This window comes from Stegostoma tigrinum, chromosome 24 (assembly GCF_030684315.1).
Source record: "Stegostoma tigrinum isolate sSteTig4 chromosome 24, sSteTig4.hap1, whole genome shotgun sequence".
NCBI lineage: Eukaryota > Metazoa > Chordata > Chondrichthyes > Orectolobiformes > Stegostomatidae > Stegostoma > Stegostoma tigrinum.
This window is the reverse complement of record NC_081377.1, coordinates 40,614,207-40,686,295: the sequence shown is the minus strand read 5'-3', so window position 1 is coordinate 40,686,295 and position 72,089 is coordinate 40,614,207. Positions and strand designations below refer to the sequence as shown.

Genomic DNA, 72,089 nt, shown 5'->3' with positions numbered 1-72,089 from the left:
TAAACTTTAACAAGCATGGTATCTTTTTTCTCAAAGTCACATTGACACTGCCTGATTTGCTGAAAGTTTCGTTAGCGCTTAGCTTAAACTCTTAAATTCTAACATCTTCCCTTTCAAAGATGTCAGGTTCACTGGCTCCCATGTTCTAGCTCTCCTTCAGAAAAAAACAGTGACATTCCCTATTTTTAAATCTAATGGATCCTTGCCTGAATCTGAGGAGTTTGGAAAATTAAAACCATAGTACCAACAATCTCACAAACCATTTGTTTAAAGACCCTTTGATGTTTGATTGTTGACAATTGCTCCATAGGAAATCAGATATGTATTAAGTGAAAGAAAAGGACTTTCATTTATGTTGGGTCTTTTGCAACCTCAGAAGATCCTAAAGCAATGGGAAGGCATTGGCCTAGTGGTATTATTGCTGGACTATTAATCCAGAGGCCAGAGTAATGTTCTGGGCGCCTGGGTTTGAATCTCACAGCAGCAGATGGTGAAATTTGAATTCAATAAAACAATTTGTAAGTAAGAGTCATTGCTAATTGTTGGAAATTCCCATCCAGTTCACTTATGTCTTTTAGGGAAGGAAACTGGCATCCTTACCAAGTGCAATCTACATGTGACTCCAGGCCCACAACACTCTTGTTGACTTTTAACAACCCTTAGGGCAACTGAAGGTGGGCCATGAATGCTGGCACAGCCAGTGACACGTTCATCCTGTCAATAAATTAAAAAAAACTTATTGAATTACTTTGAAAGTGTTGTTATATCAGAAAGATGGTGCCCAGTTTGAGTATGGAAAACCTTTCAAGCAACAAGAAGACAGATGACTAGATTTTCTTTTTAATGATGTTCAGTGAGGGATAAACAATGCCCAAAACACCAAGAGAAATTTTTGTTCTTTGTTTTGTTGTTCTATAATGGAACAGAACAAAAGATAATGCAGGTGATGGCCTTTTGCTTGCCATCATTGCTGTATTTTGTTCAGTCATATTTATTGAGCGGTATCTTTTAGTGAATACAGTTTGAAAAGGTTATATTAAATTATAGATATCAAATACCGAACAAATCATAGAGGAAAATAGATGAGAATTTATGGTTATTATTTAGCAGCAGCTATGCTTCAGCAATTCCCACAATAATGAGGCTGCAAACCTTTACTGAGACTAATGGGAATGAAGGTCAATAAGGAATTTAATGGCATTTCTCTATTACCCATTATTAAAGTGATAAAGGTTCATAAGCTGTTGATCGATGTTTTCCTTATAATATGCTACTAAATCACATGTTAGAAAAATAGTGTTAGCATGTAATTAACAGATGAATCTGTGATTCCAAGAGGAACAACAAACAGCAGGAGATCTATTCAAGGCAGCAGATTTTGCTTCACTTTCCGGTTGCATAATCATTCCTCAAATTAACATACAGAGCAATTTCTCAGCAGGTGAATGGTTTGAAAGCTTTCTCTACTTTAACTCAGCCAAAATGTCATTCACCCCCCACCACCCAACTCCCCCATAAATATTTATCCTAGAATTCATTGATTCACTGCCATTAACTTCCCCTGTACGTGTCTGATTTACGTTGTAAAGGTTGCCAGAATGATGAGTGAGAATTTACAATGACAAACCCATTAGCAGCTCAGAAATCTTGCATGGCAGAAATACATTCCAGGTTGATAGAAGGAAGTTCTATATAAAACTAGATAAATGCCTATGTTTAATTACTGATCCCTTAACTAAACCCTAACCCTTACCCTAACCCAATCCACTATCCAGATAAATACTCATGTTTAACTACTGACCCCCTTAACTAACCTGACCTAAACTATTAGCCAGATAAATACCCATGTTTAATCACTGATCCCTTAACTAACCTTAACCCTAATCCAAACTACTGCCTAGATGAATACCCATATTCAACTACTGATCACTTAACTAACCCTTGCCCTAATCCAACCCATTACACAAGTAAATAACCACATTTAATAATTAATCCCTTAACTACCCCTAACCCTAACTCAAACCACTACGCAGATAAATAACAATGTTTAATTATTGATTCTTTAATTAACCGTAACCCTAAACTAATCCACCATCCAGATAAATAGCCATGTTTGTTTACTGACCCCTTTACTACTCCAAATAACAGTTCTGAAAAGGTTCCTCAAGACAGACACAAATTGACTTGAAAGAAAACACACCTATTCCCTCTCAATAATTATTAGGCATGGCTCAGTTGACACAATGACAATACAACTCCTACTCCATAGACTGGAATCAACCAAAATTTTCCTTTATCTAAAGTTTGTGGCAAAGTGAATCTGGTGGTGATTAATATGCCACAGCCACTGCAGAGAAAACACAATCTCTTGTCCACCAATCAGTTCATTAACTGGCATTTCAGGTCAACAGATGCTTCTCGCCAATCAAAGACTATCAGCTTTTGTGCCCAAATTATATCAATTCTGATCTACTCACTGGGCATCCAGTGGCAAGACGGTATTGTTGCTGGGTAGGGGGTCGTAGAGAGGGGGTGGTAAGGTGGGTCAGCAGGCGAACGGAGGCTTTAAGAGATGACCCCTCCCTCACACTTCATCCATGCTCCCAATTACCCCAAGATGGGGCAATTGGATGCCTCCTTGCCAACACACTGAGCAAATGAACCATCTTTCTCGCCTATTGGGAAGACAGGTGAATGGGCAGGTGACAATTTTGAGGCCCTTAAGTGGTTGTTAGGTGATTCCTTAAGGGCCTTAATTAGGGTTGGCTCAAGAAGACTGACTATGGAACTTATTGTCCAGACCCTACTTGGTGAGATGATGGGATGGAGGGGAGTATCTCTCTCTAGGGTGTCATTCTTGCCACCTCTCCTATCACCTCCAGAAATGGGAAAATTACACCCACTGCCAGTTTTGTCAGGTTAATGTAAGAAATCCTATAACATGATTTCTCAAAGGAGAATGGGGTGGGGGTGTTAATCCTTTCTTCCTGGCTAATATTCATCCTCAATCTATGCCACTGATGCAGATCCTCTGGTCATTATCCAATTGTTGTTTGTGGGGCCTTGCTGCTACAAATTAGCTGCTGTATTTCTGACTTTTCCAAAAGTGACTATGCCTCAACAGTATTTCACTAGATGTAAAATGCTGTAGAAAAGTTTGAGATTTTCCTTTCACTCTTTCACTAGATGTGGGCATTGCTGCTTAGGTAAACAATTGCAGTGTGGTGATGTGCCATCTTGAGCCAGTGCAGTATCAGACTAGAAACACACTCACTGCTATTAATGAGAGAGTGACTAGAATTTTGAACCAACAGCACTAAAGGAAAAGTAAGGTTGCATGTGGCTTGAGGGGAACTTGCAGTTTGTGTTGAGCAGTGTTGTATAAACGTGAATCTTTAGTACTTTCAAATTTTTTGATATCTTTCCCAAATAGTGATACAATGGCCGTAGTCTCCCTGCCACCTCCTCCGATCTCCTAATCTTACGAAACACCCTTATTGCAAAGAATTTTCTTTAATCTGGAAGGAAACCCATTCCTTCCACAAACAATTCAGGTCTAAGTGTGTTGCTGTACATCCTCTTATCATGCTAAGTACTTTTGTGGTTTCTTTTAATAGATGTGAATGGATAACATGGTACTTTTATGGAAAGGAGATCAATAGAATTGAATCTATGCTTTCAGAATGCTTCACCAAGCATTAAATGCCTATTTTTGTCAAGGCAGAGAAAACTACAAAACTGTAAGTGTCTTGTCAGTGACACATTCTGTGTGTTCAGTTGCATTCATAAAGGTATAGTTACTGTACAGAGCTACTGCCCAACAGATATCTATTATAATTGAATAAATGTAAAGTCTCCATCGTCCCACTAGATAATAGGTCTGGTCTCTCTTAGAGAGAAAGAGAGAGAGAGAGAGAGAACCGGTAGTAAGTTTAACTTGATGGTCCCATACCTCAAGTGAGGGCAAGGACACTCCTTTGTGGGTAAGCTCAGTCAGCACAGGAATCGGACACATGCTGTTGTATCACTCTACACTGCAAACCAGCCAGCCAAGTGAGCAATCGAAAACAAGCCGAAAGTTAAGCAACTAGTGGCATAATGCATTACTTCAATACTATAAATAAAGGCTAGGAAATGTCAATAAGCAATTCCAATATAACTAATGTTCTGTGAGAATATCATTAATCCTGTTTCTCTCCATGGATACTGTTGGGTATTTCTCACATTTTCTGTTATAATTTCAGATTTCTAGCAACTGCAATATTTTGCTTTGGACTTTCAAAATATCCTCAGTTGACAAAAATTTCATCATTTTCACAACTGCACCACATACACTCGGTGGGGGGGGGGCCGATTAATAAAGAAATTTTAAAAGCATGTCTGTAGCTCCCTTGTGGTTTTTAAACTGTTTAAGATGAAATCTTTGCTGCTTGTTATTTTTAAGTTTAAACAAGGTAAAGAGTTAGTTTATTGCAAAAGCACTCCCATAGTCAAATAAAAGTGATGAGGTTATTAGTTTAAAAATACTTATACAACAGTTAAAAATAGGTTAATATAAAAGGTACTTATAGATACGAAAGTATGATCAGTCTAACAGCAGTGCGCGGCTGCATTTTTATTAAGGTTTCTCTTTCTGAAGTGAAGGGGTTGAAACCTAAAGTGTGATGCAATAGCTTTGATGGCTTCCATGGTTGAAAAGTTAGTATTTTCCTGTGTAGCTGTACAGAGGATGTTAGGATTTTGGAAAGAAAGAATAGGTTTCTTGTCCCTCACTAGTCCTGCAGTTATAGCCCTTGCAGATCGTGTGGAGTCTTCAGGCAGAACAGCCATTCATTTTTCCCAGCGTTCCTCCCTCTGGTCCCTTTAGCCAAGATATCATCTCTGTAATGATATCTGTTAGAATTCAACTTTGGGCTAATGAACAACATGACTTTCACAATCAATCTTTATCACAAACAAACCAAAATAGCTGCTATGTTAACTTTGAATGAGCCATAAAAGAAATTTGGTACCTTCTCTGTTTCTTGTTATCCAAGATGTTTTTTGAACTCTTGAACCTTGTGAAGGACCAATTTTGATATGTCTGAATTCCAGCTGTCTCTCTTTCTATACGTTTTGGGGAGGTGATGGCCCAGTGGACTTATTGCTAGTCTGTCAATCCTGAAATCTAGATAATGCCCGAGAGGCCTGAGATCAAATCCCACCACAACAGATGGAATTAGGGCCATAATGGTGACCACAAAATCAGTGCCAATTGTTAGGAAATACCCACCTGGTTCACTAATATCCTTTAGAGAAGGAAACTGCCATCATTACCCGATCTAGCCTACATGTGACTCCAGACCGACAGCAATGAGTTTGACTCTTAAGCTGCCCTCTGGGCAATAAATACTGGCCTGGGCAGCAACGCCCTCACCCCATAAATGAATAATAAATAATGCTGCACAGATTAATAGATTTTGAACCTGGCAAATATAACAAACAGTTGATCGATGCAAATTGCATCTTTAAAGGAGGTTTAAGACTTCAGTTAGATGTTTACATTGCAAGTTACAAAGTTTTTCTTAAAACTCTGCAGTATCAGGATTACATGGTTGAGATGCTATTATAAAAAAGACCCTGACTAACAACTAGATTTCAGACACAATCCATATTTTATGTTCTCTGTACCATTGCATTTCATGACAACAGATTACAAAGAACACCATTAACAATATTATTTTGCAATTCCATGATGCACATCACACTATAATTTTAACAGGCTATGCTTCAACGAAATTTCCTGTCATGTTCTGCAGATGATAAAAACACTAACTGAGTCTTTTAGCCAACCAAAGGTATTTTCCAAATCAAACTACTCAAAGATATTACTACGTCGCTGGAGGTGCAACTTGAACCAAGGTCTCCCGGCTCAGAGTTTAGGAACACTACCATTGCACTACAAAAGCAGTAGTGGCATGCATTGCCCAAACTTAGTAACACATGAAAATTAATCAAAAGACCAGGCCCTTTAGTTTGCACCTTAAAGTAAATAGAAATTCTAGTTGCATAACTAAGGTGATAGTGCCCTCTAGTGCAAAAAAGTGATTTCTTGAAAATAATCCGAAGAAACATCTTTATCAACCTTGTGCAAAACTGCTGCCAGCTCCTCCAAAGTAGAAATAGACATTATCCAAGATTATGCATAGTATGAAGATGAGATTTGAAAGCCTGAAAATCAATTTGCTGTGAAATGATAATCTGATAATCTTATTCTTGTCATCATTGACTCATTAATCATATTGTATTGCACACGATCTAAATGCGTGCATTCTCAGTACACATATAGCTCACTAAAAAGGCAGCATTTTGGCAGTTATTGTGTCTATTACAAGTAAGAATGCTATACACTACCATTTCCAAACTTCATGGTTTTTCAATTTAGTTCCTCAGGAACTTTCTCCTTGAGGCACTATATATTATTTGAAAGGAAATTATTCAGACACATCATGACCTCTGGGACAGGTAGGACGTGACCCTAGGACTCCTAGTCCTAAGGTAGTAACGCTACCACTCCATCACAAGAACCCTCCTGTGACCCTAGATTTCTGCTTTTATTCCCCTCATCATCCAAAAATAATGTCTCAGTCCCAGCAATTGACTGTAGAATGGTTGGATATTGATTGAGACCAGCTTAAGGTGCATCTTTCGAATGTTTCTCTATTTCCATGCAGAGAGGGACCAGAAGCAGAATCTTACCAGCTCTGTGCGATGTAGTCAATGGCAAGAAATTTTGGAGAATGCAGAGAAAATGAAACAATAAGATTTTGAGAAAGGAGGTCTAACTTTCCCCTTCAGATTTCAGTGGCTAGGTAAAAGGCTACTTAGTTAGTGACGAGGGCCCTAATGACATATAAGGAATTTGAGTTTAGTCAGTTGGCTGGATGGCTAGTTTGCAAAGCAAGTTAACTCTAACAGCACGGGCAGTTCAACTCCCCCTTTGGTTGAGGTTACTATGGAGTACTGTCCTTCTCAACATCTCCCCTTGTCTAAAGCAATGGCGATGATGAGGTTAAACATCATCTGTTGTCTCTCTAATGGGGGAACGTTACATAAGACCATGGTGACTTTACCTTTACTTAGTTTCATACATTAACATCTCAAAGTTAGCTAATCTTACCACGTTTCAATGCAGTTTGCTATCCTTGAGGTGAGAAACTAGACAGTGACAATTTCCTATGTGAAAGTTAGTTAGCAGCTACAATGCTCCATGATGAACCACTGGCCGTCATGTCGGGCAGCATTGCCCAACATCTCACAGGACAACCCATGAGCAGCCATAGCACCCACCCTCCACCCATAGAAATGGCCATCAGCACATCTCCAGCATTCTCACATACTCTTGGCAGATCTCAGACTGCCTCAGAACACTTCACTACATCCTTCTGGAACTCCTCCACTCCTTCCATTGCGATGTCTCTGCCATATCACTCTGCACACACCAATCACATGGATCTGCAAAACATACATCTCTTAACCTGCTTTCTTAAGCTTACAGATTTCAAGTTTACTGGACATTCATGGCATCTCTTTCTTGTCTTGCCTTTTAGTGAGATAGAAAGCCAGATAACTTGTCATACCAGCCAACACTGAAGAGTCAAGGTGGAGGTGACATGCTGCTCTTTTATATCAATGTCACTCCGACAGCGTGTGCCATCAGCTGCAAACATACTGTCCATGTGCTCGCCCAAAGTGCCATGTCTAAAAGTCTAAGGGGAGTAGTACTGAGTGGAGTGAATGCAGACTATGACCATTGGCAGGAGGTTGCTGCCAATCAGTCAAGTGGATCATCTGATCTTTTTCTAGGGGTTTGATCAGAATCAGTCAGTTGCTCAGTATAATCAGGATCCAGGGATCCACATCTAGCAGAATGGGCCATGGTCAGACCCATGGGGCAGATCTGATAGCCCAAGGATCTGAGACAGAAAAAGCAAAGTGGGGACACCAGTCAGGGGATTGGACTGTTCTCAGTCAGGGCAGTCCTCAGTTCGGAGTCCAGGGATTTGATATGGTTTGTCCTGGGCATATCGGGATCAGGAGTCAGTGGTGGTGGTGTGCGGTTATCAAGTGGTAGACCATACTGTGTTGAGGAAAGTGGGAAATGTAAGTGTCTTTGGATTGGGGTCAATATGGGGTAACAGAGGAGACAATGACAGTGAAGAGGGACTGGATGGGTGCGATGGGAGCAATGCCCTAGATTAGGACGGGTCCTACATAAGATGGAATGGGCACAAGCCATAACCATTCTGGATTCAATCAGGCACACCGGATTGTGATATACCTTAACTATGCAGTACGCTGAGGGAGAATAGAGAATTTTGATTGCTAAGTAAAAGGGTTGTTTGGAAGTGTGAGGAGCGACAAAGCTGATGGCGATGACAAAGGCAGCAATACGAAAGAGCATATGAAGTTGTAGGGGGTTGGTTTTGGAGTGTAAATCTTTCAGGTGGAGTTTGGAGCTCAGTCTCAGGAGTGTGAGCCAGACAGCATTCCACTTGCCATCAAATTTCAACTGTGCGCTAAGGATGAAAAATATTTAGTAGCACTATTCAGGCAGAGTAAGTTTATTTTTCTTTTCTTGCAGGTGCCACTTGTGGGTGTTTTGAGATTCTTTAGGGGTATTTGCGTAAATTATGTATCCAAGGATTTAATGATGACACACATCTCGCCTCAAGTAATTCAGCATCTACAGCTAAATCACTGAGTGTCAGTGCAGATGGCCAATCTTGATCAGAAACAATCATGGTAATGTCATCAGTCATGACAAATTAATCTGACCAAGCTTAATGAAGCAGAAGTGTTTGAAGGTGACCTTAAACCTTAAACCTACAGTATCATATTATTCAATTCTCAAACACATTCCAAATAGTTTCATAACTGCAGAAAGATACTGAGCTGCTCTCCTCTCAGATAGAAAAGGGGAGGGCCTTTATGTCAAATGTTACATTTCATGCCTGATGGGGATGAGGGAAATGGTGTTCCTACCACAGTTGGAATATGCCAATGGCCAACTTATTGGTGGGTATTGTTACCATGCCTTAGAGGTCTGTGCCAAGTATCCTGGTAGCTGCTATCATGCCTACATTTTTAATAACTCACAAGTTTGAGCCTCATTTGTATGGCTGGGTGCCATACAAGGGTGGTTTGCATGGAGACAAGAGCTACTTTCTTTTTATGGAGCATTCTGACACAGTCAAAACACTGATACAATGCGGTGAACTCTACCCGAATGGCCAACATGGAACAGACATTAGTGTCACTCAAGATGAGGCTCTGGTGCCTGGAGTGACCTAGAGGTGAATTGCAATACACTGCAGCTGGACAATGTGTGCTGGACAATTGTGGAATGCTGCACTGCCCCCAGATAAAGGAGGAAAAGAAGGAAAGGCGTGGATGCGGAGTGACTAGGAGACAGGCAGCAGTCTCTAATTAAATTCACTCAAGGCATATGAGTGTCACTGGCTGTGTCATCATTTATTGCCCAGAGGGCAGTTAGGAGTCAACCACATTGCTGTGGGTCTGGAGTTGCAAGTAGGCCAGATTCCTTCCTTAATAGAAATTTAGTGAACCACAAGTAAGGAGGCAAAGTTTCTCATATTTATTCCAATATGATTCAGCACCTTGTGAAATTAGGAAATGCTTATTCAAGCTAAAGATGACAGAAATATGGAACCATCACACAAAACACCGCAGGTGTTGACTCAATTACTAACTTTGATTTTGGATTGGATAGATTTTTGCCAACTGTAACAAGGAAAATTGCTGGGTAGAAAAGATACAGATCAATCATTATCTCATAAAATGACAGTTCATACTGGAATTGCCTATTCACGCTGCCATGTCCCTCCTTTCATGACCAGCATTGAATAAAATAGTTCCCTTTCACCATTTATGTTTTACTAAATGTCCTTACAATATTTGTATAAAACCAGGAACTACTTTGAAAATCAACCACAAATCGATCTTGTGCATCCATATGGGAGAAAACATTTGAATGAACAGAAATTTTTCTTGAACATAGTGAATATTTCACTTGGCCGACTGCCAAATATTTACATAAAAGCAAGGTATAGTTGATTTTGGAAATCTGAAATAAAAACAAAATGCTGTGGAAATTCATCACTTCTGACCGAGCCTTTGGAGAGAAAAACAGAGGGTAGAATATGTGGCCTATGACGAGATACATGGCAGGTTTGAGCAACAAGTGTGGGTGGGGGCAATCTTGATGTTGGAAGCAACTTTCGTGCTATCTTTCATGCTTTGGAAAATTGGCATGGTTAAATTCTTGCTAGGCAATGGCACACTGCCAAATAATCGTTATTATTGAATGTTGAATGCCTTGAAAACAGGCCGATTCACCTCATTAATAGTCAGCTTCCTATCTTGCCAAACTTACCAAATGGAACAAGTGGTAAACTTAACAAAGCAAAAGGCAATGAAAGTGCTAAGTATAGTACAGGAGTAATATAGATTTTTAAAAAGGTGTTAATGGTAGGTTTCGCTAGCAGAGTACTGATCAGCTCTGCTGAGAGCAAATCCATGCGAACGTGACACAGAGGGGAGTGTGGAGATATATTGTAGATATGTTCTCCAAAGTGGTCACCTCGTCTGCATTTGGTGTCCCCAGTGTAGAGAAGACCACATTGTAAGCAGCAAATACAGTAGACCAGATTGAAAGAAGTACACGTAAAAGACTGCCTCATGTGGAAAATGCATCTGGGGTTTGGATGGTGAGGAGTGAGGAGGTAAAAAAGCAATTGTGAAACCTTCTTTAATTACACGGGAAGGTAGCATGAGGGATGTGAAAGGGTCCTAAGAGTGACTAGGGTGTCACAGACGGAATGCATGATCTGTAACTGACTTGTTTCTTTGGTCAATTGCTTCATATTTGCAGGTCATGGCTTTGTTGTCACGTGCTGGGAAGAATAGATTTCCTTTCAAAGCAAGTCTGTGGCAAGAAAAATAGAACAGAGAAATGAAAACAGATATGAAATCATAACTTTCTTGAATGATGATCTTATTGTTTTTCAGACTAGAGATCTGTGACCAACGGTGTTCCAAAAGGATTGGCTGCGTCCACTTTTGTTTGTCATTTACGTAAATGATTTAGATGAAAATATATAAGACATGCTTAGTAAGTTAGCTGATGGCTCCATGATTGATGGTATAATGGACAGTGAGGAAGGTTGTCAATGATTACAAAGAGGTCTTGATCAATTGTGTCAATGGGCTGAAGAGTGGCAAATGGAGTTTAATTTGGATAAATACAAGGTATTGCATTATGTTAAAACAGACAAGGGCATGACTTAGACAATTAAAGATAAGGTAGTGTGTGGAATAAAGGGACCTAGAGGTTCAAGTGCATAATTCTTTGAAGTTTGCATCATATATAGACAGGGTGATTAAGAAGGCATTTAGCATGCTTGTCTTCATTGCTCAGACCACTGAGCATAGGAGTTGGGATGTTATGTTGATGTTGTACAGGGTTTTAGACAGGCCTTTTCTGGAGTACTGTGTGTAGTCTGGTTGTTCTGTTATAGGAAGGATATTATTAAACTGGATAGAGTTCAGAAGAGATTTATCAGGATGTTGCCAGGAATGGAGGGTTTGAGTTGCGAGGAGAGCCTGAATAGGCTGGGACCTTTATCACCGGACCGTAGGAGGTTGAGGGGTGAGCTAATATGCATTTCTAAAATCATGAGGCTTGGAGATAAGATGAACGACAGGTATCTTTTCCCTAAGGTGGGGATTTTCAAGACTATGGGGCATATTTTTAAGGTGAGAGGTGAAAGATTTTAAAAAATACGTGGGTGGCAATTTTTTTTACACAGAGGGTGGTTCGAGTGTGGAATGAATTTCCAGAAGGAGTGGTGGATGTGGGGACAGTTACAATGTTTAAAAGACATTTAGATTAGCATGTGAATAAGAAATGTTTAGAGAGCTATGGGCCAGGCACAGGCAGGTGGGACTGGTTTAGGATTATGGTCAGCATGGACTGAAGGATCTGTTTCTGTGCTCCAAGGCTCTAAATTAGAGCTAAAGGTAGTTGTATGGGCATATTATTTAGATGCAGTTTAGCTATTTTAAGTCTCATCATTGTGCTGCATTACTTTTAATGAATTCATGACTATTCAATTTTTACCAACAGAAGAGTGTAGGTAATAGGCTGAATCTGAGATTCCTTTTACTGTTGTTTGCTAAAATACGATAAAGACAGGACATGATATCCAGAATCTGAATATAGAGGTTAGAACATAGGAGAACATAGAACATAGAACATTACAGCACAATACAGGCCCTTCGGCACTCGATGTTGTGCCAACCTGTCATACCGATCTCAAGACCATCTAACCTACACTATTCCATGTATGTCCATATGCTTATCCAATGACGACTTAAATGTACCTAAAGTTGGCGAATCTACTACCGTTGCAGGCAGAGCTTTCCATTCCCTTACTACTCTCTGAGTAAAGAAACTACCTCTGACATCTGTCCTATATCTTTCACCCCTCAATTTAAAGCTATGCCCCCTTGTGCTCGCTGTCACCATCCTAGGAAAAAGGCTCTCCCTTCCCACCCTATCTAACCCTCTGATTATTTTATGTGTTTCAATTAAGTCACCTCTCAACCTTCTTCTCTCTAATGAAATCAGCCTCAAGTCCCTCAGCCTTTCCTCGTAAGACCTTCCCTCCATACCAGGCAATATCCTAGTAAATCTCCTCTGCACCCTTTCCAAAGCTTCCACATCCTTCTTATAATGCGGTGACCAGAACTGTACGCAATACTCCAAGTGCGGCTGCACCAGAGTTTTGTACAGCTTCACCATAACCTCTTGGTTCCAGAACTCGATCCCTCTATTAATAAAAGCTAAAACACTGTATGCCTTCTTAACAGCCCTGTCAACCTGGGTGGCAATTTTCAAGGATCTGTGTACATGGACACCAAGATCTCTCTGCTCATCTACACTACCAAGAATCTTACCATTAGCCCTGTACTTTGCCTTCCGGTTACTCCTACCAAAGTGCATCACCTCACACTTGTCTGCATTAAACTCCATTTGCCACCTCTCAGCCCAGCTCTGCAGCTTATCTATGTCTCTCTGCAACCTACAGCATCCTTCGTCACTATCCACAACTCCACCGACCTTAGTGTCATCTGCAAATTTACTAACCCATCCTTCTACGCCCTCATCCTGGTCATTTATAAAAATGACAAACAGCAGTGGACCCAACACCGACCCTTGCGGTACACCACTAGTAACTGGTCTCCAGGATGAACATTTCCCATCAACTACCACCCTCTGTCTTCTTTCAGCAAGCCAATTTCTGATCCAAACTGCTATATCTCCCACAATTCCATTCCTCCACATTTTGTATAATAGCCTATTGTGGGGAACCTTATCGAACGCTTTGCTGAAATCCATATACACCACATCTACCAGTTTACTCTCATCTCCCAGGTTCCCAATGTATTGCAGTGTAAAGGCTCATTGTTTGATTCCTGGACCATGAGAGTTATTTGGAAACTCAGTCACCAGCTGTCAGGCTCCTTTTAAAATCCCTAAGGTTTAAAGAATATCAGAGGTCGAGTAAAAAATTTAGAAACCATAATCCTTGCAGCTTTTTTCACCTTTACAAGCCTTTTGGAAGATCAGCAGCAGATGGGGTGTGACAATTGGTTTTGACACAAGAGATGCTCCTGTTGCACAGAATACAAGAGCCAAGAAGTGATGTTGAATTTGTGTAAGACAGCTGTGAATTTTCAGCTGGAATATTGTGTGCAGCTGTGGGAACCACATTAACGGAAAGATGTGAGGTCATTGGAGAGCATGCAGAAATAACTTTCAAGAGTGGTTCCAGGAATAAGAAATTTCAGTTTTGTAGGCGTTGGGACTGCTTTCCTCAGAGAGAAAAAAGGCTGAGAGGAGATTTAATGTTCACGATGGTTATTACAAAACAACCTTGAGTGGGCTCGATCCAGTAGATAGGGAGAAGTTCATGAGAGGAACAAGATATAAAATAATGTGCAAACAAAAGCAAGGGTGATGAGAGAAACAAACTTTTTCACTCAGCAAGTATTGAGGGTATGGAATGCGCTACTTGGAAATGGAGTGGAGTAGCATCAATCAAGAGGGCATTGTATGATTATTTGGATACAAATGACATGCAAGGGCATGGGAAAAAAGGCAAGAAATTGACCCTACACAATGGTGTTCATTTGAAGAACTGGCACAGGCACAAATGAGCCAAGTGGCTTTATCCTGTGCCATATAACCCTAGGATTCGATTCCACACTGTTGCCTGGTAACAGTGAGGAAAAGGGACAGGCCTGACAGAATCTGATCTGTGTGATTCCATGGGTACCAGAGACACTTGTCTGTGGCTTTTCTAAGGAATCTCTAAACATTACATTTGGCATTTTGTGGCAACAACTTAACCTGAATTCTCATTTTTGAACTGTGCGCCGTGACCACTCCTGCAGGATGGTGGGCGTTTGAATGTTATGTGAGAAAATACATGACATTGTGGACATACAGGACATTGGTTAGACCATTTTTAGAATAATACATACAGTTCTGGCATCACTACCATATTCAGGATGTTATTAAACGTGAAAGGATCCTGGGAAGATACATATGGATATTACTGGGATTGGAGGGTTTGAGTAATAGGGAAAGGCTGAATAGGCTGTGGGCCTTTTCCCTGGAATGTTGGAGACTGAGGGGTGACCTTATAGAGATTTATAAAGTCATGAGGGGCATGGATAGGGTGAATAGTCAAGGTCTCTTCCCCAGTCTAGGGGAAGTCCAAAACTGGAGGGCATGGGTTTAAGGTGAGAGGAGAAAGATTTAAAAAGGGACCTGAGAGGCAACTTTTTCCACACAGTGTATGGAATGAACTGCCAGACAAACTGGTGGAGACGGGTACAATTACAGCATTTAAAAGGCATCTGGATGGTTAATGAATAGTAAAGATTAAGAAGGATTTGGGCAAAACACAGGCATATGGGACTAGATCAGCTTAGGATATCTGGTCGACATGGACAAGTTGGACTGAAGGGTCTGTTTCTGTGCTGTATAACTATCTTCAGGAAAGGGGTAGTAATTGTTTTCTTAATATTTTGAAGCTTAAAGGAAAGATTGTTGTCCGAGAACTTTCAACCATAGCCTCCAGCAACTCGATATGCTGGAGCCATCAAGCTGACTAGGAATATACAATTTATTGAGACACCTCAGTGTGTAACATGATGCATGGTAAAAGTGTAATTCTACTGCACTGTATGTAATAGCCAAGTTGAAATGTTTTGCCCTCAGGCTATGTGATAACATGGAATATACATTGTAAATACCAAAAGTATTACAATTGTATTAAGGCATCTCAGAGCAGAATATGTTGAATGGAAACAAGGTGAGTCTCAGTGCACTTTCTGTAATCTTCAAGTCAAAATGAAAATGCATTTTACAATGCACTTGATCAAAATTTATGAACGAAGTAAATTTTTCAGCAAAAAGATGTGAAGCCTCGAAATTGTGACAGAGGGTTGGTTATGATCATATGGAATGGCAGAGTGTGCACAATGGGCCACAGGGCCCCGCACCTGCTATAAATAAACACAGAACTGCGGATGCTGGAAACCTGAAACAAAAACAGAAAGTGCTGGAGAAAAACAATAAGACTTGTAGAGAAAAAAAGCCAGATTTAACATTTCGAGTCCAGTGACCCTTCATCAGAACTAAAAGAGTTGGTGACACCTGGAATTTATATTGATGATGGGGTGAAGTTGGGACATTGAGAAGAGTCAAGTACGTGGGAATGGTCCCTGCTCCTAATTTCTGTTCTTCAATACAAGGGTAGGATGATTCAAAACTTTAAGACCTCACAAACTTTAAAAGTGAATTATAGAATCCCCTTTTAAAAGAAAAAAAATCCTAAATGCACTGAGTTTTATAGTCAGTCCCAAAAGGTGCAAAGTAATTAATTTTATCCAACACGATGAGGTTTATTATAATTATTGTACCATATGTATGAAAAACCAACAAAAGTAGAATTCGTTTCATTCCACCTCTATCAAATGTGCTGCGTAACTAATATAGTTTAAAAAAAAATGTTAGAGATCAGTAGAAGCAGAAGCTTTATTCAGGAAGCAGTTACTTTCCAAAACTTGCAGTTCAAGAATCAAAAAAAATTGTTTAATTTATACATATAAATCAATATATAGACAATAATAAGATAATGAAAATAATTGCATTTAATTTTCAATATAATTAGGCAAAACCAAAAACATAAGAACACCAAGTCAGCATATATATATATATATATATATATATATAATAAGTGCTGCTGAGGAATAAAAAACACATTTTGTCCAAGCTGACACTCAGGGGGACAAATTCCAAGAATACCAATTCAGGGGGGAAAAAAATCAACATTTCTATTGAATGAAAGGAGAGTGCTGATTGGCTGGCAAGTGAACTCTGATTTCTCAAGGTATTGCCATGAAGAATGCACCAATGGGGGAAGATGATGGCCTTGTGGTATTATTGCTGGACTCTTAATCCAGATACAGAGGTAATGTTCTGGGGACCCAAGTTTGAGTCCCATCATAGCAGAGGGTGGAATTTTAATCCAATGAATATCTGGAATTAAGCATCTAGTGATAACCATGAATCTGTTGTCAATTGTCAGGAAAAAAAAATCTCATTCCCCAATGCTCTTTAAGGAAAGAAAAGTGTCATCCTTACCTGGTCTGTCCTACATGTGACACCAAACTCACAGCAATATGGTTGACTCTTAACTGGTCTCTGGGAAATTAGTGATGGGAAATCAGTGCTGGTTGAGCCAGGAATGCCCTCATTCTGTGATTGAGAATCTAAATTAGTAATGATTGACATTTAAATGTCAGGATCTGTTCAAATTTTAAACCAAGTAAGTTGACTCTGATTGGTATTGGCATTGCCCTGAGAAATGAAACAGGTAATTGATGTCACCCATTTTGTTGAGCTGAAACAGGTGCAGTGCATGCTTATGTTCTTTCAGTCTGCAAAGAATAGGGCACTGTATATTAATGTATGCCATTTCTAGGACAAGTATGTGTGCCACGCTCTGAGCCCCATTAACAATTCTAAAATTGTTTTCAGCGTAACTATTTACACATTCAGGATTATACAGTAAATGTTGTTCAGTGTAGAATCTCACCTAATGTAGGACATGTTTTGCAAATTTTGCATTAGGCTCAATTACCATGAATTAATTAGATGTAATTATACTACAAGAACCAAGAATTTCTAATCTTTCTCCATCAGGACCTTGTGCAAGACTGTTTCTCCACCCAAAGACCACAAGACATGATCAAGCCGGGTGGACCTGACACAATTTGGATATTTATTCCTCCAGAACCGTTACCTTATGCAATACTATTGATGACACAGTTTGTCCTGAGATTAATAATATCATTTTACCTGTTTTCTTGGTTAATTAGTCCTGCAGCAAGCTACCCTGAAATGTTCAGACATAAGAGCATTAATTCTGATGAGATCATAATGAAACTGCTACTTATTGCATTCTTGCACAAGCAATCTGCTTTGTTAATTTTTTCAGCATTAAATTTCATCATGACCAAGAATGGAGAGACAGATGCTACACAGCAAGATCTTCAAAATTAAAGCAGAAAGTGCTGGAGAAACTTAGGGGGCCTGCCCACATTTATAGAGAGAGAAACAGTTTACATTTCTTCAGAAAATGAATGAAAAATGCATATTTCCAACTGGTTGTATTGATTATATTTTTAACCTCATACAAAGCTTTTAAATCTTAAGTAGTTTTTCTACTTTCTGTCACCTGCAGAGAAAAACGGCTTCTGTGAATGTTCCCATTATAAGAATAGCTACCAGGTCTCATATAAAGATTTTAAGAAGATTTGTAGCTCAGGTTGTGGATGAGGCTGTAGACATGCTCGCCAAGCCGTTTTATATTCATGTCTCTGTCTGTGTTTAGTGAGGCAAGTGAGAATTGGTTGTGTCTCATGGTGACTAGATGGTGTTCATGTATCCTTTATTGTCAATTTTCTTCCAGTTTGGCCTATGTAGTGTTTCTCACAGTCCTTGCATAGTATTCTGTATATCACACTGGTTTTGCTGGTTTTGGGTATGGGATCCTTTACGTTCATCAGTAGCTGTCATAGGGTGGTTGTTCATTTGTGGGGTACCCTGCTACCTAGGTGTCTGAGTAGTCTTGTGGTCATCTCTGATATGCCCTTGATGTATGGTAAGGTGATTAGTGACTATGTTTGTGTTGTGTCGTCCTGTTGTGGCCTGTCTGGGAGGTAATGGCAGATTTTGCTTTTCAGGTATCCATTCCTTTTGAAGACTCCATATAGGTTTTCCTGTTCTGCTTTGCATAGTTCCGGGTTGCTGCAATGTGTTGTGGTTCATTTAAGTCGTGTCCTGATGCAGCACTGTGTGTGGGTGCTAGGGTGGTTGCTAGCGTAATTGAATATCTGGTCCATATGTGTAGTCTTTCTATACATACTAGTCTGGAGTTCCCTGTTGTTTTTTGCATTCTATGATTATGTCCAGGAAAGGTAGTCAGTTGTTGTTCTCTTCTTCTTTCATGAATTTTATCCCAGTAAAGATGTTGTTTATGTGATGTTGCGTTTCTTCTAGTTTTGTGAGTTTAATATTCAGAGAGGTGTCAACCACACATCGAATCCAAAGTTTGTGTTGTATAGTGGGGAACGTTGTCTTTCTGATCTTTGCATTATTGCTTCTGCAATAAGTCCTGATATTGGGAATCCCTTTGGTGCTCCATTGATGTGTTTGTATATGCTTTTGATGAAGGTAAAGTGGGTTGTGAGTCACAGATCTAGTAGTTTCATGGTGGTGTCCTTGTTGGTGCTGTCAGTGTCCTGGGTAGTCTGCCTTCCTGATTTGCCCAGCAGTGTGGTAATTTTTTTTGGCTAGGTCACTGCTTACGGATGTAAATAGTGCTGTTACACTGAAGGATACCATCACCTCGTCCTCATCTTTCCTGGTGTCCATGTTGATGTTGAGGAATTCTTGGGATGAGTGGTTGGAGAGGGTAGTGTTGTCCACTAAGTATTTCAATTTCTGTTTTAGTTCTTTGTACAGGCTATATGTTAGTGTGCCTGGCAGTGAGACAGTGGGTCTGAAGGGGACCCCAGTTTGTGTACCTTGGCTGAGCCCATAGAATCTGGGTGCATTGGATCACTCCAGCTTCATTTTTTGGTAGTCTGTCTTGCTGATGTGTCCTGAGTTGTGTAATTTCTTCAGGGTCATTGTAATCCAGTTCCATAACTGTGGTGTCAGGTCTATTGTCTATTCAATAGGATTATGGCTGATCTGATATTCCTCATGCCCACTTTCCTGCACTTTCCCCATAACCTTGGTCTGTTTAAGAATCTATCTGTCTCAGCCTTAAATACACACAAGGATTCTGCCCCCACTGGTCTCTACATTGAGGGGTTCCAAACACACTCAACCCTGCAGGAGGTGAAATTCCTTCTCATTTCAAGCTTAAATTGGCACCATTATGATCTGAGACCAAGCCCTCTGGTCCTAGACTCTCCCATGAAGAGAGACATTCTCTCAACATTTACCTTGACAAGGCCTTTAAAAATTATTGCGAAAAAAAATCGGCTAAATTACTGTTATCCTACAGGGAGCCAACAATCCATATGGAGTCTGGTTGTATGTGACTCCAGTTCTCCCCTCACCGTTATATTGTCGGCTCTTAGAATTTTATGAAGTATGCCTTCAAGTCACTGAGTTATAAACAATTTCTACAAAGTTCCCACTGAGAGGATAGATTCGTCAGAAACAGAGCGTAGAGGCAGAAAGTAATTGTGACAGGTGATAGGGTGCAGTGCCTGCCCTTTTACCTCCTCTGTCTCATTGCAATCTGCGATTTGCCTTTTAGTTCTTTTAAGGTGCAGTAGTCACTGGACCTACTGTGACCTCCTCCACCTTGGACAGACTCAGAATAGGGTGGGGATCCATTCTTGCAGAGGACCTCCATTCAGTTTTCTCAAATGATAGTGAATCTGTGGAATTCTTTACTGTAGAGGGCTATCAAGGGTGGGTCATTCAAAGTTGAAATAGGCAGATTTTTAATCAGTAGGGGAATCAAGGATTATGGGGAAAAGGAAGAGAAGTGGAGCTGAGGATTATCTGATCTGCTGTGATCTCATTATCTGGTGGAGCAGATTTGATGGGCTGAATGGCCTACTTCGACTCCAAAGTCTTATGTTCCTATGGGTCTTCGTAAGCAGCACCATGGCCTTCCTTTTGCTTCTCATTTACATTCTCCACCTGTCCCCTGCTGTCATCCAATGAAGCAAGCTCAAGAAACAATACTTTGGGCAGAATCTAACAGGGACAAGTGGGGTGGGGGCTTGAATGGGGGTGGGAGTGGTGTGGTGGGACAGATTGCTCTCACCCTGGAAAGACAAGTCAATGTCCAACTCAGAAGAAGCCTGTCCTGCAGCCACAGCATGTGGCAGGTTGCTAAATTAATGTAGAGTGAAGCTTCCAAACTCTGGTGAGGGGAAGTTCCACCCATGATTGACAGTCAACTTCAGCAACAAATGCAGAAATTTCTCTCAGCTGGTCTAGCCACATCTGTGGAGAGAAATCAATGTTAACGTTTTGGATCCAGTGACCCTCCCTCAGGACTGATGGTAGCTAGGAAAACGTCAGTTTATATGCAGAAGATAGAGTGGGGGTGGGAGGAAGTAATGAGCAGATGAGGGGAAGAGATAGAGCCCGAAGAGAGAAAAAAAGCAGTTGTATAGACAAAAGAGTTGATAGCAACCAGCCTAGGAGAACAAATGTCTGCTAATGGGGATTGGAGGTGGTTAACAATGGCTAGTGAGTAATAGCAGACCAAGTGATAACGAGCAAAAACAGAACATAACATAGAACATAGAACAATACAGCGCAGAACAGGCCCCTCAGCCCTCGATGTTGAGCCAAGCTGTGAACTAATCAAAGCCCCTCCCCCTACACTATCCCATCATTATCCATATGCCTATCCAAGGACTGTTTAAATGCCCCTAATGTGGCTGAGTTAACTACATTGGCAGGCAAGGCGTTCCACGCCCTTACCACTCTCTGGGTAAAGAACATGCCTCTGACATCTGTCTTAAATTTATCACCCCTCAGTTTGTAGCTATGCCCCCTTGTACAAGCTGAAGTCATCATCTTCGGAAAAAGACTCTCACTGTCCACCCTATCTAATCCTCTGATCATCTTGTATGTCTCTATTAAATCCCCTCTTAGCCTTCTTCTCTCCAATGAAACAGACCCAAGTCCCTCAGCCTTTCTTCATAGGGCCTGTGCTAGAAGTTGCTGGAAAAGCTCAACAGGTCTGGCAGAATCTGTGACGAGAAATCAGAGTTAGTGTTCTGGACCCGGTGACCCTTCCTCAGAACTGATAGTAGCTTGGAAAATGTCAGTTTATATGCAGAAGACAGAGTGGGGGAAGGGGGATAAGGAGTAAACAATATGTGGGATAGAGTCCAAAGAGAGAGAACAGTTGGGCAGACAACGTAGTGGATTGGGAGGTAAATAGCTGCGAATGGAAACTGTTAGTGACTAACAATAGGTAGTGTGTAATGGCAGGCCTGGTGTGTGGGGTAGGGGGCTGAGACATGGGAGAGTTCAGGCCCTAAAGTTACTTGACTTGATACTGAGTCCAGAGGGCTGAAGGGTCCCCAGGCTAAAAATGAGATGTTGTTCTTCTAACTTGCACTGATCTTCACTGCAGCACTGCAGCAAGCCAGTGACAGAAATGTTGGCCAGGGTTCAAGGTGGTGTGTTGAAATGGGAGGCAACTGGAAACTCAGAGTCTTTATTGCTGACAGAATATAGATGTTCTGCAAAGCAGTCACCCAGTCTATGCTTCATTCATGTAGAGGAGGCCACATTGTGAGCAGTGAATACAGTCAACTATATTAAATGAAGTGGAGGTAAAATTCTGCTTCATCTAGAAGATATGTCTGGGCCCTTAGATACTGAGGAGGAAGGAAGTAGACAGGCAGTTGTTACATTTCTTGCTGTTGCAAAGCAAGGAGATGTGGTCTATGAGGAGATGTGGGAAGTGAAGGAATAATGGAGCAGGGTTTCTGGGCGGGAATGGTCCCTGCGAAAGGCTGTCAAGGGATGGGAGGGAGATGTGTGTGTGGTGGTGGCATCCTGCTGGAAGTGATGGAAATGGTGGTTAATGATCCTCTAGAATGGGATGTAGGTGGGATGGTAGATGAGGATAAGGGGGACTCTATCACTGTTCCGGGAGGGAAAAGACAGGGTGAGGGCTGAAATGCAGGAGATGGGACAAATCTGGCTGAGGACTCTGTCAACTGGGCAAATCCTCAGTTAAAGAAGATTGTGAACATTTCAAAAAACCCCTTTTTTACAGTTGGCATCATCAGAATGATGCAATGGAGATAGAGAAACTGAGAGAATGGAATAGAATCTTTACAGGAAGCAGGGTGTGAAGATGTATAGTAACTATGGGGGTTTGAGAGTTTGTGGTGGAAATTGTTGGTCAGCCTATGTCCAGAAATGGAAACAGAGAAGTTGAGGAAGAGAAGGGAGGAGTCAGATATAGACTAGGTGAAGGTGAGAGCGAGGTGGAAATTGAAAGCAAGATTGATAAACATTCCCAATTCTGGATGAGATGGGGAAGCAGCACTGATGATGCCTTTGGTATATTGGAGAAAGAGATGTAGGTAGGGGCCAGAGCAGGACAGGAAGAATGTTTGTTCCATGTACCAGGTCTTGTTATCACATGGTCTATTCCACACTATTCATTGTTAGTCTCTAATTGTCCCCATTAACAGTCATTCATTGTCCTAGGCTGACTGTTACCCACTCCTTTATCATCCAACTATATTTTTCTTTCTTTAGTTTCCATCACTGCCTATCACTTAATCTACCCCTCTCCTGCAGTTGGTAATTCTGCATGAAAACCAACTTTTTTCCAGCTATCATCAGTTCTGAGTGGGTCATTTGATTTCTCTCCACAGATACTGCTAGACCTGCTGAAAGTTTCCAGTAACTTCTGTTTTTGTTTTCTGTTTCCCAGCATCTACAGTTCTTAGAGTTTTCCATTCAGTTAGCTGCAGCAGTGCCACAAACTTTATCGTGGTCACTGCTGGTACTGCATGTCACCCCATTGGGAAGGCGCCAATGGCTCCCAGACATAAGTAATTCAAAAGCCTTGGCTTGGGCCAGCTTCAGGAAGGAGAGAAGGGTGCCAAGAGGTGCATTTCATAAGTCTAGGTTACTGTTTCCCAGTGCACAAAGGGCACCTCTTTAAGATAATGCCTTCTCTTCCTTTCCATAAGACAGGCTGCCTCCCCTATCCACTTACCCATTCCAATCCTGTGTTGTTTTATAGGTGTCAACTGAGCAAATATAGGGGCGACTCAGGGATAGTCGGTGAGCTGGGATCTGCCCTATTTTACGTGAAATTTGCTTCTGCTCCCATCGAAAACGCAGTGAAAAGGGCGGTGTAGAAACCAACCCCTTATCTTTACACTCAGTACTTGACTACCTTCTGGACTCAACATTAAACTGATAATTTAACTGCTGCCTCCATTTTGTTTCATGCCTTTTGCTGATTTGGTTTCTCATTTTCACTCTTTATCTCTTCACTTCGCACACAGATGGTTGATAGCTGGTCTTTCAAATCTCTTCTGGATGCAACTGTTGTTTCTTCACTTTACCTGTTGTCACGCTGACCTTCTTTTAACAGCAAAGCATTTTCCAAAACTTTTCCTGCACTCTCCTGTCGTAGACCTTCCCTTCTGATTATCCTCTCCCTTCCCTTTCAACTACTCAGCAGGCACTGTATTCCTATCTTTCCCAAGATCTGATCAAGCGTCATTGACCTACAATTTTAACTGCTTCTCTTCTCGAGTACTGCCTGACCTCTTGAGTACTTCCAGAACTTTCTATCTTTAGGTTGTTATTTTTGGAGTATATTTAAAACAAAAAATTTTTAAAAACGTACATCTCTAATTTGCCTTGGATTACCAGATATTAATATAGAATAAAATATTGCTTTTCATCACCAAAGATATTGCAGAAGGTGGTCTCCTTTATCACCTAGGTCACCGGTGAATATGTTTTGAACAGGAAGTTCTCAGTGATTTTGCAGGGCCACATGTCAGTGGTTCACCAGAGCAAGAGTCACAGATGGGAAGCACAGGTCACTTCTTTGGACTCAACTTCCCATTTCTTTTCAGCAGGGTTTTTCAATAAAAAATTAAATGAATCTACTTTACTATAGATTCATTAATTCAGTGCAACCTCACTTACACCTTCACTGCACTTTGCTTCAGATATGTTCTCACAAAGTACCTTTGTCACTGGTTAGTGGTTGCATTTCATTCATCTCATACTTGTGAACTGTGTTGCATTATTTCAGAAGACTCAGTTACGGTCATAGAGCAGGAGATGCCTCAACAAAGTTCACCCTGATGTCCCCTATTTTAGTACCATAGGTAAACCTGCACATACTTCTGCCACACCGATCAGAGGAAACAGAAGCAAGCCTGGAAGCGAACTCTGGACACCATTGCCCACTTACATCCGTTTGGCAAAATTGCCTGAAGCTCCTCTCTCATCAGTATTTAATCTAATTTATTCTCCTCCAAGTAATTCCATATTCCTCAATCTTCCCTTGCACTATTTATTAAACTCAAATTCCACCAGCTGCAATGGCAGGATTCCTCGGGGCATAACCTAGGTGTTGGTACATTAGGAGATGATGACCATTGGCATTATTGGTAATGGTATTGTTATAATACTATCGGTATTATCACTAGACCATTAATCCAGTGACCCAGGTGATGTTTTTGGGGCTTGGGTTTGAATCCCACCACAGCAAATAATGAAATTTGAATCATTAATTCCACCTGGAAATAAGAATCTAATGATGGCCAAGAATCCATCATTGGGGAAAACCTATCCGGTTCACTAATGACCTTTAGCAAAATCTCTACCTGGTCTGGCCTATATGTGACTCCTGACCCACAGCAATGTGTTTGACTCTTAACTTCACTCTGGGCAATTAGGGATGGGCAGTAAAAGTTGATCTGGCCCTGGAGGCCCACATCTTTGGGATGAATAAAAAAATCTTGGTTCTGAGGGGAATGTGGATTCACACTAACTGCTTGAAGGACGATCTTACATTTCATATTGAGCTTTAGGTCTTATTTCCCTGAAGCTGGTGAGCTGTACAGATTAAGTGGCCATGACCAGGTTTAAAGACTGAGTCAGTGTGGTACCGACAGAGGTAAGATTTAAAAGGGACATAAGGGGCAACATTCTCACACAGAGGTTTGTGCGTGTATGGAATGAGCTGCCAGAGGAAATGTTGGAAGCTGGTACAATTATAACATTTAAAAGGCATCTGGATGGGTATTTAAATAGAAAGAGTTTAGAGGGATATGGGCAAAATGCTGGCAAATTGGACTAGATTAATTTAGGATATCTGATCGGCATGGACAAGTTGGACCGGAGAGTCTGTTTCCGTGCTCTACGTCTCTATGACTTTATAACTCTAAGATATGAGAGAGAATAGTTGTTTCTGATGAAAGGGGGTGATTGGGATCCATCTGACAAGACATTTCCTCACTTGGTTAACGGTTGTTCACACTTGAGCCCAACAACATGCAATAATTCTTTCTTGCACTGTTTCCTTCTAGCCTTTGCTAAGGAGTAGAAATAGCTGCTGGTTGCTCACTTAGCATGTTAATTGACAGATATGGGAGCAGAAATCTGGGCAGCATTATTCCATTGAAGTCCTGCTTATGAATTTATTAAAATGATTCATCAGCATCTTGAGAAAGATTGTGTGTCAGAAATCAAATTAGCTCTGATTCTGAGTTTTTCCCATGGAGACCTCTTAACTGAGACCTTCATTTTTGTGCCCTAGTGCCACACTGCAATGCTCATCTCCCCCCCCGACCCAAACCCCCACCCCCAACATGGGGCATGGAATCTCCTCTACTGTCCCTACAGACTGCTGCTTCTGATGATTCTTCCTTTTTCCTCAACCAAGGTTTCCACATCACTGTGGTTGACAGGCCCCTCAACATGTCCGAAACACTTATCCACAATTACGCTCTCACCTGTTCCCCTTCTTCCTAGAACCAGTGCCACCCTGTTAGCTTTTACTTTCAAGGGGCCAAATACCTTTATTTCTGACACACTGGACACATTTTGTCTCAGGCCTTTTTAGCACTCAAAACTGACCGTAGTCTCCACAACATCCAGTTTGCACCTTCATGGCTCCCAACACCTTACTTCCCTCAGACGCTACATTCTCTACCTACCCTCTTTTACTTCATTCACCCCACTGTCCAAGGCCCCAAACAGTTCTTCCAGGTGAAACAGGAATTTACTGATACTTTATTCAAACTGGCCCACTGTATTCATTGCTCACAATGTGGTTTTCTTCACACGAAGATACCAACTGCACCTGGATGGTTTGCTTTGCATAACGGTCCCACTCTGTCTGCAAGCCAGACCTCAAATTTCTGGTTGAAAAATGAAATAACTGCAGACTTTGGAAATTATAAGGAAAACCAAAAATTGCTGGAAAAGCTCAGCACATCTGGCAGCATATGAGGAGAGAAATCAGAGTTAATGTTTTGGGTCGAATGACCTCCCTCAAACTTCAGGTTACTCATCATTTTTCATTCAGGTCTCATGCTCTGTCCTTTACCTGTTGTCAGGGGAGTGTTTGGGTGTAGTCCAAAACAAATTCGAGGGATTTCATTCTCCGATTAGTCATTTTACAGATTTCCATGCAACAATTTCATACCCTGAATCCTGATTCTATTTAGATCCTGTTTTCCTCACCAATCTGAAGCTTTCTCTACATTTCTTGTAATTTTTGCTCAGAAATGTTCATTATTATCATGCTGCACAAATGCTTTGTCTGTTTTGTGCAACGCTTCCTTTACATTTTGTTCCATGAAATTTTTGTCTCAACCTCTACCCTCTCGCAGGTCTTCATTTTTATCCCACATTCCCCTTTGAAGTGGAATAAAATCCATCATCTTTCTGCTCTACTTTAATTTTGAAGAAGAGATTATATTTACTTGAAACTATTCTGTTCTCTCTCCACTGTCAGATGGGTTGAGTTTTTCTAGCTCTTGCTGTAAAGAATGAAATGAATTGACTTTGCAGTGTGGGACCAATGTTGTCACGGATAATGCATGCGAGTGCGAATCAGGAGATTGTAAGTTTGATTCCTAACTTAGGGTGGCATGATGGCTCAGTGATTAGCACTGTTGTCTTCTAGCATCAGGGACCTGAATTTGGCTTCAGACTTGAGTGACTATTTTTATGGAGTTTACACATTGTCCCTGTGACTGCATGGGTTTCCATTGGATGCTCCAGTCTCCTACCACAGTCTAAGGTTGTGTACACTAAATAGATTGACCATGCTAAATTGCTCATCGTGTCCAGCTTGGATGGATTAACCATGGGAATTACAGAGATGGGAATGGGGTGGGTCTGGATGGGATACTCTTCGGGGGATCAGTACAGGCTTGATGGGTCGAATGGCCTCTTTTTACACTGTAGGGATTCTATAATAGGTCAGCTGTGAACAAGGTTTGCGACAGCCTTCCTAGTCATATGATACCGCTGCATATTCAAGGTTTATTTTCAGTAAGTTCTAATAGACAGCCAGTTTAAACAGTTTGCTATTTATCTGGAATTTAGATAGAACAGTTTGCTTGTAAATTGCAAAATCCATTAAGTTTCTGCCTTTCGGTGTTTGCTTATTTCCTTAAAAAATAAATGGGTAATGACTTGAAATCACCAAATGTGTTATGTCATGTTTTTATTACAGTACTTTATGGTTTTTTTGGGTTTACTGAAGCAATATATGACATTGTGTTCCTGTTTTGTTGGTCACTGAGGCCAAAGATTCAAATTTCCCACATGTTGAATACACTAAAAATGAAAATGAATTCTTAAAAGTAATGATAGTATTTTGTCTATACCCCATCCACATGATTCTCGGTTCTAACAGCTACTGACTGGAATAAAAGACAGAAGTGGGAAATATAAAGGAATTTTCTCAACACCAAGTATGGACCTGCGCATGAGTTCAATGTCCGTAATTGTATATCATGCTCATACTATTTGTGGCGTGTCCCACAAAAGTTCCAGTCACCACTCCAAATATCCCAAAGCATACTGTACTTCTATCAGTCAAAGTGGATAGGAATTTTCATTGTTTTGAAAATTATTATAACACATCAATCTTTTTGGAAATTTGCTTATGTTACCCCAATTCTACTTTATTTGTTGATTGCTGACAATGCCAAAATTTATTTTTCATCCATAATTGCTCTGAGGAGGTTGGTGACAAGCTGACTTCTTGAAGCACAGCAGTAATGCTGATGGGAGTGGAGCTCCAGTGGTCGTGAAGGATATTCTCAAGTCACGATGGTATGTGACTTGGAGAGAAAATTTGAGACCTGCATCTATTACGTTTTGTCCTTCTGGATGATAGAGACTGTAGGTTTGGAAAGAGTTGTTGATGAGTAACTGACCCAAATTGTAGGTGGAGCACACTGCTGCTTCTGGTGGATTTGGTGCAGAGAAAGTGAAAGCTCAAGATGATGGATGAGTGTCAATCAATTCATTTGTTTTGACCTGATTGGTGTTAAGTCTATTGGGATGAGTGATTTGAATTTTCACTTCTCCAGGCAGGTGGAGAGTATTCCATTCAATTCCCGATCTGTGTCATATACATGTGGGACAGATTTGGTGAATCAGGAAGTGAGGTACTCACACCAAAACTTCCAGGCTCTGACCTGCACATGAAACCTCTGTAATTTTATGGCTCAGTTCCAGTAACCTGAAGTGATGTTGATAATGGGGGACTGACAGAGGTAATGGCAACTCTATTGAGAGTCAAGGTGAGGTGATTGGATTTCCTACTGTTGAAGGTGAGCGTTGCCTAGATAAAAGATTATTTTGACACATTCTGGGGAAGGGACACAGGACCCGAAACGTTAAATCTGATATTTTTTCTTCATAGCTGCTGCCAGACCTGTTCAGCTTTTCTAGCGACTCCTAGTTTTGTTCCTGATTTACAGCAACCACAGTTCTTTCTGTTGTTTCTTGATCCATGTTAATCCAAGTCTGAATCCTGTCTAAATCTTGCTATATCCAGGTATGGACTGCATTAGTATCTGAGGAGTTGCAAATTTTACTGGGTCCTATACAACCTTCTTTCTAAAGTTCAACTCAAAGTTTTTGGTTGGGTTGAGCATCAAATAAAATCAATCAACTATTTCATTCTAAAAACTTTGAATGTGGCATTTTTAAAAAATTTAAGCCTACCTAAGGTTTGACAGTAATTGGAGATAACAAAGTGTGGAGCTGGATGAACACAGCAGGCCAAGCAGCATCTTAGGAGCACAAAAGCTGACGTTTCGGGCCTGGGCCCTTCATCAGAAAGGAGTTCTGATGAAGGGTCTCGGCCCGAAACATCAGCCTTTTGTGCTCCTAAGATGCTGCCTGGCCTGCTGTGTTCATCCAGCTCCACACTTTGTTATCTCCAATTCTCCAGCATCTGCAGTTCCCATTATCTTTGACAGTAATAGCACTGCTTTAATAGAGTATGACAGACATGTAATAGTCAGTCTTTCTGGTGAGCTGTGTAAAATGAGCAAAGGTTGTTTTGACAAACTAATTGAGATTTATCATGGCTGCTCTTCATTGAATCTTGTCCAACATATACAAGCCCCTGCTGAAGATGAAATGAAAGCCACATGCAATGTTGCAAATATGACAATTGGTTTAGTTAGGAGACAAACAATATTTAAATAGATGCCAGAACAGAATTAACTCCTACTTTATAACAGCCTATTCAGTTGCTGTCTGTTTCTAAAAAAAATTGTTTCATGGGATATGAGCACCCTTTCCAATGCCCACAGTTGTTGATGGCCTCAAATGGCCCTTGAACAGAGTGGCTTGCTTGAAGGTTGCAGGGGACAGAGATGAGTCAATTATATAATTGTGGGTCTGGAGTCATGTGTAGGACAAACCAGGTGACAATTCCAGATTTCCTTCCCTGAAGGATATTAACGAAGTGGACAGTCTTGTAATGACATTTAATGATTGTTCAATCATCACCATCACTGAGACCAGCTTTTGATTCCAGCTTATATTTAAATACCATCAATTGGTGTGGTGGGATTCAAACGTCTGTACCCAGAACTTTAACATGGGCATTAGGATTACTAATCCACTGGTTTTGCCGCTAAACCAACACCTCCCCACAATCTGTTTTTCCTTTCCACAAAGTACAGCAGTAGAACATCACGCAGTCCCATAGGTTTATCCTGTTTCTTCTCCAGTCAACTTTATGTCACATCCATGCGTGATCATCATTGAAAGTGGGTCACCTGGTCACATTTTATGCCTCTGTTTTAGCAGAAAGAGAGATGTGAAAGGGATTGCAGTATTTATAAGAACAGCAAGATTTAGGACTACATTCTGTTATTTTATTCACTATCAGGAAATAAAAAACATTTGAAGGTTCATGTTCTGTCTTAACCTCAATTTCTTGATATCAATCTCAAAGCAAAAAGATGCTTCAGTCAGACAGTTTGACCTTTAACCACCTCTTACTGGCTGTAACACGTGAACAGGTAATATTTAAATCAGCAATACTTGCTTCCTGAATGATGAGAAATCACATTGCTTTGAATAGCTGTGTTGGCATAGACTTTGTTGCTATTTTTGACTCACATCAAGTTTCATTATAAGTGTTAATATATTTTGACTGACACAGAGCACTGTAAATCAACCATTGTAAGAAGCTTACTAAACTATATAAATATATATAAATATACATTTTGGCAGTTTTAGTAAAGGCTTTTGCTTGAAATAAAGTTGTGTTTTTCACAATTAAGACATTTTCTCTCTGAAGTTTCATTGACGAATAAAATGTATGACTTCCCTTAACCAAGAAATTGACTACTGAAATTGCTAAACAATTAAAATGTTCAATTCTGGGAACATTTCTGTCATGCATAAATTGACCATGTCTTCAGATGAAACACCCATTTCCTCTTTTTTTTCCGCCAGTAAGCAAAAAAAAGCCTCATGACTCTCAGTTAGGTAAGCATTTAAAAAGTCTTGCATTTTCTAGATTCTGTCATTTGAGGCTTTAGTTTCTGAAGTCTAACCTCAATAGACCTTTGGTAAAAAGGCATCCACAGGTAAGAAACATTTAGTCACCGCATTTAGTCACCATTTAGTACCGCTGAACAGGTCAGTTAGAAAATATTTACAAGCACCCAAATTTCAATTTGCATGCTTTCGAAACTTTGAACTAATTAATACGCAAACCTTTCAATGTAGAATGAAGTTCGTGGTTTTCGCAGCTACTGTGGCATTAGCAAACACTCTCAGCCTCTCTGTTGAAGATTTGGAATGGATTGCTTGGGAAAAGAAATTTGGTCAGTTATTTTTCTGGCTTTTTATTTGTTCACTTGCTTATGTTATGGTTGCTATAAATCTACTCAGCGTATTTCAACATCTACGTAAATATCTAATGAGCTGAGGTTTAACTTGTTTTAAGGGAACATTGCTGGATTATAAAACTTTTTAAGTGTTTGTAACTGTTTTTACATAACTTTGATAAATTCTTGGTGTTTTCCAACTAGGAGAAGCAATTTATGGGCATTTTTAGACTGTAGAAAATTTTGAATTTCAGTCAGTCTGGCACAACATTTAGAGACAGCACAAAGAGAAGCACATCAAGAGGAAATTTCCACAAGTAACATTCACACCACAGCAGTGCCACGCAATATCTACTACTAACAAGAGAGAATCTAACCTCTTACCCTGACCTTCAATGACATTACTGTCATTAGATATCTATCACAAACATGTTAAAGCTCACCATTAAAACTTAATAGAACCAGCTACATAAATATTGTACCTGCAAGAGCAAATTAAAACATAGACGTTTTACCGTGATTGGCTCACCTACTAGCTCCACACTCCACCACAAGCAACTTCCAGAGATTACCATCGAACAGAAATTGAACAAAGTTTTCCATATCTGTGCTGTGACTATAAGAACGGTTCAGAGACTGAAATACCACAGTGAATAGAAAGGGGATTGTGTGTTATAATGAGAAGGCTGTTTGAGAAACATATCAGCCATTGTTGAATTGCTGACCAGACCCTCAATGGACTGAATGGCCTAAACCTGCTCCTATAGCTGATGGTCTCACAGCAACATGATCCTAGTAGGATAATAGGTCGGCACAACATCATGGGCTGAAGGGGCTGTACTGTGCTGTACTGCTCTATATTCTATGTTCTAACATATCTCCATACTCATCAAAGTCTGTCAATCACCTCCAAGGCACTGGCCAGAAGTGTCATAGAATATTCTCCACTTACCTGGATAAGTGCTGCTCCAACAACACTCAACAGGCTTGAAACAACTAGGGCAAAACAGACCACTTGATTTGCACCCCAGTTATCTATTTATTGTCACATATATCTAGAATGATACAGTGAAAAGTGAGTTGTTGCCACAATATGGCACCATTTCGCATTATAAAAAGAATAAAAAGAAGTTACAGCAATAGAGTTCTTCTTCTGCACAAGGGGTTTTCGGAGACAGTTTCAGGGCTTCTGCAAGGTGTCCCAGGTACAGCAATGTCAGGCCCACTAAGAGATCACATGTCAGGCCTACCACAGCAAGGAGTTTCCACTCAGGATATTTCATGCCCCATAATGACCTGTGGGTACTGCATCTACTGCAGCCGAAGACCCACTGACACTGCTCCAGCTCCGCCACAACATCAAACGATGAAAGAAAGGATAAAGAGAAAGAGAAAGATGAGAAAGGAGTGAAAGAGAGAAGGGTGCAGACAGCCTGGAGTGGATGGACTCAGGAACCTGAACACTATCTACTGTGCCAGCGTAGCCATCTTAGTATAAGAACTTATTCTCTCCAGTAACAGTGCCTGGAAGCTACAAATGTATTGCAATAACTCCCAAAAACCTTTTCAACAGCACCATTAAGCCCACAGCCATTACAATCTAAAAGGGCAAGGACTGCAGATCCATGGGGAAACTACCATCTGCCATCCTGAGTTGGAACACTGAACACTGCTGCCACTCCTTTAGTGCTGCCAGCTGAAAATCCTGGAGCTCCCTTCAATTAGCTGTCCTCAAATGGGTGGCAGCTGTTCAAGAAGTTAGCTCACTATCACTATGACAAGGGAATTTAAGGATAGGAAATGAATCTACTGGCCATGTCACAATACCCATATCCTGTGACTTAATTAAAAAAAAGTATTCAGAATTCTTAATTAGAGAAATAAGAGGTACATAAATGATGGTGATATTGGGGGTGAATCAGGAAGATGTTGATCAGGTCAGTCGGTCGACAGGAGTGGGATATTTTGCAGATTTTGGTGATTATGGTGTCTGCAGGTCCTGGGCATCAAGGTGGGGTTTGGGGAGTACATGAAATATCTGAGAGGGGCAGGTACAATGTTGGACTTGGGGATGATGGAGCTGGGGGTGGGCAGGATCTGAGCTTGGTTGATTGGAGAGAAGGTTGGAAAACATGTGGAAAGTCTTTGGGGAGCATAGATTGTAAAAGATCTTCATGTAGGCATCTGGATCCAGGAGATTGGTGTGTAAGCTCTTGATTCCATCAAATCTGCACTACGATGAAGCAGCTGGAATGTCTGATGGGCAGGAAAGTCGAAGATAGAAGTTCCCTTTAAAAAGCATGACAACAAGCTAGGCAGCCTCATTACCATATCTACAATGTCAATCCCTTACTTGGATTGTGTTGGTTATTTTCTAGCCTCAGTTAAAGTTGGAAATGGGTGGATTAGATGGGAATTTGGGCCTGCAAGTAGATGTCGGCTCAGTCCTGCTCAAACAAAACCTTCTATTTTAGAGATGGCAGGAACTGCAGATGCTGGATAATCTGTGATAACAAGGTGTGGAGCTGGATGAACACAGCAGGCCAAGCAGCATCAGAGGAGCAAGAAAGCTGATGTTTCTGAAAATTTTCTGAAGCAGGGTCCAGGCCCGAGACATCAGCTTTCCTGCTCCTCTGATGCTGCTTAGTCTGTTGTGTTCATCCAGCTCTACATCTTCTATTTTACGTAGGTGAAAATTTTATTGGTGTGGATTTCAAAAATCATTTCTGCTGTAAGGTCAAATAGTTCTCAATGAAAGTCGGTACAACACTTGGTGACTCAGTGGTTAGCACTGCTGCCTCACAGCGCCAAGGACCTCGATTCAATTCCAGCTCCAGGTGACTGTCTGTGTGGTGTTTGCTTGTTCTCCCTGTGTCGATGTGGGCTTCCTCTGGGTGCATTGGTTTTCTCCCACAGTCCAAAGATGTGCAGATTAGTTGGAGTGGCCATGATAAATTGCCCACCTTATTTTAACTTGATACTGCGAGGAGCTCCAATATGCTTTGTATTGAAGTTTTTTGGATTGAGGACTAGAGATTTATAACAAATAGAGGTAGATTAAAATCTGGCAGGACACTAGCCAATTTGCAAGATGCAGTATAAACTGCACTGCTTAGCTGTGGCTCAGAATTTACAAAAGTCTTTGTGACTGTCTCAGATAGTGCTGCAGTATAGCTGTGGTCCAATTTACACAGTTTTTCTTCTTACAAAGCAACACAGTGGGAGACATCTCAATTGTGTAAGAGTGTGACGTGGATAATAGAGAATTGGCAGCCTCAAGCGGGAGATTTATGCAAATACTGTGGAATAAAAAAGAAAAACACTACAGACGGTGGAAATCTGAAATAAAAACAGAAAGTGCTGGAGAAATTCAATAGGTCTGGCAGCAACTGTGATGAGAGAAATACAGTTCATCTTTTTGGGTCTGGTATGACTCTTCTTCAGAATTGAAATGAATTGGAAAATGATTGTTTTAATGCTGTTGACAGGAAGGGAGGAGGAACAATAAAATTATAAAGTGCTGGCATGGCTTATCAAGTCTGACAGCATAGAATCGTGACAGTTTGGGAGCAGGCCATTTGGACCACCAAGTCCATACAATTTGGCACAGTGGTTAGCACTGCCACCTCACAGTGCTCAGGGACCTGGGTTCAATTCCACCCTCAGGTGACTGTCTGTGTGGAGTTTGTATGTTCTCCCCGTGTCTGCGTGGGTTTCCTCTGGGTGTTCTGGTTTCCTCCCAAAGTCCAAAGATGTGTAGGTTAGGCGAATTGGCCATGCTAAATTGCCCTAGATTAGGTGGGTTATGGGGGATGAGTCTGGGTGGGATGCTCCAAGGTTCAGTGTGGACTTTTTGGGCTGAAGGGCCCGTTTTCACACTGCAGCGGTTCTATTCTTAACCCTCTGACGAGCATTCCATTCAGACCCACCCCCATAACACTGCATATCCCGAAGGTAATGCATTTAGCCTGCTCATCCTTTGACACTATGGAAGATTTAGCAAGGCCAATCCACTTGTTTTTCACATCTTCGGACTGTAGGAGGAAATCAGAGCTCTTGGAGAAAACCCATGCAGACACAGGGAGAACATGTAAGCTCCACACAGACAGTCACCCGAGAGTAGAATCCAGGTCTATCGCGCTATGAGGCAGCAAAGCTAAGCCACTGATTCACTGTGCTGCAGTTAAATGTCAGCTACTGTATACTTGACAAAATCTAACGTTAAGGGTTAGTCCTTAATCTGTAACAAATAAGTCAATTAATAGAAAATCCATCTGAAATCATTGTCATAAAATGAACCATTGTTCATGGAAAGTTTCTACAAAATGGAGAAGCCATTTTAATAAAAATAAGTGCATTGAGCATCATTGGAACATTGCAGTAGGCCAAGGGAGGAAATGTTAGCATGGGGCCAAAGGTTGTTATTTTGTTATTATCTGTCATAAACTATCATAAAGTCAGCATGCACTCAGTGAAATTCAATTAAGGAAAATGTCTCGAAAATCAGAATCAAACTAAGAAAGCTTAATCTATTGCAAGAAAAAAAGAATCACAGGATTTAGTTTACAGAAATCATTCAAAATGAAAGTGATGCATTCCATATGCACAATTAACCTTCAGAGCAATGCAGGTAGCAATTATAGATGTGGAATGTTATTCTATTAGTTCTTCTTTTCAGTGAGATTTCGGAAATACCTGGGTTTTCTCAATATTTTGCCAGTCCTATTTGTCTCACAGTCAATATAACTAATCACATTATGCCAGTATCCTTTAAAGAGACGTTTTTTATTCTGTAATCACTATATGACAGTATGTGGTCAAATAGAGTAAAGATCTCAGACTCCATCTTAACTTGAATCACATAAAGCATGCCACACTATGATGTTCCCTACTAAAATTGAATAGACTAATACTTGCCCAGAAATGTACATATTTATGAATGTAATAATTGCATACAATAGACAGTTGTAACAAATAGTTGTCAGTGTGACACTTTCCATGCCTAGTTTCTTCTATTATGAGTGCTAAAACAAGAATTGTTGCATTGGGTAAAATATCCTGCTGCCGACAAAGCCAACTTAATGTTGTTTCCTTTTCTCCCTCTCTCGCTTTCTCTAATCTAATTTTTCTCTTTCCTCTTCTTATATATAACTGAATCCATCCTGAACTCACTATCTTTTTGACATCTACTGCAATATATTTTCCCATCCATAAATGTCACAGGTAAAGGAGATAGCCTTTTAACTGGTTCACACAGTTCCCTGGTGCCCATATTTGACCAAAACAAGCTCACATCTCTGGCATCTTGTAGGTGAAAATGTGCTGAACTGAAGCATGCAAGGGTAAATCTAATAGCAGATGTTGTTAGTTGCCCATTATGGCAAAATCTGGTTAACTAATTAATTTCCTTCAGATTTTTATATTTTCAATTGTTCTCAGTTAATAAAAATACAACCTTTTATATTGTGATGAAAATTGTTGTCCCATCTTGTTTTGGGGATGCTAATGTTTTTCATATTTCAACTTATTGTACTTCCCATATCACATCCATACACCTTGTCTACATTGAATGTATTAAATGTATTAGATGCACTGAAGAAAAGTTAATTGACCACAGACTATTCTAAATCGATTCAAATGAATTCGCCCAATTAGATTTCACTCAGAAATTGAGAAAATAAAGTGACTGCTCTAATCTCTTCCTTCAATTCAAGGCAAATTATACTCTTCTCCTGAAGAAGTAGACCATCGTAAGGAGATCTGGCTGACTAACCGGAAGACGGTTATAGCACACAATATGCTGGCAGACCAGGGGTTATATAACTACCGACTGGGAATGAACTCTTTTGCTGACCTGGTAATTCATTGTTTACTAGCTTCTTTAGCGAAGCACCTACAAAGCAGCTTTTTATTGGTGCAAAGTGGTTTCTGTTTTCAAATGATGTTACAGTTGCTTTACAAGCTTGGAGTTGGAGCTAGATTTAGCTTCAGAGAGCGATATGGGTGGCATACTCTCGCATTTTAACACTACATTAAGTATCAAAGCAAATTATAAAAATGTCACAGGATTTTCTTCAATGTTCTTGTTTTTAAAGTTACTACCATTTCTATGGATTTAGAATATAATAGGTGGAAGGAAAACTTGGCAATAATGCAAGTTTGCTGGAGAATTCAAGTTCCAAACATAGGATATCATCTCAGCAGTGAAAGGAATACCGTGGAGACTGGGAATCTGAAACAAGCACAGAGAATGCTGGAGAAACTGCAGGTCTGACAGCTTCTGTGTACGAAGAGCAGAGTTAACGTTTCTAGTCTAGTGTGACGTGAGTGCTGCCAGACCTGCTGAGTTTCTGTACCATTCTCCAAGTTTATGTCATACTATCTGAATAGAACTGATGGTTATCGTGTGACAACAGCATTAGTGGTAGTGTTGTGTTCCTGTGCACTCAGAGACTCCAGGTCATTGTGGTGATCTCCCCTTTTTACACGCACGGTGTAGTCGAGCTGTGCCAATCGTAGATACTTGATTACATTGAGCAAGAATCTCTTCCAGTCTTACTGTCTGCCAGTGTCATGTGTTCTACTCAATCACCAAGTCCCTGTTGGCAACTTGTAGGGCCGATGTCCCTTTGTATGAGATGTTTGGGACAATTGACAGGAACCACTCAAAGCAGCTGTGGATGACCAGTGATTGACTATATGTCGGCTGAGTTTAAAAATAGCACCAGCACCAACAATCTTGTGTAATCCCGGCAGTGGGCAAAATACCCATCTGTGGTGAGTGGGAGAATACAACTAGTGGGGTGCCAAAAGGTATGGCGCGTTGGTAATGGGTCCAGCTTGGGAAGGTAGCACAAGAAAACTCATTTGAGTTTGTGGACAGAAACTCTCCACAATGCTCAATAAATTTGATACTTGGCTGACTTCTGGCAAACTTCAACCCATAGGGCCCTCATGACACCAGAAGACCTCTATACATAGCCTTCAAGATTCTCATTAGCTAGTCAAAGAGCAATCAAATACACTGACCGTAGACTTTAGACATTTTTTTTGTTAATATATCTTTCATAGTGTTATCCAATATGGATAACATTCTCATTTACTCATAATGTGAAAGATCACAAGTCTTTTTATCTCTCTCATTTTAAGTATCTGGCCAGTTTTTATTTTATGACATTTTATTCACTCATGGCACATGGGCATTGCTGGCTGAGTCGTCATTTCTTGCTGGGTTGCCTGTAAAGTGGTGGTGAGTTGCCTTTTTGAACCACTGCAGTCCGTGTGCTGTAGGTAGAACCATAACGACCTTAGGGACGGAATTTCTGGATTTAGGCCCAGCAACACGGAAGGAACAGTGACGTTCTTCAATGCCAGGATGGTGAGTGGTTTAGAGGAGAACTTGCAGGGAGTGATGTATCTATCCAATGTATCTACTGCCTTTGTTCTTCCAGATGAAAGTGGTCATGGGTTCGGAAGCCTCTAAGGAGCTTTGGTGAATTTCTAATCCACAAAAATTAATGGGTTGAATGATTTTTTTGCAGAAAAATGAAGAATATAAAAAATTGGTGCTTGGCAACCGCTTGCGAAACACAAATTCTACAAAGCATACCACATTTCATTCTCTGCCCTTCAATAATGTTGGTCTTCCAGACAAGGTGGACTGGAGAGATAAAGGTTACGTCACTGCTGTGAAAAACCAAGAAAATTGTGGCTCCTGCTGGGCGTTCAGTGCTGTAAGTCTGAGTTGTGCATCTTACTTCAAGATAAGAATTGTGTTTAATCAGAATAAAATATTACATTCTGGTATGTTGAATATTAGTTAGGCAAATCTTTGATGAGATTAAAATATGAAAATTTATGATTGAACTCTGAGGTTGTAATGTGAATATTGAGTGAGATTGGTAAAATAAAAGGGTCTTCACACTTTGGTGTTAGAAGGCATTAGCTCCGCAGTTTGGCGTATTGAGATTGAGATGCCTTCAATACATGAACAAGTATTTTTGTGCAATACAATTCATAACATGTTTAATATACTAACTTCTAGACACCTTTAACGTTTTAATGTATCCTGTGAAGAAAGAATGAATTGTTTTGTTAATTAAAGTCACCAAAGTCCCAGAGGGCTGCTCCCTCATTAGAGAGAGATGTTGGATGGCCATTTTAGCCTAAGGGTCATCATCATGACTCAGGCAAGAGAGAGAGATTGAGAAAGAGGGACCTTCATGGTAATTTCAGCTGGTGCGGGAACTAAACTGGTGCTGTTGGTATCACTCTGCACTGTAAACCTCCCCAATCTTCTTCGCAATTTATAAAACACAGATTGAAACATTTTTTTTAATTCTCTGGTTTTGATTGAATATGTTTTGCCTGTATGTCATTATGTGTGTGTTTTTTTTAACCATAGACTGGATCTTTGGAAGGACAGCACTTTAGGAAGACCGGTAACTTAGTTTCTCTGAGTGAACAGCAGCTAGTTGACTGCTCCCGTGATTATGGAAACCAAGGCTGTGATGGTGGATTTATGGATTTTGCCTTTCGTTACATAATAGCCAATGAAGGAATTGACACCGAGGAATCCTATCCATACACCGCAGAGGTTAAGATAATCTTGACAAAGTATTCCATATTAAATCGCTGCTTTAATGCAAATAGGCACAGCTGCCCATACACACATAACACAATATCCTACAGTTCCCTTAATCAAATGAAAACTTAGCAGATATTAACACAAAATATGATTTGGTCCTTTACTTGTATTTTTTGTTTCCATTTCTACACAAAGACTAGATGCATTAACTAGTGCTTGACACTAAACAATCAGTTTTCTTTATTGGAATGATGTACGATTAACCACCTGAAAAATAATTGCTTTTTGAACTTAAGTGAATCTTTAATGGGCTTTTAAATCGGCACATTGGAATTATAAAGACTACAGTGGGCCAATCATGCTACATAGCCCAACATGTTCAAAGGATTATTCCTCCTTGAAGGTAGTACAAAAACATGTTTTTTTTCTGTGAATTGCTAGAGGTTTGCTCCTTTGTCATTCGAGTTTCAGCTAATATCTATCATACGAACGTAGGAATTGTCAAGGTCCATCAAGTTCACCTTCAACCATCCTAGTAGTCGATTGTGCAATGATAATGGTGATGTTGACTAATTACATCCATTAATCTCCTCCATGGTACTCATAAGAACATAACTATTGATCTCAACATCCTTGGATTATGAGGGGTTGTCTTTCTCCTAAACTACTGACGATGGATGAATGAACTATTTGCTATGACTTTCTATTTAAACAGTACATAACTAACCTGGATTTTATTCTCACATCCAGCTTTGTAACTGAAAGTAAGAAGCTCTTGATCCAAGTTCCAGTCCATGACATTTTGGCTGTGAAAGGGACATTCATGATGTGGTCCAAAAGGTTGATTCCCCCAAGTGTTTTCCTAGTGTTCACCAAGGGAGAATGTGTGCTTGAGTTACCAAGCAAATCTTTGTTATACTTTCTTTTTGTGACTTTTCATTTCTTCTACCTTGCAAGTTATTTTAATTCGTTCCCACAAATTAAAACAAATGTATGTGAGGCTGGAAAAGTTCCATTTATTGGCCTCTTTTGATGCAATATTGGCATTCCTTGCAGTGTAAGTTCTCCCACAGTGGTGCTGTGGAGGTCCTAATTGGGAATGCATGTACATATGTGCATGTTTAATCAGAAACTATAGATAGTTATGTAAATGTGCTTTTTAATGACACAAAATGGGATGTTGGAATACTGAGCAAAATTTCAAAATTTGCCAAAGATACCAAATTTGGAGATATGGCAATACTGAAAATGATAATTAATTTAAAGAGAACCCAGGCTAGCAGAATACACACAGACATGGCAAATCAAATTTAATACACAGAGAAACATGAGGTGATGCATTTTGGTAAAATGTGCGGGGAGAAGGAATATAGGCTAAATGACATTTTTAAAAGGAGTACACAAAGTCAGCTGGGAGTTCAGGTGCGTAAATCTTTGAAGGGCGCAGAACATATTTTAAAAAGCTGCTAACAAAACAAACAGGAATTTGAGCTTCATACGTGAAGACACTGAGAAAAAATGCAGAGATCTCACGCTGAATCTTTAGAAAACTCTGGTGAGGCACAACTTGAGTATTGTACCTGGCTGTGGACACCACACTTCTGGAAGAATGAGAGGGTGGGAAGGGGATTTTCCAGAAAGGTGCCAAGGATGGAAGAGTTTAGTGAGATAATTGGGCTGGAGGAGCTATGATTACCATTGGAGCAAAGGAAATTGAAAGGCAATTTAATAAAGGTGTAAAGATGCAGGTAGGATAAGCAGAGAAAAGCTGTTCCCACTAGTAGATGTTGCAAGAACAGGAGGATACTGACGTATAGTTTGGGCAAAAGGACTATTTCTATATCGTAAGAAATGATGAAGGTGATTTAAGTCAAGACTAATTTCAAAAGAGATGTGCACTTGAGGGAAATAAATGTGCAGGGCCATGGGGATAGTGTGGGAGAACTGTAAAAGTAAAGCTGTAAAATAGTAAAATAGTAAAAATGAATTCAGTGAGCTGGCATGGATCTTATGGACCTAATGGTCTCTTCCTGCAGCATTATGATAATGTGACTCTAAGAAAACAACCGCATTATCATAAGTGATGTCTGCCTAAAGGGGCAAATCAAACCTAAATACTGAACTCATTCCTACCAGTAAGCTTCATTTCAAAAGATCAATGCTGAAGATAGTAAACTAAATAACTAGTGAGTGGAGTTCATCTCAGTGAGTGACTATGAATAGCTGATATTAACAGATCCATTTTGTATTTTACTTTTTCAATATCAACAAATACATCACATTCTGAGAGTTCTTTTCTATGTATAAAATTGCTGCTACATTCAGTTCCTGCTAAGTGAAGTCACAGGCTATTTTGCAATTTAACCCAAAGTCCAGAAAAGCAGCAATGAGCAGGATTACGTGGAGAACTAGCACCATGTAAATATTTCGTTTGGAGAGCCAACACAGTTTTAATGGGGTGAATGGCCTCCCTCCATGTTGTAACAGTTCTGAGATTTAATTAACACACCTAGTCATCTTTGTATTTCACCGAGTGCCTTACTGTGCCCCACAAAATCCACTTAGTTTTGCGTTTTCGAGACACTAGAAATGACCAGTATGTCAAGTACTATGTCATAAGGAATAATGCCTACATTTTGCATTTGCACACCTAGTGAAAATCGCAGACGTGGTGAGACTATTTTTGAATATGGAAATTTCATTTCTGATATACTACATCAGTAATTCAGCAGTAGTCAGCACAATAAGCTTTGTTACTTTTGTTCTACTTTTTCAGGATGGACCATGCAGGTTCAATCCAGAAACTATTGGCGCTGTTTGCAATGGGTATATTGGCCTACCTGAGGGAAGCGAGGCTTATTTGCAATCAGCAGTGGCATACAAAGGGCCAATCTCTGTTGCCATTGATGCAGGTCATTTATCTTTCCAGTTATATTCCTCAGGTAGGCATTTGAATGAAAAACTGGTCTTTTTGATAATTCTTTGCCAATTTACTTGGTGCAATTTTATGATTTAACACCCATGGCTCAAATTCTTGTGCCAACAATTCATATGAGGAATTTGGATGCAGAAAGAGATCTAGATTTAGGCTATTCAAATTATGTGGATAAAATTTACAATTGTCTCTTCTGTTGTGCAAAACTGAATCCATGCTCAATTTGATGGAGTGATCTATTTCAAAGGTGTTTAAGCTAGATGTCAAAAGAGTGGGAAGATCATAGAGAAAGAAGCCATTTAAGAGGTGTACTGCCATAATCATGGGTGAGATAATCGACATATAGTCCGCAAATTATCTTTCTTAGACGAAGAGGGCAGCGAGGCGTGTTAGGTGTTGACTAATTTCCCACTCGCATTGACAAGAAAGCTCTCCATTTCACCCTCCAATCACCTTGTGAAGAGATGACTGATGGTCTTCTTGACCTATTGCAGGTTTCAACAATGGTGTCCTGGGAAAGGCCAGCATATTCTGGCTCCTAAAGCCCATTGGTCAAGCCTGTTCTTCATGGGATCCAACAGCGAGAATGTATAGGAAGAGAAGATCAGGGGAGTCGGACGCAAGGGCAGAAAGCTGGCTTCCAGGGGCCACTCATTTGCACCCTCTCCATACGAGCCTCTTGTAGCCCCCAGATTCAAGCAAGCAGAAGCACCCCCATGACCTGGTAGGCATGTTGCCTTGGGTGACCAGTCTGGAAACCATATATTTTTACAATTTGACAGAAAGGGAAATAATTAGCGAGGCGGCGAACAGAAGACAACAAGTGCCCATTAATTAACCAAGGATGTTACTGAGACCGGAATGTTTGAGTTATAAGGAGAGTCTGGATAGGCTGGAACTTTTCCCCCTGGAGTGTAGGAGGTGGAGGGCTGACCTAATATAGAATTAGAATTAAAAGTAGATGCCCAAAACTATAGGGTATAGGTTTAAGGTGTGAGGGAAAGATTTAAATGTAACCTGAGGGGCAACTTCTTCACACAGAGGATGATGCGTATATGAAACGAGCTCCCAGAGGAAGTGTTGGGGTGAGTATAATTACAACATTTAAAAGACATTTGGACAGGTGCATGTATAGCAGTTATTTAGAGGGATATGGGCCAAACACAGGCAAATAGGGCTAGTTTAGTTTGGGAAACAGGGTCAGCATGGATGGATTAGGCCAAAGGATTTGTTTCCATGCTGTATCACTCTATGACTGTATAACTCCATATTTCGTGTGGATCAAGAAAGTATGAAACACACTTAATAATGCAGAATATTTGTTGAAAAAGATGCCTTCCTTATCTCAGATTTTCTCTTTATCAGGTATTTTACAACCTTTTGTAGTCTTTTCCTGGAAAAATATTGGCAACTTCATTCTTTTTTGAATGCAGGATTGTATGATGAGCCATTGTGTAGCAGTGAAGAGCTCAATCATGGTGTTCTAGCTGTTGGGTACGGAACATTACATGGAAATGACTACTGGCTGGTTAAGAACAGGTAAAGGCATAAACTACTGTCTTGTAAACACCACCCACAATCCAGGGGTCAGTTGGTTCAGGTGGCTGGATTGCAATGCAGAGTGTTGCCAACAGCATGGGTTCAATTCTTGAGCTGAGAATACCACGAAGGACTCGCCTCCTCAAACTCATTCCTTGTCTGAGGTGACCAGGTTAAACCTCAGGCAGTTGCTCCTCTCAAATGAAGGAGCAGTCATCTAGGACTGATGTTTTCTTTGATTATGTAATCATTAAAACTGACCTAACACTGCTGATGCCAGAATATTTTCTGGTATTGTTTCAGTTTTCATGCATATTTGTTTTCCTTTATTCTTTCATGGGACATAGGCATTGCTGAAAAGGCTGGCATTTGTTCCTCATCACTAATTAAGCTTGAACTAAGTGGCTTGCTCACCCATTTTCATGGGTCCATTAAGGGTCAATTATGCTGCTTTGAATCACATGTAGGCCAGACCAATCAGGGCAAAACAGTAGATTTTCTTCCCTGAATAACATCAGTGCTTCAGATGTTATTTTCCTTTCACAATTGACAACTGTTTCATGGTCACCATTGGTGAGACTAGCTTTATATTCCAAATTTACTAATTGTGGTTAAATTCCACCAAATTACATATGAGAGCTATTGTGTTTCATTACCAAGGAAGAAACCATCTGTATCAGAAATAGTAGGAACCACAGATGCTGGAGAATCTGAGATAATTTTCTGAAGAAGGGTCTAGGCCTGAAACGTCAGCTTTCCTGCTCCTCTGATGCTGCTTGGTCTGCTGTGTTCATCCAGCTCTACACCTTGTTATCTCAACCCATCTGTATTGATTGTTTATGTTGGCAGAATAAAGTAGTTAACTTTCGATTACTGAGATTTATCACCATGGTGCCATTTTTCACTCCTTTTACAATCAACTCAGAACAAGAAGTCTGTTTGCTAACCACTGAGCTCATGACCACTGCACAAACAAGAGGAAACCCTTCCCTCTGAAAGCACCTAGTGATATAGTTCTGTTCAGCTGCAGACCATTAAAATTTATTATTTGAAACTATTTCTGAAAGATCAGCAGTTTTTCTTCTTTCAGTTCTTTTTCCTCTTCCATGCTCAACAGTGGTTTTACTTTCCACTTTGATTGTCTGCGCGGCACACTGCGTCTCTCATCAAACCTACTGTAGGCGCCCCAGTGTTGGACTGGTGTCAACAAGGTCAGAAATCACATGACAACAAGTTATAGTCCAACATGTTTATTTGAAAACGCAAGCTTTCAAATAAACCTGTTGAACGATAACTTGGTGTTGTGTGATTTCTGACATTGAACATATTGTGGCTGACTGGGATTTGTCTGAAGCAACCATGCCAAGTACTGTCAAAAGGTTTTGAGAATATTTGTAGCCCGGGCTGTGGATGGAGTTGTAGACTTGCTCGCTGAGCTGGTGTAAGAAGGTGTGGAGCTGGATGAACACAGCGGGCCAAGCAGCATCTTGGGAGCAGTAAAGCTGACGTTTCGGGCCTAGGCACTTCATCACCCTTCACCTGGTGTGTTTGATTGCAGCGTTTCATAACCCTGCTAGGTAACATTGTCAGTGCGCCTCTGGTGAAGCATTGGTGTTCTATTCCACTTGTTATATATATGCCTCGGTTTGCTGGGGAGGTTGGCATATAAGTGACTGAGGCATACAAATGACAAGCAGGACTGACACTAACGCTTCGTCGGAAGTGCACTGATGATGTTACCCAGCAGGGCGACAAAATATCTGCAATCAAACACACCAGCTCAGCGAGCAAGTCTACTACCCCAAATACTGTCAAGGAGCTTTACGTGGTGTTCTTAGATATGATCAGATTATTATATTTCATCCCCATTTTCCTTTGTTTTGGAATGCTTATCCTGTGGGGGTAAAGGGGCAGGGAAATCTTTATAAAAGCAGGAAATAATTTATCAAAGTATTTTGATCCCTGTCCTGTCATTCCACCCTCCCTTGGCATTTTTCAACCCAGACTCTGACTTCCAAGTTGAGGACCTTCAGATCTTCAAGTCTGAAAGGGTCTGGTGGTAGAGGGCACCCTAGGAGCTGTTTCAGCTGCCCCTCTGAGCTACAGCAGATCAAAGTTGTTGGTCTGTATCCAAGGACATTGCAGCGGCCACCAGCAATCCTAAACTCTTTAAGGGGCAGCCAAGGGGGCCTTATTTCACTGGTCCCTGTTAGGATGGATTCCGCTGGGTCCTTAACAAATTTGTGTTCTTTTGACTGAAGATGCCTGACCAACCCGCAAGATGGTTGCTGTGGGCTGGGCAGTATGTAAGAAGCTGCACTTCAATGTCACAGTCTGGCTTCACACCATGAATATTCATGTCATAGCCCTTCCTACAAAATATTCCATTCAGCTTTCTGCTACCCAGATTTTCTGGGTAGAAGGAAGTTAGATGCAGTTTTATTGCAGTGTTTTAGTATTATTTCTCAATTGGGTATTAGAAAGTGAAGTTGAACATGAATCAATGCAAGGATATGACCCACAATGCCTGTAAGATGAATTAATGGATATTTAAAGGGAAAACATATTATATGTAGGGTTGTAGTTTAAAATGCTATCTCCTACTTTACATGATATTATGCACATCAACAAATGAATGTTCATAAAAACGTGCACTGTGATGGGAACTCACTTCATTGAGTTAGGATCCAATGCAAAGGCAGCTTTAACATGCTTGTCTGAGATTTTATTCTATGCAATTTCAGCACAAGCATTAATGCCACGAAAATCTGAAATATGTTCAATTGCCTCTGTTAAATTCCACATTCTAATAAAATCAAAACACTGCAGATGCTAGAGATCTAAACTAAAAATATAAAGTACTGGAGAAACTCAGCAGGTCTGACAGCGTCTATAGAGAGAAATAAAATAAGATTTTTAAGTCTGATATGATGCTTCATTGAAACTGGAATGTTGCTCAGTGTAATTTGAAGACATATTTTCACAAGAGCACAAGAACAGAAGAAACAGGAGCTGGAATCTGCCATTTAATTTAAGTTTTAACATTTTGAAACATTCATATTCCTTCATTTTCTTTTTGTTAGCTGGGGAACAGGCTGGGGTGATGAAGGATATATTTACATGTCGAGGAACAAAAATAATCAATGTGGAATAGCATCAGCTGCCAGCTATCCTCTCATGTAAGTAGATGTAAGTTTGCTTTGGTCAATTTAATTCTAAAGGGAGCATGGTGAATTTATGAACTGACCAGTGATGGGATGTGGAGGTTGAGCTGGGAAGAGTAGAATGGGTAGAAATTAGTGCATAATTTTTAGGGTTAAAATGGGCACAACACTGAAAGATTCAGCAGTGCATGGCTGAAATAAGTTGGTGCAGTTTTTAGATTACTGCTGAATTTATCACATCCATTTTAGGCAATGCTGCCAGATGCTCAAAGCAAGGACCTTTATTCGATTCAGTCATGGAAAGGAGCAAGTTCTAGGAATGACAATATAGTTCCAATTCATGGTGTATGGCTTCGAAGCGAATCTGAAGGCAGCAATGTTCTCATGCAGCTGCTTCCTTTGTTCTTCCAGCTGGAGGTGGTGGGTATTTTCAAAGGAGCCTTGGCACATCACCACAATGAGACCTGTAGATGGTACACACTGCTGGCACATTGCATCAATGGTGGAGGGAATGAATTTTTAAATTGGCAGATGAGGATGATGGCAGGGAAGGCAATGGCCTAGTGATATTATCCAGAGACTTGGGGACCTGGGTTTGAATCCCACCACAGCAGATGGTGGAATTTGAATTCAGTAAATATCTGGAATTAAGAGTCTAGTGGTAACCATGAATCCATTGCCGATTGTCAGGAAAAAACCCATCTGGTTCACTATGACCTTTAGCAAAGGAACTACCATCCTTACCTGGTCTGGCCTACACGTGACTTCAGACCCACAGCAATGTAGTTGATTCATAACTTCCCTCTAGGCAATTAGGGATGGGCAATAAGTGCTGCGTAGCCAGTGATGCCTTCATCTCCTGAATGAATAAAGTACCAACCAAGTAGAATTCTTTGGCTTGGATATCAAACACAATTAAAGAACACCTCTTGGAAAATGTGCTCTCTGATGAGTGGAGCAGGGGCCAGGGCACCCCAGCTGGAACAGAAATACTCAATTCCAACAGGAATCCTCTTCTGGAGCCAGGAATAGCATCAATGTCACTGCCCCAACCTCTGCCACTGACACCACAAGGTATGGGATCTGAACTCCATCACCTGTAATCCCCGCAGTTCTAGGAGTTAAAGTCAGGCTGTCGCTGTTGTTGTCAAGCCAAGATGATTTACAGTTACCGTCTTCAATGCAGAAGCTGCTTACAAATACTCTTCCTTCTCCTGGTTCGAAGCCAAGGCCAGTGAATGGTAAAAAAAATAGGCAGAAAGAAAAAAACTGAGCATTTCATTAATAATTTACTCCTCGAAACATCAATAGACAATGATTGGGACTGAGGTTACATGCCATCAGACAGTAGCTGACATCAAGAGCTGGTATACTTTCCATACTATACGTTTGGAAAATGATTCACTGCAATGTAGTTACGGGAAGCTGTACAGAATGTTTATTTTACAAAGAGAAATGATTTCCTGCTCCTTACTGTGGGCACATGGCAGACACATGTTTGTGGTTATGAGTTTGCAACTTAATATTTGTGCGTCAGTACTGCAGTAAGGAAAAGAAAAGCTTTTATGAGTTTTGGGCATCCTTGCACCCTCACAAGTGCTGAATCACTTTTGAATTGTATACTCTTGAGTTTAGAAGAATGAGAGGGGATCTGATTGTTACGTATAAGATTATTAAGGGTTTGGACACTCTGGAGGCAGGAAGCATGTTTCCACTGATGGGTGAGTCCAGGACCAGAGGACACAGTTTAAAAATTAGGGGTAGGCCATTTAGAACAGAGTTGAGAAAAAACTTCTTCACCCAGAGAGTGATGGATATATGGAATGCTCTGCCCCAGAAGGCAGTGGAGGCCAACTCTCTGGATGCTTTCAAGAAAGAGATAGACAGAGCTCTTAAAGATAATGGAATCAAGGGTTATGGGGATAAGGCAGGAACAGGCTACTGATTGTGGATGATCAGCCATGATCATAATGAATGGTGGTGCTGGCTCGAATGGCCGAATGGCCTACTCCAGCACCTATTGTCTATTGTCTATTGTCTATTGAATTGTAGACACTGTTGTAAAGGAGAAAATGTCACAACTTGTGCACAGCAAACTTCCAAAAAGAGCAAGATAATTTGAATTTATCATATTAGTTCAGCATCAAACATAGGCCAGGGCACTATTAACAAAGGGAAAAGGTAATGGTGCTAATTAAAGCAAGAAGGGATAAAAATTAAACATATACATTTGCTCATTGTGCTAGGACATTTTTGTCCATTTAATTTCCCATTGCTATTTATTTGTACCAACCTTAAACTTCTCTGCTTTTCTTCACAGAGCTGAAAACCCTCAGTAATCTCAAAATGGTGCCATGCCGAACACTGAAGGATACTAACATAAAATATTACAGCATACTTTTGAGCCCCAATTGTTTTTGATAAATTGTTTATTGCACTAAAACCCATTGCTGGGTATGCCTCTTTTGCTAATTTAGTTTCTCACTGGCAATGAAACCGTACTGTTTATGCATAATGATATTTGATGTATAGAACCGTTATATTTTTGTGTTTTCTTCAACAAGATTTGATTGTATTTTGTACGTTGAAGATGTCATACACTTTTTGAAGTCCTTTACGCAATATGCTATACTCAGCCCATTATATTCTCCACAATATTCTGGAAAGATAATTGGTTTTCTCTGGTAATGCTGCTGTCCTATGCTACTGTTCTACATGGCAATAAATCTGTCATTTTAACTTCAACATTTGTTGCTCCGCATTAGCTCTGAACTATTTGTTCACGTGTGCAGCGTGTCCACAATGGCATAAAATTGAACATATGAACCCTTGAGAAGGTGGTGGTTATCTGCTTGCTTAAACTGATGCAGTCTTTGGGGTGTAGGTTGATCTACAATGCTGTCAGGGAGGAATTCCAGGATTGTGACCCAGTGACACAGAAAAGGGAAAATGAGATATATACTTTTTTCTTTATTTATTCATGGGAAGAAGGTGTCACAAGCTAAACAGCATTTATTGCCCATCCTTAATTCTCCAGAAGGCAGTTAAGAGCCAACCACATTGCTATGGGTCTGGGGTCACATATAGGCCAGACCCAGGTAAGGATGGCAGTTTCCTTCCCTAAAGGGCATTCATGAACCCAATGGGTTTTTCCAGCCATAGAAAATCATTAGACTCTTAATTACAGAATTTTTTTAAAAATTTGAAGGCAACTCTCCAAATGCCTTGAGATATAATGGGAACTGCAGATGCCGGAGAATCCAAGATAACAAAGTGTGGAGATCGATGAACACAGCAGGCCAAGCAGCATCTTAGGAGCACAAAAGCTGACGTTTCGGGCCTAGACCCTTGATCAGAAAAGGGGATGGGAAGAGGGTTCTGAAATAAATAGGGAGAGAGGGGGAGGCGGACTGAAGATGGATAGAGGAGACGATAGGTGGAGAGGAGAGTATGGGTGGGGAGGTAGGGAGGGGATAGGTCTGTCCGGTGAGGACGGACAGGTCAAGGGGGCAGGATGAGGTTAGTAGGTGGGAAATGGAAGTGCGGCTTGAGGTGGGAGGAGGGAATAGGTGAGAGGAAGAACAGGTTACGCAGGCTAGGACGAGCTGGGCTGGTTTTGGGATGCAGTGGGGGGAGGGGAGATTTTGAAGCTGGTGAAATCCACATTGATACCATTGGGCTACAGGGTTCCCAAGAGGAATATGAGCTGCTGTTCCTGCAACCTACGGGTGGCATCATTATGGCACTGCAGGAGGCCCAGGATGGACATATTGTCTGCTGAATGGGAGGGGGAGTTGAAATGGTTCGCGACTGGGAGGTGCAGTTGTTTACTGCGAACCAAGCGTAGGTGTTCAGCAAAGCAGTCCCCAAGCCTCTGCTTGGTTTCCCCAATGTAGAGGAAGCCACACCGTGTACAGCGGATGCAGCAAACCGCATTGGCAGATGTGCAGGTGAACATCTGCTTGATATGGAAAGTCATCTTGGGGCTTGGGATAGGGGTGAGGGAGGTGGTGTGGGGGCAGGTGTAGCATTTCCTGCAGTTGCAGGGGAAAGTTCTTCCTCTCACCTATCTCCTCCTCCCACCTCAAGCTGCACCTCCATTTCCTACCTACTAACCTCATCCCGCCCCCTTGGCCTGTCCGTCCTCCCCGGACAGACCTATCATCTCCCCACCTCCCCAGCCATACTCTCCTCTCTACCTATCTTCTCCTCTATCCATCTTCAGTCCGCCTCCCCATCTCTCCCTATTTATTTCAGAATCCTCTCCCCATCCCCCTTTTCTGTTGAAAACCCACATATACCTTCCCTCCAGTTCACTGCTTCAACTCCTACCACCCTCTCTGCTGAAGTTCGTACACACATTCCACATGTAGTGACTTCTTTGGACCACAATGCTTAATGGAGCTGAACATCTCAATGCTTACCACTAAATCAAGTGGAAGTCCAGGTCATTTCCTGCTTAACCACATATCTTTTTGGACACTAAACTTTGGAAAATGGGAGTTAGACACTGCTATGTGACTAAAAAGTGCTCTGCAGCTGGAAGACCAAGGAGTATTGTGTGGCATACAGCTTTTGCTATACAAGACTATGCTTATTTTGGAACAGTAAGGTACAGTGGTACTCGGAGTCTTTCAATTAAGGAAAGACTACCTTGTGACTGCTTTTAGATGGGTCCAACCAAAGATCTGTAACTTCAGTGCAGCCAGAGATATCAAGAACCCAGTAAACAAGGTCTCTGCAAGTGAAATGATAAAATAAACCTAGGGACCCTAAAGAAAAAAAAGATTAATACAAGAGAAGACCTAGATCTACCTGATCAATTACTGAGTCAAAGATCCACTACCAGTCTGCAGATAATATCATGACCTCATTACTAAGGTCAACTGAATTGTGAGAAATAACTCTCGATCTTCTGGTCTGGAATTGTTTTCTCCACCTATATTTCTCCACCATTAATATTTGCATCACACTGTTTATTTTTATTCCTGAATACATGAGAATAAAACCCCGCTGGGTCAATCACATAATAGTAAATTAGCAATCCTTTGCCACTTTTAAAGAATAAGCTTGTTGACAAAAAGGCAGATGTATTTTCCTTTTAACGATGAAACCTGGTGCGAATTATGTTTTTGTTTTATTTGCTCTTGGGACATGGGCATTGCTCGCTGGCCAGCATTTCTTGCCCATGCCTAGTTGCCCTTGGAAAGGTGGTGGTGAGCTGCCTTCTCGAACTGCAGCAGTTCACATGCTGCAGGTTGACCCACAATGTCATTCGGGAGGGAATTCCAGGATTTTGACCCAGCGACAGTGAAATAACTGCAATGTATTTCCAAGTCAGGATGGTGAGTGGCTTGGAGGAGAACTTGCAGGCAGTGATGCTCCTATGTATCTGCTGCCCTTGTCCTTTGAGATGGAAGGGGCTGTGTGTTTGGAAGGTGCTGTCTAAGGCTCTTTGATGAATTTCTGCAGTTCATCTAATAAATATTACACACTGCTCGAGTGAGCATCACTTATGGCTGTGCTGCTAATCAAGCATTTTTCCTAAGCCACAGATGGTCAGGTAAATTGATCACCTTGGTTATTTAATGGGCTACTTAGACATTTATGATGGCTTCAGAAATAGTGGAGCTCGTTTATTGGTGTAATACAGTACATTCAAAGGTACATTCATTTTTAATATAAGAATGTTATCCTACAAAAAGGCCTACTATCAACCATCCCTTTATCTGCTTAACTTTATTTCTCCCTCTCCCTCTCTAGTGCTCTATCTCCAATTATCCACTCACTCCTTTTCCCACCCAATACGACGTTTTTCCGAGAGGTTATCAGTTTTGAAGCAGGGTCACTGAACTCAAAATGTTAACTGCTTTCTTTCCACAGATGCTGCCAGACCTATTGAGTTTCTCCAGCAATTTCTGTTTTTTTTCAGTCCAATTCTTTATTTTTTTTTTATACTTTTATATTTTTATAGCTTTTCAAAGCCCTCAAGTTTGTTTCACCACTCTAGGAATCATACCTGACCTAACTCCACATCATAGCGATTTCCCCCAATCATTTCATTAACAAAAGTATAGCAATCTCATATTTAAAATTTAAAATTGACTTAACAATAATTAAATGGAGCCGAATCCCTAAACCTCTAGTACATTTTGAATTTAATGTTTCTTAATCTAATTCTTGAACAACTGGCTCTATTTTAAGGCTATATGTCTCTAATAATCCTAGGCTCCTCAATGAGCAGAAATCTCTCCCTAACCTATCAGTTTCATGCAAACTTTGATTACTTACCCCTTAATTTTCACAAGTTACAATCATATATTGTGTAATTCACCTTGATACCTATTTTGCGGTAGATCTGCATGTTCTCCTGCTCCCCACAACCCACCCACTCTCATTAACCTTCCCCACAAGGCCAGTATTTCGGTTTGGAAGACTGGTGATAGTATTCAAGGCATGATGCAAACAGGACTTTGGAAAGCTGTTGCATAACTTCTGACCTCTTCTAGACCTAGAAACAAAGGCTGAGCATTCATTCACCTCTTTCATGCTTTAATTATCTACCTATATTTATCCCCAAGCCACATTGGACCTCCACTGTATTAGGTTTTCCACCATTTAGACAGTAAACTGCTTAACCTTCTTAAGTCCAAAGTGCCATGACCTTACATTTGCTGAAATTGTAAAACCATTTTCTAGTTTTGTCCATTCCCTCAATCAATGAATATGTCTTTGTAATCTTATGGTTCCATCAACAGTGCTTTTGTGACCTATTACTGAGTCATTACTAAGCTTGAATGTGTGGCAATCTAACCCCATCAGCTAAGTCACTCTTCTGCCACTTGCAGACTCATTCTCTCTCTGGACACCTTGATCACTTAACTCCTGCTCCACTTTCCTAATGGCTCCTTGCTCCATCTGCTCTGATGAAAAATTTCTCCCTATTTCTTGGTCATTAACCCTTCCTTCTCACTCCACCCAAACCACTGATGTTCAGGGATAAGCTCTGGTTATCGGTCTGTCTCAATTTGACCAGTAACTGAACAGGAAAATAATGACAAAACATTACCAAGGGTGTCAATCCTGCTCCCACCTCTTAATACCAGGTAACAAGCTGTCTCAGGATACTCTAGACAGAATTTGGATAATGAAAGTCATATGTTGAAAATAACTCAGATAGGTTCTAAAGGAGAATGCTGCCGATCTTGGAAGTCCAAAATAAAAGCAAAATGTAATAGAACTACTCAGCAGCTTTGGCTGCATCTGTGGAGAGAGAAACAGAGTTCTGAGAAAGGGTCACCAGACCCAAAACATTGACTCTGAGCTTTCTTCACAGGTGCTGCTTGATCTGCTGAGATTTTCCAGCGATCTGTTTTTGTTCCAGAATTAATGTGCAACTGCTAGTCAGCACTAAGGTAAGTTCAGGGCTTTGGCAGGGAAAGGAAGGAGGAGAGAAACAGAGGTGGAAACAAGATATTTCCAAAAAGAAAGCAGAGATTGGGTTGCGCAAAAAGTAGTTAATAACGGGGCATATGGGGAAAGCAATGGATCTAGAGAGTGGCAGAATCATTAACAACAGGAGCTGTCAAAACAAAAACTGGGAATGGAAGAAATATTTGGAATTACAGATGGTGAGAGTCAGAGAGATAAATGGCAGGAATTGCAGTTCTTGTCTTTGTGTATGATGGGGTTTGGGTAAGACAGACAAGTTGATCTGAGTAGAGCCTCTTCAGAATATTGAAAGGGAATGGAGTGCAAGGTTTTGCTGGAAAAGCACAACATGATTCTTTGAATTTGAGGATAAGGGAAATCCTATCATGTTCTGGGAGAGCAAGGGGAACAATTGAGCATAAGTGATGACCCACAGAAATTCTGGTTAAAGCAGAATTTTATTTTCTTTATTTTCTCTACATTAAGCTAAAGGATGGCAGTGCTGGGAAACTTTCCTGATTCATTCATCTAGTGTTTCATTTGGACACTTTCAGAGCAGGTAGAGTATTAAATGTATTTCCAGCACAGAAACAAGTCCATTCAGCCCATCTAAGCCTTTCTGGTGCTTACACTTCAATTTTTTCAACCTCTCATCAGCTAACTCCAGTGCATAAGATAGAGGCAAATAGTAAGTTTCTCCATTTTCTCCTCTGACTCAGGCACAGAAGAACACTTCATTCTGTCATTATCCATTTCCAACATCATGAGTCCCATGCCTTACCCAAGTGAGCTCACCTCTGCCATGTCCCCAGCCCCACATAATACTCCCTCCCTATCTCCACAAGAACAAGTGATAAAACCTCTGCGTTTTTTAATCTCTTTCCTTCTTACTGTTCACAATTCCAAATAGCCCTTCTGTTCCAATGTTTTTCATATAGCAGTGAGTTCACTAACTTGTGATATAAACTATCTGATTCATATATATTTAATATCATTTGTTTTACATTTGAGATTTGTATAGCTGAAGTTAATAATTAATTTGTAAGTATTTCTATAGCCGGGTTGGCTTCTTTTACAACAATATGTGAGACTTCTTTGACAGCATTAATTGTTTTTTGTTTATCTAATAATGTTTTGTAATTTTAGAATTATGTTTATCGTCACGTGTACTCAAGTACAGAAGTACAGTGAAAAGCTATATTGTCACCACTCTCGGCTCCATCTTAAGGCCAAAGTACTAAGGTACAAACCTTAGGTATAAAATAGAGAAATAAAGAAGAAAATGCTATATTACCTTACAGTGGCTCATAGTATAAGTTAAAAAAAAAGTAAGAAATAAGTTAAAAGGCTAAACATTACAGTCAGATAAGCAGATTACAAATAAACATTACATTGCAGTAGATCAGCACAGGGGGCTTCCGTCCATGGTCTGATTGGTCTCAAGCTGCTGACCATCCAAATCAGAACCCTGTCCAACTACTGTCTCAGCTCCACTCCATGCCCCCAGCTCACTCTGCTCTGGCCCTCAGCAGCTCCAGTCCACCCTGGACCTCCAACCTGCTCCACTCCAGCCCTCAACTGCTCCACTCTGCTCCTGCCCTCTGCCACTCCAAGGTAAGCTTTCTACTTATTAAAAATAACTTTAAAATCTAAGAAAAAGACGAAGGAATAGAAAGAAAAAGCAGAAGGATGGATGAGCCCAAGGCTGAGGAGATCAAACACTAACTACTCCACCACTGCCATTTTGGATAGGGTTTAGTGACTTGGATCATCATGCTTTATGGTTTGATAGAATCTTTTAGACTAAGGGTTTTTAAAAATTTTTAGGGGAAATATCCATGCCTTAGAGGAAGCTACTTCTTTCAGTTTTATTTGATTTGGCTGTGGTTCTATGAAGCCTTTGGGCAGAGATGGTTACATAGAACAGTGCTTCTGAAATGGTAAGAATATAGTAAAACCAGACTTCCTATAAGTAGGGAGTAATTGATCGTCCCAAGTCAGATGTGTTGGAATAAAACCCTGAAAAGGTTCCTTGAAGCTGAATGATTTAAGCTCAAATAGAAGACCATGGAAGGACAACAGATTTTCTTCCTGAAAGGACTTTGGTGAACCAGACAGGTTTTTAATGACAATCAATAGAGATTGTCTTTAGGCTAGCTTTTTGATTTTAGACTTTTATTAAATTCGAACTTCATCATCTGCCATGTTAGGATTCAAACTGAACCCCACAGAACATTAGCCTGGGGCTTTGCATTACTAACCCATGTACTGAAAGCTCCAAGAAATGACAATGTGACAATTATCATGATGCTATCACTTTAAGAAGTTATTTTGTCATTTTTTTTTTAAGAGAAGTTGTGAGGTACCCAGCTGTCTCTAAGAAAGTTAACAATTTGAGAGTACTCGGAGTTTTTTAAAAGTTGGAACAATGGAAGCAACCTGGGTGTGGCCAGATCTCTCAGATCCAGATTTCTACTCTTTTCTAGTTTTTAGGTTTAATTTTAAGCAGGAGCCTTGGGGGCCTCAAAAGATTTGGAAGCTTCAGTGAATGTCTCCTCACTGCTACTCTTTCTGAACTTTCACTTGATGTTTTGTCCTCCTAGATTGGAGAACTGCATGAGAGGATCTCTGTCTGAATTTGCCTCTTTGCCAAGGGGTATGTTTGTAGGATGTTACTAGGCTGGAACAATTAATTAGTAATAATAGTAAATCTATTACTTGGTTAGTCTTCCCAATAGTTAAGCTATTCTAAATTTCTGTTTCTTTTGTTTGTATTTTAACATAGTGTTTGATTAAATTGTGTTTTGCTTAATGTCAATGTTTTACCAGTAGCATTGCATCTGGAACACAGCACTTCACAGCTACCTTCTTAAAATAAGAAAAAGTTAGGGTCTAGGCTACCTTCCTAAAATATGTTGAGGGGATCTGGTCTGGTCTGTAACACAATGGTGAGATAATCTGATTATAGTGATAAAGATTGAGGGATAAGTAGTGGCCGGGATACCAAAGTGAACTCATTTACTCTTCTTTCAGATCAGGATCTTTCACGTTAACTTTTAAAAATTCATTAATGGGATGAGGGCAGCACTGGTTAAACCAACATTTATTGCCCATCCCTAAGTGCTCAGAGGGCAGCTAAGAGTCAACTATATTGTTGTGGGTCTGGAGTCACATGTGGGCCACACAGGTAATGATGGCAGTTTCCTTCCCTCAAGCACGTTAGTGAACCAGCTGAGTTTTTATGAAATTCAGATTAGTTTCAAAGTCATCATTAGAGTCTTAATTCCAGATTTGTACTGAATTCAAACTTCACAGTTTGGAAACCCAGGTCACCAGAACATTATCTGGGTATCTGGACCAACAGTCTAGCAAAACTACCACTTGGCTATTGCCTTCCCACAAAAAAAGCCTTGCCTCAGATTAACATCACAGCCAAACCAAATGGCACCTCCATCAATACAGCCCTTCCTTGCACTGCAGTGTCAGACTGGATCGTGTGCTAAAGTCTCCATAGTGGTTCTTCATCTCACAACTTTAACCTCCGCATACACATCTGCCCAACATTGCAGTAGATCAGCACAGGGAGCTTCCACACATGGTCTGGATTAGTCTCAAGCTGCTGACTGTCCACATCAGAACCCAGTCCAACTACTGTCTCAGCTCCACTCCATGCCCCCAGCTCGCTCTGCTCTGGCCGTCAGCAGCTCCAATCCACTCTGGGCCTCCAACCTGTTCCACTCCAGCCCTCAACTGCTCCACTCTGCTCCTGCCCTCTGCCACTCCAAGGCAAGTTTTCTACTCAATAAAAAAAACACTTTAAAATCTTAGAAAAAGACGAAGGAATAGAAAGAAAAAGCAGAAGGATGGTTGAGCCCAAGGTTGAGGAGATCGAACGCTAACTACTCCATCACCGCCATTTTGGATAGGGTTTAGTGACTTGGATCATCATGTGTTATGGTTTGGATAGATCGAGTAAGTGGGCACACATTCAAACTTGCCAAGATTTTTGAACAGCCTGCATAATAGATTTAAAAATATTTTGTGCCAAGTTCCTACACAGTTGGCAATCCACACTAAAGAAAGGAATTTTAAGATTTGTTGTGTCAACTAAATGATTTATTGCTTGGAAAGGTGAAGTACAGCTATGGGAATTTTGCTAGCAATATACGGATGAATAAAATTATGGTAGCTCCTAGCAGTGCAAAGAGTGCAACAACTATACAGCTAATTAAACCTACAGTCACTACTAACTCTTCCGTATCAACTGTGTCATTTACATGATACTTATGGGCACATAAGCACCTACAACCCATTGCTAGAACACTGATGACAAGAACCAAGTGAACTCCCAGGAGTAGAAAGACATCATGCTCTAGATGGTTTTGTAGGTGGTACTGTACTGACTCCTGTGCTGGTTGTTCTTTGTGAATCTCTGTAAAACAAAATAAAACAAGAAGTAGGTAATATTTTCAAACAAGCCCTCCAACAATGAAAAGGTAACATCATCATTGTGTTACCAGAACATAGGTAGCTCTCTCATTAGAGAGAGATGACTGGTATATGTTTAACCTGAGAATCACCACACTCTGGGCATGGGGACAGGTTCAGAATGAAAATTCTTCATGGTAACTGAAAGAAACTGAGGCTGCTGTAAATCAGTAACAAAACCAGAAATTGCTGGAAAAGCACAGCAGGTCTAGCAGCATCTGTGGAGAGAAATCAGAGTTAATGATTTGGGTCCGGTTCTGACGAAGGGTCACGAGGCCCAAAACATTAATTCTGATTTCTCTCCACAGATGCTGCCAGACCTGCTGAGCTTTTCCAGCAATTTCTGGTTTTGTTCTTCATAGTGACCTCAGCCAGTGTGGGAATTGAATCAATGCTGATGATGTCAACCTACAACAACAGAATGTGAAGGATTTTGCACCATAATAAATCTGCAAATCCAAGTTGTTGTATGCAGCTGTGGTAGCTCTCTATATTTGCTTATAACAAAATTCTACAGAAAGCAATGATATTAATGCCTACTCTTTAAGTGCCAAAGAAAGCACATGCAATTGTCTTAATGATTACCACCCAGTAACTCTGACCTCAAAAACCACTAACTGCTTCGACAGGCTGGTCATGGCCCACATCAGCTCCAGTCTCCCAGCATGTCTCGATCCCTGGCAATTTGTCTACTGACGTAACAGATCCACAGAGGATGTCATAATCCTAGCCCTGCACTCATCCCTGGGACATCTGGACAACAAGGACACCTACATCAGACTCCTGCTTTTCGACTGCAGCTCCACCTTCAACACCATTAGTCCCTCCAGTTTGATCTCAAAACTGCATGACCTCTGCAACTGGATCCTCAGCTTTCTGATCCTCAGACTGCATTCAGTGAGGATAGGTAACTGCACCCCCTCTACAATAACACTCAACACTGGACCTCCCAGGGATTAATCCTCAGCCCTCTACTGTACTCGATGTGCACCTATGACTGCATTGCCAAATTCCAAACAAACACCATCTACAAGTTTGCTGACGTAGTGGGGTGGATATCTAACAATGATGAGCCAAACTACAGAAGGGAGATGGAGGGCTTGGTGACGTGAGATACTAAACAAATATTTTGTGTCAGTATTTACTGTGGAGAAGGACATGCAAGGTAGGGAACTTGGGGATATAAGTTGTGACGTCTTGAAAGTGTCTATATTACATAAGACGAGGTGCTGGAAGTCTTAAAAACACATAAAAGTGGATAAATCGCAGCTACCTGATCAGATGTATTTCAGAACTTTCTGGAAGCTAGTGAAGTGATTGCTGGGCCCTTGCTGAGATATCTGTATCACTGACAGCCACAAGCGAGGTGCCAAACAATTGGAAGGTGGGTAACATGGCGCTATTATTAAAGAAAGGTGGTCAGGAAAAGCCAGGGAACTATAAATTGTTGAGCCTTAACATTAAGTTAGTGGGTTAGTTGTTGGAGCAGATTCTGAGGGACAAGTTCAGAAAAGATTTATAAGGAGATTGCCGGGTTTGGAGGGTTTGAGCTACGGGGAGAAGGTAAATAAGCTGGAGCTCTTTTCCCTGGAGTGTCAGGGACTGACAGGTAAGGGCGTGGAATGCCCTGCTTCAACAATAGTAGATTTGCCAACTTTAAGGGCATTGAAATGGTCATTGGATAAATATATGGATGATAATGGAATAGTGTAGGTTAGATGGGCTTCAGATTGGTTTCACAGGTCGGTGCAGAATCGAGGGCCAAAGGGCCTGTACTGCACTGTACTGTTCCACGTTCTAGATAATAAAATGTGAGGCTGGATGAACACAGCAGGCCAAGCAGCATCTCAGGAGCACAAAAGCTGACGTTTCGGGCCTAGACCCTTCATCAGAGAGGGGGATGGGGTGACGGCTCTGGAATAAATAGGGAGAGAGGGGGAGGCGGACCGAAGATGGAGAGAAAAGAAGATAGGCGGAGAAAGTATAGGTGGGGAGGTAGGGAGGGGATAGGTCAGTCCAGGGAAGACGGACAGGTCAAGGAGGTGGGATGAGGTTAGTAGGTAGATGGGGATGCGGCTTGGGGTGGGAGGAAGGGATGGGTGAGAGGAAGAACAGGTTAGGGAGGCAGAGACAGGTTGGATTGGTTTTGGGATGCAGTGGGTGGAGGGGAAGAGCTGGGCTGGTTGTGTGGTGCAGTGAGGGGAGAGGACGAAATGGGCTGGTTTAGGGATGCGGTGGGGGAAGGGGAGATTTTGAAACTGGTGAAGTCCACATTGATACCATTAGGCTGCAGGGTTCCCAGGCGGAATATGAGTTGCTATTCCTGCAACCTTCAGGTGGCATCATTGTGGCACTGCAGGAGGCCCATGATGGACATGTCATCTAAAGAATGGGAGGGGAAGTGGAAATGGTTTGCGACTGGGAGGTGCAGTTGTTTGTTGCGAACTGAGCGGAGGTGTTCTGCAAGGCGGTCCCCAAGCCTCCGCTTGGTTTCCCCAATGTAGAGGAAGCCACACTGGGTACAGTGGATGCAGTATACCACGTTGGCAGATGTGCAGGTGAACCTCTGCTTAATGTGGAATGTCATCTTGGGGCCTGGGATAGGGGTGAGGGAGGAGGTGTGGAGACAAGTGTAGCATTTCCTGCGGTTGCAGGGGAAGGTGCCGGGTGTGGTGGGGTTGGAGGGCAGTGTGGAGCGAACAAGGGAGTGGTCTCTCCGGAAAGCAGACAGGGGTGGGGATGGAAAAATGTCTTCAGTGGTGGGGTCGGATTGTAGATGGCGGAAGTGTCAGAGGATGATGCGTTGTATCCGGAGGTTGGTGGGGTGGTGTGTGAGAATGAGGGGGATCCTCTTTGGGCGGTTGTGGCGGGGGCGGGGTGTGAGGGATGTGTTGCGGGAAATACGGGAGACGCGGTCAGGGGCATTCTTGATCACTGTGGGGGGAAAGTTGCGGTCCTTGAAGAACTTGGACATCTGGGATGTGCGGGAGTGGAATGTCTTATCGTGGGAGCAGATGCGGCAGAGGCGGAGGAATTGGGAATAGGGGATGGAATTTTTGCAGGAGGGTGGGTGGGAGGAGGTGTATTCTAGGTAGCTGTGGAGTCGGTGGGCTTGAAATGGACATCAGTTACAAGCTGGTTGCCTGAGATGGAGACTGAGAGGTCCAGGAAGGTGAGGGATGTGCTGGAGATGGCCCAGGTGAACTGAAGGTTGGGGTGGAAGGTGTTGGTGAAGTGGATGAACTGTTTGAGCTCCTCTGGGGAGCAAGAGGCGGCGCCGATACAGTCATCAATGTACCAGAGGAAGAGGTGGGGTTTGGGGCCTGTGTAGGTGCGGAAGAGGGACTGTTCCACGTAACCTACAAAGAGGCAGGCATAGCTGGGGCCCATGTTCCACGTTCTATATTCTTATAGAGGTTTATAAAATCATGAAGGTCATGGATAGGTTGAACAGCCAAGGTCTTTTCCCTGGCTGGGGGAGTTCAAAACTAGGTTTAAAGGAAAGATTTAAAAGGGTGTGTGTGGAATGAGCTGTCAGAGGAAGTAGCAGAGGCTGGTATAATGACAACATTTACAAGGCACCTGGATGGGTACACGGAAAGGAAGTGTTTAGATGGATATCAGCCAAATGTTGGCAAATAGGACTAGATCAGCTTAGGATACTTGGTTGGAGTGGATGAGTTCAACTGAAGGGTCTGTTTCCTTGCTGTCTAACTCTATGGCTCCATTTACTTGAAGGAAAATCCTAACCTGCTCCTCAGGTCTCATAGTATTTGTGGTGAAATTCTTTTCTCAACCATCTCCTCCTTCATTCTTGGGCTTGGGTTCTGAGAACATTCACAACTTTATTCTCCTCTCCAAACAACTGATTAGAAAACATCTATGTTGCTGTTGATAACCAACCTGTTGTGAGATATTCCTATAGAGAGCTATGGAGATAGGGTTGGAGAATGGAACAAATTGGGTAGCCTTTTTGGGAGCAGGTGTAGACACAATGGGCTGAATACTCTCTTTTTGTCCTGGAACATTCTATGTTATCACACACCTCTGGGGCAGATGGAACTTGAACACAAACCTCATAGCTCAGAGGTAGAGACACTACCACTGAGCCACAATACAAATGTACAGGAAATCAGCTGATGATAAGAGTATGCTTGCACTCATTATACCCACTTGTGAAACAACTTAACCCAGTGCAACTATGACAAATCCACTAACATGATCTGACAATGTCAGCCAGAGTCTCCAAGTCAATGTGGATGTTTGTGTCTAAATTACCTTCCTCCACTGTTGTGATATTTCCTTCTTCTACAGAAGTATCATTCTGTTCTCCCAAACTGATGACTTCACTGACCTAAAACACAAAAATATCTGCATTTAATACAAATCATCCATTTTACAAAGAGATGATAGGGTGGAAGGTTTATAAATTTGTGCTAGTGTTGCAAATCTGATGTAATGGGGATACGTCAAGAGTTAGCGCCAGCGTTGAGTGAATTGTCGATTTTGATCTCACAACTTTATAAGACAGAATATGATGTTGAGCTTAATACTTAAATGCACATGTATGCTTCCACCATACAGAACTCTGCAAAGGGAGTGATAAATTTGTGGAATATACTGTACTGTAACTTACCCTCTCAAAAATACCAAAATCAACAATTTCCGTTAGTTATTTGTTGTCCAGCTCCTGCTTAAATAAGTTGGACAACTCCAACCAAATTGTTAGGAATGAATTTGCCCAGGAATCCTACAAAACTGAAGTGGTCAAATCACGATGAACACAGGCCAGTACTGATGCAAAACAGTTCCAACTTTATTAGGGAACAAATTATAATAGCTTTAACTACAAAACAGTCCTAACTGTTATCCTATTTGCCCTTTTAAGCTCACAATACTTACTGAATCTCTTGTAGATTTGGGCAGCCGCTCTCTATTTCTTTGTCTCTGTGGACAGCGAAGCTGCTTTCTCTGATATAACAAAGTGTAGAGCTGGGTGAACACAACAGGCCAAGCAGCATCTCAGGAGCACAAAAGCTGACATTTTGGGTCTAGACCCTTCATCAGAAAAAGCCTCTCTTCCTCTCTCTCTGCCTGGATGGTCAGTGGGTCACTGTCTTTTGCCATGCTGGTCTCCTCAAAACGTCCAAGGGGGTCCAAGAGAGAATGGTCCACAGGTGAATCCCATTTCAAAAATTTTGGATGATCTTCTGGAATGTTTTCTAGCTCTGACCAATCATGGAGACTCACTTCATAGTTTGAAGCATTGGCAATTATTTGACTGGCTTAATACTGTTTGTTTCTTTGTGGAGCAGGACCTGGTGTTTTTCTGTCTCCTTTGTTTGCTGGATAAGTTGATGGGGATATGTCTGTCCAGGATAACTTTGCCTTTCACATAAGGCTAACGTTTAAGGTTTTAGGAAAGATCTGTAGCTCGGGTTGTGGATGAGGTTGTTGACTTGCTCGCTTAATTTGCCTGTTTTCATTCAGACGTTTTCTCACCGTGGTAGTAACATCATCAGTGAGGCCTCCAATGAAGCGATGTTGTTCTACTCCTCTTGGAATTTATACTGTCCAGTCTGTTATGGTGAGTAGTGTCATTTCTGGTTTTGATCTGTATGGGTTTGTGTATGGGGTCCAATTCGGTATGTTTGGTGATTGCGTTATGGGTTGAGAACCATGCCTCTATGAATTCCTGTGTGTGCCTATGTTTGGCTTGGGCTACTACAGTTACAATGTCCCAGTTAAATTGATGGCCTTCATTGTCTGAGTGTACTGCTATTAAGAAGAGTTTGTTGTGCCATTTTGCTGCTAGCTATTACCTAGCATGGACACGACACATCTTAACGAAAACAAGCCAGCTCGGTGAGCAAATCAATTATGCTAATGTTATTAGCACCTGGCTACTGTGTTTACACTGCATCTGGTGTATAGGTTTTGTAACTGCAGAGTTTTACTTGGCCAATATACCCAGCATCCCTTGCTGTTCAGCCAAGTTAGCAATCTGTGCCGGCTGCTAAATGCTCCACTCAATAGTTCCACAATCTTCATTTTAGTAGGAAGCACACTGCATTTGTGCTCCAATGCCTTATTTTAGAAAAAAGTAGGACTCTGGTGCAGAGGAGATTCACCTGGATGTTGCCTACATTAGAGCATTTTAATGAAGAAGTAAGGCTGGGCAGGCTTGGGTCGTTTTCTTTAGGGCAGTGAAGGCTGATGGGTGACCTGATAGAGGTGTATAAAATTATGAGGGGTTTGTACAGGGTAGATAGAAAGCAGCTGCTCTCTTATTTGAAGGGTCAATTATAAGGGTGGCATAACTTTAGGGTGAAGGGTCAGAGGTTTAAAGGGGATTTGAGGAAAGGTGATTTCACCCTGATCTGGAATGTACTGCCTAGGAGGATAGCAGAGGTGGAGAACTTCACAACTCTTTACAAAGCATGTGGAAGATTACTTATCTGAAATGTCATAAAATGGAAGGTATGGGCTAAGTGCTGGAAGTTAAAGTAGACTCAGTGGGCTGAAATGCCTCTTTAGTGCTGTATAAATCCATGGAGGTGGGTGAAGATCATTGTTCAGCATTAAACAAATTCTAGTTTCAGTTTCCAGCGAGCAAGTTCAGGCTATTGCCGAAAGGAAGAAAATGCCAATGTGCCCTGTGCCACACTGTTTGACATCTGTTCCACTTATTCACCACCTTCTACGTAAAGCAAGCGAACCACTCTCTTCAGAGCTCAAGGTTTTGTCCCCTTGTGCAATCTGCAATTATGTGAAACACACTGGCATGATATTCCCAGACCTGGCTGAAGATCCATGGAATGGAATACTTGTGTGTTCACTGCTGGAGGGGAAAACAGCCAGCAACTTGCACACTGCACGATCTTACAAACAGCCATGATGAGGTATTCAGTTTTAATGATGTTCATCAAGGGAAGGGATTGGCTGTATGCTGCAGTGTCTACATTCTGTACCTCTCTGAAGAGTGCCATGCAATCTTTTGCACCATTCTGAGAGCTTTAAGCAGGGCTGGGAGTTAACATCACAACTGCGCAGCACCCTCCACCAAAGCACCAAAATGTTGCTGCTGGGTGTCCTACACTCAACGGTGACCTTTTCTTCAGCTTCTCTGCCAAAGGCAGCTCTGGCCCACAGCACCATGATCACCAATGCAGGTTGAGGCAGGTCGCTAATCCAACCCAGCAGGAACAGGGATCAAATCCTGTTCTGTGTACAAGTTTAATCCACATCATGCATCTAGCAAACTGAGCCGTCTATTCTTGTCTCCCATCCCATGTGCCACTCCCCACCCCACCACCACAAACACCACCACCACCTACGAATCAAGAGGTGCTGTAGTGCACTTCTGACGGGAGCTATGGATAGTAGGGTAAAGGTCCTCTTTCCAATATGTGGCTGACCAGAATCTATTTCAGTCTTACTGCCTGCCATTAGTGCTGGGTTGGAAGGCTCTGCAGGTTGATACTAACCTGTTTGGCTACATTATGATTGCACCTTCATTGACCGACGGTACATGGAGTGGGACTTGAAGTAACAGGGAATACAGCTCAAAAATAATGAATTTGCTGTAAGGTACCTTGGGACATCCCGAGTTTGTGAACGCAGCTATATAAATGCAAATTTCTTTCCTTATTATGCTCTTAAATCACTTGATTAGGACATGAACTCAACACCAGTGAGGTAGGAACATCACCACAGAGCCGAAGCAACTGGAGGAGAAACTGTATAATAAGGCAGACAGATTAGCAACTCAAATGGCCCAATTGATGTTACATTGAATGAATATAATTAGTGTGTACAGAAAAACAGCAGTAGGTCATTTAGAGCCTTAAACTTGTTCTACCTGTAATGCCATTCATTAATGGCTCACCAGGAATGAAAATTAGAATGAGACTACTGCTGATACTGGATAAATTTACCTTAATGTAATCTAATAATTGGAACAGTGTTTCAGAGGCCAATTATAGTATCCTAGTTGGTGCACGGATGAAGATGAATAAAGATTAGCAGAGGTCATGTATTTTTAACTAGGATGCAGTGACAAGCTTTCGTATATGAGGCCACTTTCATCTGCCTGTCTCAGTTTCACACTAAGATGTCTATAATTGTCAATTCAGTCATTGCAGGAGTTAGTTACATCTGTAGCTTTAATTCTGTGCAGTTTTAGGATTCTACTGGAGTTTATCAGAACAACTCAACTGATCCACACTTTAAGCTCACTTCCAGCTCGACACTGCTCACTACACATAGAACATAGAACAGTACAGCACAGTACAGGCCTTTTGGCCCATGATGTTGTGCCAACCTATTATCCTTCTAAGATCAAACTACCCTGCATACCCTACATTTTACTATCCTCCATATGCTGGTCCAAAGGTCACTTAAAAGTCTATAAAGTATCTGACTCCACTACCACTGCCAGCAGCACATTCCACACACCCACCACTCTCTGTGTAAAAAAAACTACCTCTAACATCTCCCGTACACCTTCCTCCAATCGTCTTAAAATTATGCCCCCTCGTAATAGTCATTTCCACCCTGGGAAAATGTCTCTTACTATGCACTCTATTTATGCCTCTCACCATCTTGTACACTCTCTGTCAATCTATCACCAAAATTGCAGTATTAGTGCAGGATGGCAACAGACATGGTGTAGAATTCTTTTTGTATATAAACTGGCTTGTAAACTGAAAAATCATGAATTTATACCAGGAAGTTTTAGACCATACTGATCACAGATGAAGCATTAATATTCACATTGTGAAAATTCAGGTATAACTTTACAGATTGAAAAGCTGGAAGATAATACAAAGCCCAGGAACAAAAACTATTGGACGCCACTTCAGCAAAACAGACCTAGAGCTCTGAGTAGCACTTATTGAAACCAACACAATCTATTTCACTCATCCTCTAAGTGAATTAAAATGTATTCAGTCAAGGGTACTTCAGTTTCATCAGTTGGACAATGACACAGAGTGTAATTGTCAGAGTGTGAAATTTCTGCTGTTTGGTTTCAAATACATATACAACATGTAAACAAAAGCAATACTCCCAAATCTGCATCTATTGACCTTCACGGAGATCAATTATTTTTTCCACTTGAGACTTCGAGCAGAATGGTAACAGGTCTCTGTACCCCCAGTGGTGCCCCCGGCTAAAAGGTCTGCCTGCGAGGAACACCTACCCTGTAGACTTTTAATAGTCATCTGGTTGGAGGTAGGATTTCCACCATTCATAGGCAGGAAGTGCCACGTTAGAAAGCTGACACAGTTAGAGGCTAGCATCTCCCTCTTGTACCACTAACAGTAGCAATACTACTAGAACTGCACTCAGGTACCACAGAGTTGAGATGCCGTAGATCAAAGCAGAGCAAGTATCTGGGGGTTGGCAAAGTTGGCAGGGTCTTGGTTTGAGAGATTCACAGGGTAGGGCAGCAGGGATGGGGTGGGGGGACAATGATGCACATGGAGGTTATACCTTGGGATTACCTGTTTTAAAAGTGCCCTTCCCTTTAAGCCACTGGGGTTCTGGGACAGAACTAAATACAATCCTTGACAATCAGCTCGTCAAATGGTGACATGTAAATACTGTTGATTGTAATAAATACCCATCTGGTTCACTAGTGTCCTTTAGGGAAGGAAATCTGCTGTCTTTGCCAAGTCTGGCCTACATGTGACTCCAGACCCACATCAAGATGGGATTGACTCTTAACTGCCCTCTGAGTAATTATGGATGGACAATAAATGCTGGCCTAGCCAGCGATGCTCTCAGCCTGTGAATAAATAAACAATTGACACTGTCATCAGTTCTGACTGTAGAACCTCCACAATTCCAGTCTTCAGACTTTTACATTGCCTGGAATAGTGAACCTCTCTCTCTCTTCAACCTTAGGCTGTACTCTAGCCTTGAACTTCTTCTTTCAAAACAAATAACTTTCTCCTTTAGCAGCGGCACTGCCTCATATTGAAAATAATCGATTGCTTTACACAATGAAATCAAGGCTTAATCACAATTGATGCCAAACGTAGAGATAGTAGGAACTGCTGATGTTGGAGAGTCTGAGATAACAAGGTGCAGAGCTGGATGAACACAGCAGGCCAAGCAGCATCAGAGGAGCAGGGAGGCTGACGTTTCAGGCCTAGATCCTTCTTCAGAAATCATTTCCTGATTTTCTGATGCTGCCTGGCCTGCTGCGTTTGTCCAGGTCTTCACCTTGTTATCGATATGGGGAAAGGGTAGGAAAGTGGATGACAGAAGTGTCGGATTAACCATGATCCAATTGAATGAAGCAGACTCGAGGGGCTGAATGGCCTGCTCCTGCTCTTACTTCCTATGGTCTTAAAGTAAGACGGAGCAGTTTGTAAAATACTGGCAAATAAACAACATGCAATTTATTCACAAGTCAATCCTATTAAACTGGGAAGAAAAATATAATAATGACATTGAGGACAAAATGAAATGGAGAAATATAAAACAAATACTTGAGAAGGAAAGCATTATTATAAAAATGAGGTGGAAAACAACTAACATTATCAGGGGATACACTAACTATTATTAATACTGTTCATGGTCGGCTTAAATTAGACTAACATTTTTCTGTGAGCTTTGCTGCATGAGATCAACCAGTTATTATTTACTGATTTGTTTCATTTAACACAGAAGGACAATGATTGAGGAACAATTATCTCTTGCCCAGTGATTGCCTCATTACTTCTTGTAAAGGAACATAGTAATATAGCAGTTATAAATGCAGAAAAAGGTCAATTTCTTTCAAATCGCATGAGTTGTATTTTTAAATGATCTCACAATATATTCAATCAAGAAAGCCCAGTTAAGCTTCATGTTTCATTTGCACCGAATACTGTAAAGTCTACCAACAAGTGCATGAAAGAATTAACACAAAATTATTAATTATTTTGAATCTATTTGTTCATGACTTTTCCAACGTAAAATTCCAGAGACAAATCCATTTAATATGTTTAATTTCGGTGTAATATCATGTATAAGTAAAGGCATTGCTGCAGTTTGAGGATCTGATAAGCCTAAAGCAGAAAATGGTACATGAAAGTCAAAAATGTCACACATGTGCAGTGCAAGAGATTCTTTGAAGGTTGGAGATGAAGGATGTTATGAAGTAAAGGGAGATTTATCACAGAATCACAGGAATCCTGCGGCGGAGGGGGAGGCTACTCAAACCATCATACCTGCACATCTCTTCAAATGAACCATCTCGTGCTTTTACGCCTCTCCCCTTACACATTGTTTGGATAGATGAAATCATCCAATACCCTCTTGAATGCCTCAATTGAAGCTGTCTCCAAGATAGTTCCAGGCAGTGCATTCCACATTCTAATCACTCACTGAGCTAAATGAGTTTTTATCTTATCATTTTTGCTTCTTTGGCACATCACTTTAAATCTGAGCCCCCTTGTTGTTCTTTTTACATGTGGCAACAGTTTCTCCCTATTTTCTCTAACAGCCCACTCATGATTTTGAAAACCTCTATTAGATATTTTAACCTTCTACTGTCCAAGGAGATCAGTCCCAACCTCTCAATCTATCTTCATAGCTGATGTTTCTCTGGAGCCATTCTTAAAGATCACTTCTGCACTCTCTCTCCAATGCTTTTAAATCCGTCTTATAATACAGCACCCAGAACTGTACACAATACTTCAGCTCAGGTCTAACTCGGGTCTTATGCAAGTTCAACCTCACTTCCTTGCTTTGCTACTCTATGTCCGTATTAATAAAGCTAAGAACACCGTATCTGTTCCTTACAGATCTCTCTATCAGTCCTAGATAACAAAATGTGAGGCTGGATGAACACAGCAGGCCAAGCAGCATCTCCGGAGCACAAAAGCTGACGTTTCGGGCCTAGACCCTTCATCAGAGAGGGGGATGGGGGGAGGGAACTGGAATAAATAGGGAGAGAGGGGGAGGCGGACCGAAGATGGAGAGTAAAGAAGATAAGTGGAGAGGGTGTAGGTGGGGAGGTAGGGAGGGGATAGGTCAGTCCAGGGAAGACGGACAGGTCAAGGAGGTGGGATGAGGTTAGTAGGTAGCTGGGGGTGCGGCTTGGGGTGGGAGGAAGGGATGGGTGAGAGGAAGAACCGGTTAGGGAGGCAGAGACAGGTTGGACTGGTTTTGGGATGCAGTGGGTGGGGGGGAAGAGCTGGGCTCGTTGTGTGGTGCAGTGGGGGGAGGGGATGAACTGGGCTGGTTTAGGGATGCAGTGGGGGAAGGGGAGATTTTGAAACTGGTGAAGTCCACATTGATACCATATGGCTGCAGGGTTCCCAGGCGGAATATGAGTTGCTGTTCCTGCAACCTTCGGGTGGCATCATTGTGGCAGTGCAGGAGGCCC

General features: G+C 41.2%; 1 protein-coding gene across 3 annotated transcripts; it reads left to right on the top strand.

The window, feature by feature from the left end:
* The first annotated feature begins 31,205 nt into the window (after positions 1–31,205).
* On the top strand, positions 31,206–50,533 carry ctsl.1 (cathepsin L.1). 3 transcript variants are annotated; one of them, XM_048558018.2, is made up of 9 exons: positions 31,206–31,320; positions 31,463–31,560; positions 37,278–37,420; positions 39,105–39,296; positions 39,968–40,159; positions 42,927–43,092; positions 44,519–44,624; positions 47,708–47,803; positions 50,109–50,533. In XM_048558018.2, exons 2-9 carry the CDS (start codon positions 31,464–31,466, stop codon positions 50,125–50,127), a joined length of 1,011 nt encoding a protein of 336 aa, XP_048413975.2. In that variant the 5' UTR covers positions 31,206–31,320; position 31,463; the 3' UTR covers positions 50,128–50,533. The 3 variants fall into 3 exon arrangements, with proteins under 3 accessions (XP_048413975.2, XP_048413976.2, XP_048413977.2); XM_048558019.2 differs by having other exon boundaries at positions 47,708–47,813; XM_048558020.2 differs by lacking the exon at positions 47,708–47,803.
* Positions 50,534–72,089: the final 21,556 nt, after the last annotated feature.

Bases quoted from the DNA above. Each gene is read 5' to 3' on its own strand.
- ctsl.1 (XM_048558018.2), top strand. From the start codon at position 31,464: ATGAAGTTCGTGGTTTTCGCAGCTACTGTGGCATTAGCAAACACTCTC. The intron at 40,160-42,926 runs GTTAAGATAATC...CTACTTTTTCAG, and splicing joins CCTATCCATACACCGCAGAG to GATGGACCATGCAGGTTCAA. The intron at 44,625-47,707 runs GTAAAGGCATAA...TCTTTTTGTTAG, and splicing joins TACTGGCTGGTTAAGAACAG to CTGGGGAACAGGCTGGGGTG.